This window comes from Xyrauchen texanus, chromosome 25 (genome assembly GCF_025860055.1).
Source record: "Xyrauchen texanus isolate HMW12.3.18 chromosome 25, RBS_HiC_50CHRs, whole genome shotgun sequence".
Taxonomy (NCBI): domain Eukaryota; kingdom Metazoa; phylum Chordata; class Actinopteri; order Cypriniformes; family Catostomidae; genus Xyrauchen; species Xyrauchen texanus.
The window spans coordinates 25,292,096-25,364,184 of NC_068300.1; the positions used below are offsets into that span (position 1 = coordinate 25,292,096).

Sequence of the window (72,089 nt, forward strand, 5' to 3'; positions counted from 1 at the left end):
GAAATGCATAAAACCACACTTATTTCAACATTTTATACAAATCCAGTCCCATGCAAATCATGCTGGGAAATGAAAATTCCCTACCCAGTTTCATTACTGTTACATTAACACCACAAAAAGTATTAATGTAGTCCCAACTCAAACTGATTAAGTAAACTTCAATTTTACAGATTTAAATGGCTAGAACACATTGAAATCAAGTTGTGACAAAATGGTCTTGAATTGTGTCAAGAATTGTGTCAATTTCATTGATTTTAATTGAGTAAATTGAACACTCTGTCTTTAATTTGATCATATTCATCATTTTAAGAATAGATCTTTCTTCAAACTTCTTTGCAGTATTTCATCCTAAATGTACAACTACAGGTGAATATTTAAATGAAGGTTATGAGTTTGTTTTGCAGTTTTTACACAGGACTTGCACTCATTAACAATTTACCTTATATAAAAACATATGTATATTAATCTATTAAGACTTTTTTTCTAGCACAGTCTACTTCTTTTTAAGTCCTCATGGTGGTGTAGTGACTCACCTCAATCTGGATGGCAGAGGACAAATCTCAGTTGCCTCCTCGTCTGAGACGTCAATCCATGCATGCATCTTATCACATGACTTGTTGAACAGGTTACCGTGGAGACATAGTGTGTGGAGGCTTCACTCTATTCACTGCAGCATCCACGCACAACTCAACACACCCCACAGAGAGCAAGAACCACATTATGGTGACCACAAGGAGGTTACACCATGTGACTCTTTCCTCCCTAGCAACCAGGCCAATTTGGTTGCTTACGAGACCCGGCTGGAGTTACTCAGCACACACTGGGATTTGAACTAGCGAACTAGAGTACCCCAGGGGTGGTAGTCAGCGTATTTTACCACTGAGCTACCAAGGCCCCTCAAGGCATGGTACAAGTGTATGTATGCACATGATCAGGATGGACCACCTCTGCCTCATTTTAAGCCTGGCAGGAGTTTCCATTTTGTTCATTTAAAACATTTATTTACATTAAAAGATTAGTTGAAATTAAATGTGCAGAACCTAATTAATATTCATGAGTTTTGCGATGTCACAATTAGAACACCCCCCACACAAAAAATGTCCCCACCACTTTTTAAACACTATTGACGCCCTTGATTGCATGTTTCATAGAGGAGGCATAGAGTTACTTTATTTGAATGTCATTTTTTGTCTATATCCCCATATAACACGAGGCTTTTATATCCCTCCTATTGTTCTAATCTCACTTTCTATCTCATTGCAAATCATTGTTGGTCTGCTAGTTTTCATTGGTCAATTTATTTCATTACGTCTGTTTTCAACACGCTAATCTCATTTCATTGACACGTTTTTTTAAGACAACACTGATATACTTGCGTATATATGACATGAATGATGTTAGGAAACAGCAAAGGCTTAACACAATGAATAATGCAGCCACTGTGTTCTTTATTGTACTGAACATCTTCATCGCAGACTGGATGATGATTATATACACTGTCTGGATGAGTGGTGTCATTAATAAATGGAATGCTATGGTTCAGAATAAGTTTTAAGAGAAAAAAAAAAGTTACTCTCAGTGAGTAGAAAACGTTTGTGATGTTTTCATAAATTGAATTTTATTTAAAATAGTTTAATCATGCAGTAGTATTTTTGTCTGTACATCTAAAGTTTCCTTTATTCTTTAAACTGCATTACTTCAGAAACTGTGCGGTCATGGCGGACTTTAAATCACTTCTTCTTCCATCAGACACCATGAAGCCCGATACTGCAATCCCTCCAGCGTGTTACGTCAAAGATTAAGCCTTAAATTACCAAAAATGCCCACAAGGACTGCTCGCGGATGACCTCTACCGAATAATTTTCAAGAGTCTACATATCAGACATTCCTTAAAGATTACACTTTCATTTAACATAAACTGTATTGCATTTTTGTCTGCCCCTAATGTGTACTTTAAAGTTTCGTAATCTTTAGGAACTACTGTAGGCCTACCTAACATAGTTTTCTTAATATGAATGTTTTTTCACTTCACAGCATTCATTACAGATTCTATTATTTGTGCTAATGTGCTTGATTATTAAACCTTTTATCAATAATGTTATTGCAAAACTGTACTGAAACAAAACATTCTGTTAGAGGATTTTATAAAACTGTTTCATACATATTTTATTTTTTACACATTTTTACCAGAAATTAAACTAATAATCCAGGAATCTAAAATAAGAGTTATATTTTTAAAGCAGAAAATCATTCAAAAAATAACACAAGCACAAAAAAAGTTGTTTACATGAAAGCAACTGTATCTTGTAGTAAGAGTATGGCACGTCATACATTTTCATTTAATACAATTTTAATAACATTTGTATCCTTAAAGTTTTCAACACACTGAGAAAATAGTTAATATAAATCCCTTTGTAAAAAATTGTACTTTGCAGAATTTCCTGTGATATGCAATAAACATATTACCACTGTATAATAAGCATTGTACATTCAGTTTTTATGAAAATAAAAAGAAAATAGACTTATAGCACCAAGTTGTGAAAATAAATGCCCCCAATTAAATAAAATTGAAAAATAATTTTTGTCAAACAAATTGTGTTTGTTTTTATTATTATTATTTTTTCATCACACTTTTACATTTGCTCCCATGGGTTCATAAAATCATGAATAGCAAATAGTTGAATAAAGCTTCAGATTTCAGATTATGTAAATTTGTGGTTGTATCAAATATGCTAATGCATATAAAAAGGAACAGGACCTCATATGCAATGTTACAGATTACCATTTCTTGCCCTCCATCAAGGCCATGTTTTTGGTTTTTCTTAAACTGAATCAGTTTGGTAGGGGATCATGTACATATCTAAAATCTCTCACATCCTCTACTGAATCTTTTTAAAGGGGCTCTCTTCTGCAGGCTCCATATATGAGTACACATAATAAAGTAATATAACAATGGTAACAAACACCAGAACACGAAGCCACCCTGGCACACCCCCAGATTTGTTTGTCTCTGGACTGGCACCATGCTGGCTGGATTTGGGAACCGATTGCAGTGGGTGAGAAGAACTTTGATAGGTTGTCCGAGTTTGGCTGATAATTGGCCTTCAAAATAGACAGGAAGGAGAATTAAATTATTTTCCAGGACAGTTATGGAAACAATAACATCAGTATATAAGTAGTAGTATAGTCATTATACCACGATTATAAAGAAATTAATGAATAAAAACGTACTCATCTGTAGTGTCTACATCATCTCTATAGCTAGTAACCTGTGACCTCCGTGTGCTGTGGAGAAACATTATACATCCATTTAGTTTAAGCATTCAATTCAAACCACTTTTCTGTGTCTATATAATACAGTCATCGAAGTGAGATTAAAAAAAAGAATAAATAAAATTAATCTCACTCAAGGGAGAAATCTGGCTCAGCAAACTTTGACCTCCTAATGCTGGGGAGACATCGTATATACAAATATTATAAGCATACAGCAAGTTCTGAATTGCCAAACATCTTCAATAAAATAAAATTGAGCTCACACATCACCAAATCCATCATGTCTCGTAGCTTGTTGATGATAAGTAACATATTCGACTTCTTCCTCTATGAAAACAAAATAACATTTTAGAAGTTTAATTCTACACCCAAATTATGGATGATGACAAAGACTGTTGCCTTACGTTCTTCTCTGTAATATGTCTTGTCAGACGAGGACGGCTTGGTGTTTTTGGACATGGCGTCTTTCAGTTTCTTTTCATAGAGTTTCCGTGTGGAATCTGCAAAACAAAGAAAACAACAATCAAAAATCACTTCATATTCCATGTTCACAGACAAAAAGTATAGAAAACTTTTTTACTCGACAATGACACGTTTTCTTGGATTAGTGCTGGTTTATATAAACCTAAATAAAAGGTAAAAAAAAAAAAGAAAAGAAAAGGCCCATAGACCTTACAGTCTTTGTTTCTATTTTGTTGTTAACATACCTACTATGGGTCCATGTTTGATGCCATATTCATCCAACAGCTGGGTGATCTCCTTATCAGACTTGTCACTTAGTGATGACATGGCTGCTACAATGAGAAGTTTAATGTAAAAAAAATAAAATGTCAATGTTCAGAACTAACTTTGCTTTCCTAATCTTACACAGTAAGGTCCTATTTAGGAGATCCTACTAACTCGAGGCCTACTGCTACAGTATACAGTACTGGTTCAATGAGAAACAGGCCCCACAAGACAGCATATTTTATCTCTGAAGTTAGTCTGAAAGAACAAAATAATATATTGTAAGAGAAGCTTAGAGAGAAACGGGCACCGCCGAAGAATATATAGACCATTTGAATCTCGGTCTCACACGGTTAAAACAATCTTGAATTGAATGCATACAGTATTTGCATAGTGCAACAGCTGTAAACAACAGTAACAAAGTTATGTGAGGTACTGAGACCAAACTACAACGTAAAAGACGAGCAAAAATGTAAACTTCTGTCAGATCCAAAGGCAAATACAGCAAATGCATTTTCTGGAAACAACCTATATGAATGTACAAGCGCTTTTCAGACGAACAAAATGTTTGGGGAAAATCTGATTTCTTACGAACGAGCTAGCAAGCGAAACTACCTTCACACACTTCAAAATACATTTAGCACGACTAGCTATGAAAGGAAACCTTAGCAATGCATTAGCAATAGTCGAAACGTATTAATACAATCTTTTTTAAAATTATGAATTTACCTTACAACGCTTTCCACGAACTGTTTCTGGAGCAGAAAGGCGCTTCGCTGTGTTGAGGCGTGTCGCTCTCGCGTTAGGAGTTCACGACTCAGTACACTTGACATTGCGTTTATTAACGCATATGGGGAGTGCCTTCTTATGCTTCCTACACACTACACGACTTTCAAAGACGTCGGATCGTGGTACTGTTCATATTACACAACTGTCTGTCTTGTCATATAAGTCGTAGCGTTTTCAAATTACACGAGGAATCGGCGACAGGGGTGAACACATTACAAGACATTTCACTGTTGACGAATCCCCAACAGCCCTGCCTGGACCCGAAATTACGTTTCCCAACAGAGTACATGCGAGAAGTGATACGAGATACGAAAATAAATGCATCTCAGAATATGATGTGTGTTTTTAATCGCCTCAAGGCATCATATATTTTATTGTTTGCAATATGAAAAAGTACCTCCTACTGTAAAATCTAACTATTTGTTTACCTGTCTGACCTGAAGAGAATTAGCAATTTCTCTCCAACTCTTCTCTTTCTCCACCCGGTTGTGGTACAGTTCAGGTGAAGTGTCCAAGTGTACGAATTGTTCACTAGCTCATTTATTCACACAATAATGAAAGTAAATAATCAAGAAATGGATACAATATGACCCCAGAACCTTGTCTAGATTGTGCCATGCCTATTAGTTATATAAAGTTAAAGATATTAAGAGAACAATAATTCTAACATTTGCGGACATGCTAGATTTTCTTTCACCATAAAAGGTGTTTGGTTCATTCTACAGAAATGTCCACATTTCTGTCCCCAGGAACTATGCAGGGGCGGAAGGACATCTTTACAAAGACTCGTCCTGAAAAGGATGTTCAACGCCAGCTGCGTATTGCTCTTTTAGAGAAAATAACTCTTTCAGAGAAATCACTCTTTTATGGAAACTCTTTTAGTTTCTTTGCGCTGTCGAAGCGCCCAGGGCAAACTGCACTGCCGTGCAGATTATGGAGGAAACAGCAGGCAAAGCGTCAGAGGAAACTGACCATCGGCTTCGAAAAAAAATTCTGAATGAACTCAACGTATTTCTCCGCTTTTATACCCGTATGTCCGGGGCAGGGTATGCAAATACTGTCTGCCTAATTCCCATTGGCCTTTTTTCATAGATCAGGGGCATATTCGGCACTCAAGAGAGACCCAGTGTCGCTTCTTCGACACAATGTCGAAGTGAGCGACAGACAGGGAACCATAGGTAAATCCAGTGGGAACCCATGGCAAATTAGACTTCTGGGTTTTTTGACTACAAGTGAACAGCTTCATCAGTGGGGCAAAGGCCGTAGACCTTATTCACCTTACTACTGCCAAATGTAAAATTATGTTCATACATGATTGCCCACTTGAAACTTAATTTAATATCCCAATCAAGACTTTTGTTAAATAGTTAGGTATACACATTCCTAAGGATTAAGTAATTAAGGAAAAACTAAATATCTAGAATAGATGGAATGACTGTAAATGTAGACTTGACTCATGGATGCAAAGGGATCTATCTATTTTTTGGAGAGTTTATAGAACTAAAATGGAAAGCCTTGCTAGGTGTATCTACCTGGCATCTCATCTCTCTCAGCTATTAAGACCATTAACCAAACTAACTTAAATTTTATCTGGAGAAAGTGTGTACAAGCAGAACTCACACAAGATTATGAGAATGCTGGATTACAAGCCATTGATTTTCAGTATATAGATGATATGTTGAAGATTAAATAGCTAAAAACCTTTATAACTAATGAAATTGTTTTTGGTTTTGTATTCCTAGGGAAATTTTTAAAAGGTGGAATTGATTTTCTGCTAAGATGTGATTTTATTTGTTTCAAAATTGCCAACCAAATTATCTTCTTTTCACCAACAGATTTGGCTGTATTAGAAGTTACTGTATAATGTAAACAATGGAAAGCAGCTCTATTGAATATACTAAAACAGTACACTTAAAATCAACCTAATACATTTATGTTTGAGATGAGAACATAATAATATTGTGTAAAGTCCAAGTAAAATTCAACAGTCATAAAAAAAGTGATATGATTACATTGATATGAAATGATCGAATTGATTCTTACTTCTAATGGATAGTGTTGAATTAACATGATTTTTACTGATTTCTCAATTTACTTAAATTTAGTTAATCCAACACAATTCTTTAGTATTTAGTCTCAACTTAATTTCATTGTGTACAATACAACTATTTTTACTTAATCCAATTGTGTTGGTACTATGTGAAAAAGATTTGTTGAATCAAAGTATTTCTGAAACGGGACAGGGTTTTACATTTCCCATCATGTTTTTCATGAGACTGGATTTGGAAAGTACATTTTGAAATTATTTATAAAATGTTATTTAAATGTATTTCCACACAAAATGAAAGAAGTAGGAGACATGTATGCGTTTAATGTTCTGTTATGTTGGAATGTAGATACATTTCTGTCATGGTGGATATTTTTCGGAGGTTACCATTGTGGAGAAGATTGAGGCTAATGGTTAGGCCGAGGATGGGTGATTTTCAACATTGTGATTCGTGCATTTGTCATGAAGCAAAGAATGAAGGATCTTCAGTATACAGAATAATTGAAGATCAGTAGATCTTCAACAACACCATCTTAATCATGTTGAACAAAAAGATATCTATAATATGCTAATAAGTATGGTTGCTAGGTTTAACTTATTTCCTTTAGTAGAGCCTACATTTTCATTTCATATTAAGGAAATGTGGAACCAATAATTCATTATGTGGAACCAATGTCCATAATTGAATTACGTAAAAAAAAAAAAAATCAGTGTATACTGTATCCTACACTTCCATACCGCAATGATATTCTACAAATGTATTACAAACCAACTATAAAAAAAAATTGTGAACCCATTATATTAGTTTCCTGGCTACTAAAGAAAAGGAAACACATTAAAATACTTATGATTATTAAAAAAAAAAACAATCTTTTTCTGTACACAATTGGAAAATATGTTCAATTGGCTGTAAATTAAGATTCAATCGCTACCTGCATTGTCTAAAACTCTAATTGTATTTGGAGTTTTGCTGGAGGACAAGAAGGTAGAATCTTTTGTTAATGTAAAGTTTATCTTCTGTAAATGTTATGTTCACAAGTGCAAATGTATGAAGGCAAAACCTTACTTTTCAGTTTTTAAAAGAGATTTTATTTGTAATTATTTAACTTCTTTAATGTGAATGACAACAAGCCTGCAAATTCGATTTGCTAGATGAGTAAAAAGACCCTTCTTTGTTTTATTTATTCTCAGTTCTGTTAATACCTTTAGTTTTTTCTGTCTTTTAACTATGTGCCTTGCTTTATTGTTTATTCAATCACATTTACATTGCCATATTAGTTTGAATATTTTTATTGTCCAATATGATACCAATAATTTCAAGTCCAATATCGCCGATATCGATGCCAACACTGATACTTTTATTAAACAGATTTTTTTGCGATTTCTTGGGATAAAATTGGTAATTTAAAATATTATCGTTAGTCATAATTCATTATTATTATTATAAATATTATTATATTTTTTTTACATTTGTGAGCCTAAACAGAAAATTATTAGACTTCTGTTTTGGTTACCTTTAAAAAAAATGAATCATTGTTTCACTGCAGTAACTATAGTTTAACCATGGTATTTAGTTAAACCATAGTTACCACACAATATTACTATAGTGGTTTCAGTCCAAAAAAAAATTATATTTTATTTATTAACAATTACCCAAAAACACATAAGAAATGTCACCTGTTATTTTAGCGTGAATTTACTCCAGAACATGATCCAAGACATTTCTCTGATTTACTATCATTACCTCTACAAGGCATTGATCCCTCTTGTTTGACCAAGCTTTGTGACGGGGCAAGCGTTTGTCTGTTTGTGTCTTTCAGCATGTGTGTTAAGATGAGCGGAAGAAGAAATAGTTCCCATCCTGCACAAATATTTGCTAATATAGCCTAATCCTTTTTATTTCACTTTGAAGCTTATGATTATATTTTATGATCATGGTAACAAAATATCCCTAGTTTAAATTTTTTTTTTAGAATCAATATTTTTATGTGAGGATCTATATTTTTGATACATCAGTATCAGAAGAATCCATACTTCAGGATCTATCAGCCCTTCCCTAGTGGGAAAGCATCTGGCCCTGGCATGCACTCCTTCAGCCTGTTAATGGAAACGTGGCTACTGTACATGCTTACTTTTAAAGGAGAGATGAGTCAATAATATTTTTATGGTAATCAATATTATGCCAAAACTGCTGTTTATAGAGCTTAACTTACATTGAACCCAAAATCATTTTTCAAATCTTTAAATTTTATATTCGAGGATCCGTTTAGGATAGTTTTTTTTCGACAAAGGGTGCAAGGCGGCTTGTCAATGAGCAATTCACAATATTTAGTCCTTAGGTAAGTGTTAGTTTACAGTAAGGTGCATCTTTTCAGACCATATATGGACTGAGGCATAGCGACATTATGCATCTTGACTGTGGATACGTGTAGGGATGAATGACTCTTTAGAGACCAGAGACTAATGTAAAGTAAACCAAAGATTCTCAGATATAGACTGGATCATGTGTTTCTTGATAAATTAGATCAGTAACCAAGCAATCACGGTCACAGTTTAAGAGTTTTAGTTTAGGTGTACATCAAGCCCTCTTCCCTTTCCTGCTTGTCCTCAAAATGTTTTTTTTTTTTTTTACACTTTAATATCTACAAATGTAAACTTAAGTATGCATTTGCATTTGCTGATCCATCTATTCTAGTTTATTAGGATCTTGAATATGCAAAACATCCTAAAATCAATTTATTCTTCCACAAAGCTGCATCTCAAATAACTAACTTTGGTGAATTTTGGCAAATGAGTTTATTGATCCAAAGTAGATGAATGCCATTTTTGTCAAAAAGCCATTCCGAAAGGTCCAAGAAAATGAAGACACATTACAACTTTAGAATGACAGAAAAATAGTCAAGACAACTTTATTGTGTATCAAAATACTGTAACAGTCAAAGCTTTTTTTTTTCTTTTTAGACAATTTTTTTGCTTCTCTGGAATACCGATTATACATTTGCATTTGGGCACAAAGAGCTAAAGAGTTGACAAGTGAGAGTATAATATACGTTTTGACAAACAAATGTCAAGTGCATTTTACATACATTACCAACAAACTCATGACAAAATATGCATCAGTAATCTCCCTTTCATTACACCTCCAGCAAATTCCCTTTGGTGTTGCTGAAACCATCACTTGGCACACAAGCCCATTTTTAAAAGGTCTTTAATTTTGACATTTTCAAAAATGTCTGTACAGTAAAACTGAGACAGCATGGTGTCGATTTAATTGGAAAAAGATGATTCAAAACACACTGGCATAGGGGCAAATCCACAGAGCTATGGCACCAGTGTTATTTCAGTCTATATGAAAGGTACAAGAGGCATGAAGCACTGCCAAGCATCACTTCACCCAATTGCAAGTAAAGACTACTAGTCTGTGCTAATCAAGCAGATAAATCACATCTATTTCTTCTGCTACTAAGCGATGGTTACTTTGTACAGTTACGGCTGGAACAGTGGTCTCATTAACCAGGCAAAAACATTGTAGCAGCTACACTGCATCAGGTACAAGATCGGTAACAAACTGGTGTAAACAAACATGGAGCAAAAGCCACCAGGATCCTCTGCTTTAAAGAATTACTGAATGCAGGAAACATTACAGGATCCAAGTATGACTGGCAAATGGTGAAAAGGTGCTTTTTAACCCTCTCTAGCTAGTAAGCTGCATAAAGGTGCAGGAAGATACTGGATGAGAGGATAATACAGAAGAGAAGACAGTGAGTTTTCAGTGTTTATGTATTTATGGTTGACACTGGAAGGAACCTCAGATGGGGTTGGAAGTTTTCTTGGAGGGTCATTAGACAGTGATGTGGTACGGGCTCCCGGGGATGTGCTCATCACCCCATTTAACCACCAGGATGTACTCTCCTTTCTCCTTCAGCTGGTAGGATACATTATAGAGACGGTTACCCAAGTGTTTCACAAGGATCTCCTCACAGGGCACTTTGGGTCCATCCACGCCAACCAACAGCATATTCCTCCCTGTGGGAATTGGTGTAAATATATACATTTAACAGGACTGTTCGGTTAATCCAATAACACTGATTTGTGGTTAAACCCCAAAATGTATATATGTATACATACACGTGTATGCATGCGTGCATGTATGTACGTATACACAAAATATAATAAAAACACCATATAACAATATATTTCTAAACTGTACCTGCTTTACTACAGTCCACACTGAAACTGTTCTTCTGTCCTATAAAACCCTTGGTGAGCCCCAGGCCCTTGGCAACTACATGGCTGGCATCAGAGCTTGCCCATCCTGGTGCTGCTTGCTGGCTGGTTGTCACACTGCGGGTCACAGGGTCAACCAGCACTGAAGAAGTCTCGTGCATGCTGTGGCTATTGACCAATCGGGAACCTGCAGGAAGACCGGTCACAGGTGCCATTTAATTCACACATGTCAGATATAGTTTTCCATAACAAATTAAACATCCATCCTAAAACTAGGCAACAGAAATAAAAAAAAAAAAAGCCTGGTCTCATGAAATTTACGTGAGCATTGCAACGTTTTTGCAATACTGAAATTACGTGCTTCATAACACATGTGGCTGCACTTTAAGTGAAATGTCCAGCAGGGAGTACCAAAACAGAGCGAAATGAGGTTAAAATCAGATGAGGTTATGGAGAATTTTAGATGGAGGTTTTAAAAACAATTTACCTCCCTAACCTAAAACTTTACCGTAATCTTAACCTATAGAGAAATCAGAGTTTAACAAATCAAACATCCTTACCCTTAACACCTAACCTTAACCGATAGGGTTTTAAAATGCAGAAGCAAAATGAAAAGCACGTTTTCTGAAGCAACCACATCAATGTGTTGCTTCCATGTCTCTCTTGAGTCACGTGTCCACTTGAGTTCTTGTCTGGTTTGGAACCGCGGTCCTCTGAGTCCAAAGTCCAATGCTATATGAGGTGCACTACCATGCAAGCTAATCATACTGTAATAAGTGTATATATGTATGTAGGTGGGTCTGTAATACAAGCATTCAAATTTATAATTTTTCAAAAGATGCATTAGAGTAAAAGTGTCACGATATCATATCATTGCAGGGTCAAATTAAGTGATTATAAAGTCATAATCAGCCATTGAAGTCATGATTTGAGTGCAAGTACATAAAAAAAATACAGTTGTTGTAGCACCTCGTGTTCATTTCACCTGGAGACCGTAACAAGTTTTGCAAAATGTATATAGACAAGTTTTCACAATGAGACCAGGTTGATTAAAAATCAGCTAAGTTGGTAAAAGTCGTGAAATTAAAAGGTTTTCATACCTGTAATTTTAGCTTTGAAGGGGCTGCCAACAATGTGGTATGGGCCACCATATTTAATAGAAATTAGGTAGTTTCCAGGAGCCATAGGTGTGTAGGTGATCTTGTAGCCCTCTGGGCATTCCTGACAGTCCATCTTCACCTTGGAAGGCCCATCAATGGTCACTGCCAAAGCACCAGGGCCAGCTGAACATGTGTTCACAGTGAATTCACATGGAGATCCTGGAAAGCAGGTAGTGTAGGGTCAGTTTTTAAATACTTGCACACATCACCAAATTCTATTAAAATAAAAAGGTATGGCATTTCACATTTTAAACAAACATAGTTCTTCGTACCAGTGGTGCCTCCTTCCAGACCAGCCCCATAAGCAGACACCATTCCTGGGTCACCAGCCTGCCCTGTCTCACCAACACGGATCTTGAAGGGACTTCCAGGGATATGAGAACCATTGAACTTCACATCTATAAGGTAAAGGCCATTCTCTCTAGGGATGAACCTTACAGCATACTTATCTGTGATGGACAAGAGGGTGAGGAGAAACCAGTTAATCTGGAGATCAGCCGCTGGAGCAGACTGGAGTTATGAATCTTGCTCAAGAACAACATTTCCCAATTGGCTCATCATGATGCAAGTCAAACTACTACCTTTTAATATCCTTTTTAAAGCTCTAAAAAAATACTCTCTCTCCCTCTCTGAATTTTCTCTCAGATGCCCAATCTCTCCAAAAGATGTAAAAGTATCACTGAGATTCCAGGACCATTCTTAAACCACAGAAAGACACCATAGCAAGTGAAGACTTCAAGCAACACTCAGATAAGCTCTTTGTCCCCTTGGTTACCTTCATCGATCTCTGTGACACAGCACTCTTCAAGGGCTCCAGATGGGCTGTGAACTTTGGCGTCGATGACTCCCTTCGCCCCATTTAGGCTCACAGCAAACGAGGCTGGCTGGTTCACCTTTAATCCAGACTCCTGCATTAACACGACACTGCCACACTCAAAAACATGTGGCTTTGTTCAGCAAAACACATCTTAAAGACTCTAAAGATGGCCCATTTAAATCAAAGAGATATGCAACAGCTCTTCATCTTCAGACTCTCCATCTCTTACCTTCAGGCTAACAGGGTTAAAGAGAGAGGCTTTGAGATACCAAGAAATTAAAGCCCCCACCCAAGCAATATAGAGATGTAACTGCATAAAGACAGATGAGCCTCTTTCACTCTTTAACCCTTTAGCCTATGACTTCCATCCTTGTTGCCCATAAAAGGCTGTAGGGCTGTTGGGAGCCTTTAGGACAAGGCACGAGAAATACAAACAGTCCTTCAGTATCCCAGAAACCCCAGCACAACCACTCAACACAGCAGCAGCAGATAATTATGGGCTTTTTCACACTTTGTGTATGCAAAAAGTTTGAGTGGGAAAATGAATTGCCTTTTGTTTTTACAGTTGTACTGCTAACCTTTTATACATTTTTCACTAAAGGCAGTAAAATCTACCCTTTAAATACATTTTATGCAACTAAAAAAAACTTGGCTTGTAGTTTTGTGGGTAAGCATGTGTGTGCAGAGGGACATGTTTTTAAAATGACCTCTCTCCTTTTGGGGATTGTACTTTTAATTGTAATATTATAATATGGCAAATCAAATATTATATGTCATGGTACTGCTTTAATTTTGGTTGCAGCTGCTGTGCTAATAGTTGTTTTGGGCGGACAAATGTCTGTCTTTCTCGAAGCCTCACCTGAAGACTGGCAACAGTGAGACGACGGGAATCGTCAGAAGGCGAGGCCACGGGGACCACAAATGGACTGTCAGGAATGTGCTCATCATTGAACCTAATAGACACTTCATAATCACCTGTAACAGAAGAGGGAGCAGTCAACTACAACACTAACAAGGTTTTTTTAAACTCATCTCACCATCAGGATGAAAAAGGGGGATACAACAAAGAACAAAAAATCTCACCAGGCTCCTGGACAATGTAGGAGACACCACTTGATCCATCCTTGCGATCTTCAAAAGCGATCTCTGCCTTGCTAGGTCCCTCCACTGCGATGGACAGACCACCAGCTCCTGCTTCACGGGTCCAAATGCTGAACTCAGCTGCACATGGGAGGGAAGCATGCTGCATTAGGGCCTGTTAACCATCCGCTACCTTTTGCCATTGTTTTTCTATGTAAAGATTCACTAGTCAGATTCCTTTGACCGTTTGCCATGTCTAGCTCTTTTTTTTGCAGGAGCGCAGTTTAGACAGTGTTCCAGATTTAAAAAGAACAGTAACTTGAAGAGGCTCTTGGGCACTAAAACTAATTTTGACTTATACCATAGTATAAATGTACACAAACTTCATACCTGGCACTCCTGCCTCTGCTCTCTCTAGACCAGGGCCTCCAGCGCGGACCTTGTGGGCACCTCCTTCTCCAAGAGGGCCCACTGTGAACTGGAAGGGAGATCCTGGGACATGCTGGCCCTGGTACTTCACACAGACAGTGTGCACACCCATCTCTGTGGGAACGAAGCGAATGCAGTAGGTGTTGTTTTCTCCCTCCATTATCTCTGCCTTGTGTACCTTACCAGATGGGCTGGTGACCTGAGCTGTCATGTCTGCAATGCTGATCTCTGTCAAAAGTATACAAATGGGATTACAGAGGGCAAACGGATATAGGCACATTGTAAGGGGGGTGGGGGAGGAGAATCACGCTTTCCCCAGAGCCCTTACCAGGGATCTTCAGACTTAGGTCACACTGGCTGCCAACATTGACCACAGAAGCAGCTCTTCTTCGGCGTGTGATGCTTTCTTTCATCCTACCCTCTCCAGTCACTTTGACTGTAAAAGCACTTCCTGTAGCAAGAACATAATGGGTGAATCAGGTTAAACAGATTATTCATATACAGCAATAAATTGCACTTTACAACTACCATTTTGGAGAACACTGCTAGTAAACACCTGGAACATGCTGGTCAGCAAATTTGATGTTAATGATGTAATTTCCTGGTTCTGTGGGGCAATATGTGATTTTGCAGGTGCCATCCTCCTGATCTTCAGTGTTAATGTCCACCTTACTGGGACCCTCAATGGACAAACTGAGTCCTCCATATCCTAGCAATATAAAAAAACAACCACAATATGTAGGGTGGAATAAATTGATTGAAAATAATAATACATTATTAAAATTGAAATGGAAATATTTTAATACAACAACAACAACAACAACTACACACATACACCATAGCCAAATACATTTAAACTCAGTTTCACAATTTCTGACATTTAATCATAGAAAACATTCCCGGTCTTAGGTCAGTTAAGATATATTAAGAATGTGAAATGTCAGAATAATAGTAAAAATAATCATTTTGGCTTTAATTCTTTCATCAAATTCACAGTGGGTCAGAGGTTTACATACACTTGGTATTTGGTAGCATTGCCTACATTTTGGGTAGCCTTCCACAAGCTTCTCACAATAAGTTGCTGGAATTTTGGCCCATTCCTCCAGACAGAACTGGTGTAACAGAGTCAGGTTTGTAGGCCTTGCTCGCACACGCTTTTTCAGTTCTGCCCACATATTTTCTATCGGATTGCAGTCAGGGCTTTGAGATGGCCACTCCAATACCTTGACTTTGTTGTCCTCAAGTCATTTTACCTCAATTTTGGAGGTATGCTTTGGGTCATTGTCCATTTGGAAGACGCATTTGCGACTGAGCTTTAACTTCCAGGCTGATGGCTTGAAATGTTGCTTCAATATAGCCACATGATTTTCCTTCCTCATGATTCCATCTATTTAATGATGTGCACCAGTTCCTTCTGTGACAAAGCATCCCCACAACATGATGCTGCCACCCCAAAATAAATTTGTCCCAATATGCACTTAAACTGTATTTCAGGCTTTTTTAATGGTGGTTTTGGAGCAGTTGCTTCTTCCCTGATGAACAGCCTTTCAGGTTATGTCAATATAGGACTCGTTTCATTGTGGCTATAGATACTAGTCTACCCGTTTTCTCCAGCATCTTCACAAGGTCCTTTGCTGATGTTCTGGGATTCATTTGCACTTTTTGCACCAAACTAAATTCATCTTAAGGAGACAGAATGAGTCACCTTCCAGAGCGGTATGATGGCTGTGTGGTCCCATGGTGTTTATGCTTGCATACTATTGATTATACAGATGAACGTGGTACCTTCAGACGTTTGGAAAGTGCTCCAAAAGGATGAACCAGACTTTGAGGTTTTCTGAGGTCTTGACATCATGGGACAATCAGCCAAGTAAAGGGACACAGAGTTTGAAGGTAGGCCTTAAAATACATCCATCCAACAGGTACACTCCAAATTCAGTACACCCCATATCAGAAGCTAATTGGCTAAATTTTCCAAAAGCTTGACATAATTTTCTATAATTTCCCAAGCTGCATAAAAGGCACAGTAAACTTGATGTAAAAAACCCCAACTAATTATTAAACCCAAAATGCCTTTATCTTGGAAGCTTTTATTTTGACGAAACACTGAAAAGGAAGACATTTGTTTGTGGCATTGCAGATAAATGCTTTTATTCACACTTCTGTCTGCAAAAACCTGGTGTTATGAGGTGACTTTAGATTTGGATAGCAACTTTTAGCAGCCAAGAATACTTGAAATTACACAAATGGGTTACGCTACGGTGCTTGGGTCATTTGCCTCATACACGCTTTGAATATGTTTAACACCACCAGAAAACAGAGCTGGGCACATACAGTAAGCACAGCGAGCAGCCCGTGCAGACAATTTATTTAATTTAATAACAGCCATTAAAATGAGCTCCATTTAACTAAAGCAGTAATTATAAATATCCTTGAAACGTGCTCCATTTACCTGCATCTCTGGTGTCGATGATGAATTCTGCTGGCTCAAAGGTGCGTGCCTCACTCAGGCCTTGGCCAGTTACACGTACACGGCTGGCATCACCAATCTCTGATTGACTTATCATGACAGAGATGGGGCTACTAGGAATATGACGTCCATTTTTCTTGATGTTCACAAGATGCTCGCCAATTTCTTTAGGCACAAAGGAAATACCTGGGAGGGAAAACACCAGAACAAGGTGAAAATAGGTCACAGAAAGTGGGTTGTGATCAATCAGCACAACTACAGACTACACACTTAGAAATGTGTCGATGGATGAGAAATGGCATTTAGAATGAAAGGGAATTCATGGTCACACTTACCCACATGCCCATTTCTGAGCATTTTAAGTCGGCATGGCTCCTCTCTGCCAGAGGGGGTGGTGAGAGATGCAGTGAGCTGGCTGAGGTCCAGCTCTCCAATGTCTAGAGGGATATCAGCAGCTGAGCCCACCTTCAGATGAGACATGCGCATTGAGTCATCACCTGTGGACATACATAGAAGTGATTAGATAATTCCAAACAATGGACTTAAATATAAGTTCCTCCCCCCATTCTTCTAATTATCAAAGTTCAGCTTTAAGACACCTGTGATCTTTGCCATGAAAGGGCTGCCGGGAATATGCTTGTCGTTGTACTTGACAATGATGTTGTAGTCTCCAGGAAGAACAGGGAGGTAAGACACAGTGCAGGTACCGTCCTGATTATCAGTGCAGCTGATGTCTGCTTTTGAAGGCCCCTCAATGGCCAGAGACAGACCCCCTAATAAATATGAAATAAAATACATTTTCTTCTTGCTGCTCTTCAGGTGTTATTTTAAAATGGACAACATGCCAACGTAAAACTACAGGCATTACTTAATTTAAAATCTAAATGAATTTACTGGATAAAAAAAATGTATGTGCTAAAAAAAATTAAAAAAAAACTCATATGAACGATTTGTATTGTGAAGCATGTCTATACCTTCTCCAGCATCCTTTGTGTTGACAGAAAAGATTGCAGGCTTATTGACCATACCATGAATTAAACCAGGACCATAGGCAGTTACATGGCCACTGTTGACATAATCCACATAGAACTGCAGTGGACTTCCTGCGAGTGTAGATAAGAAAAATATAATATAATATAATATAATATAATATAATATAATATATAGCCTTAGATATCATGATCCACTTTATAACTGCCTTTAAAAAAAAATGAAAAAGCTTTCCATGGAAAACATTGATTGAATTTGCACTGTGGACATGGAAAAGCAACATTAATTTCCCTGGACTCTTGCGTATTGCTGGACTGACAAACAAAATAACTACACTTTCTTTTACCTGGAATGTGTATTCCATCATATTTGATGTCCATCTCATGTAGCCCAGCCTCAGTTGGGGCATATTTAACAGTGACTGTGCCATCCTTGTTGTCTGTAATATCTGGCTTGGCCACTTTTCCTGAAGGCATTCTTACATCACCTGTGAAGCATCAGGGACATATATAAGAATCTTGCATGCAACTTTTCGATTACTCATTTACAGATTTGCAAGTGCTTACCTGTAATTTCTCCCTTTTGGATGGTGAAAGGAATAACCAAGTCAAAGGGTCTCAGCCCAGCTACGTCCAGTCCGTTCATGCCCACTGGTCTGTCTGTGGCCTGTGATGGAAAGCGGGGGATCAGAAACAAACCAAAACCAACCATGGAGGTGGACACTGAAATCAGTTGGCCATTAGACGCTGAAGATCTTAAAGCTACAAATCTCCAATCAGTGAGGTCTACATTGGAATACTGTTGTACATTACTTTGTTGGATAGACCGATAGTTATTGCTATTGGCAAAATCCACTAAGTTGGTGAAAAAGGCAGATAACAGATTAATCAGCCGATAGTTTTTAAAATAGATTTGTAAGATGTTAATTTTCTTAGTCTCTCCTTACTATGACTGCTGCAGAAATCAAGGCTGCATTAGTTCAAAATCCCAGATGCTCTTGACTGTGCAATCAAAATCCCAAGAACTACCAGATAAAATTGTGAAATCCACAGATTTGGTGCATAACGCAAGACTCATTTATATGAGCCCTAAATTCAGAGACACACACACACACACACACACACACACACACACACACACACACACACACACACACACACACACACACACCCCCCCCCCCGGTCTACCTTGAGCCTCATGATATAAAATTAAAAGCGCAAAATCAGACATCATCCTGAGAAATCTAAATATCATAGTTTTGATGTCAAGTGCAATGCAAGTAAACATTCTATACTCTATTTTAGCATGAATGTAGAACAAGAGACAACACAGCAGATATGATAATAGCGCTCTAAAATTTGAACAAACAAGATGAGATGAAAAAAGCAATAATGGAGATCATGAGGATGATGACGTGGACGATGATGCAGCGACTGGCACTGTGAGAGAGAATGACATTCCAGTCAGTGTTTGGCTAATCTGGAGAAGGGGGCAGTGTGAAAGCCAAGCAGAAAAATGGCAACATGACCAACAATGACAAACCACACAAAACATCTAAAAATGGCACCATGACCACACAAAGACAATGAACGGCGTCCAACATACAGAATAAGCTCTGTAAAAACCAGCCATTTTGTTAAATGTAGGCCCACATTTATTGCTTTCAAAATGGCTGTCATTCTACAACTCAATGGATATGTATTCAAGAGTCCACCGAATCATGGAATATTAGATGAAAAATCCTAAACCTGCAGGTAAAGAAAAATAGGAGGATGAACAAAGGAAGGACAAAGGAATGATTGGGGACTCATATCGGTAGCAGAGCAGGAAATGCAGACGGGGAGGAAAAAGGAGCATGTCAGTACCCATGGCTGGCCCCTGTTGGGCGCGTAGGCGTACTGTTGGCTCTGGGTCTGCTGCATTAGTTGGTCAGGGGAGGCACCTTCCAAAGCCTGAGATAGGGCAACAGAATCAAAGATGAAATCCATCTTATAAGAAACACTTCTGGTTCAAATCTGGTCAACCAGGAAGCGGTTTTATGATCTTGAGACTCTTGTCACTGCAGTTAGCATGTTGGTGCTAACCACAATGACAGTGTAATTTTACATTTAAGATATTCATTCTTATTCATAAGGTATTCATTCACACTTAATGATAGTTTTGCACTTCAGTTTTGTGTGCATATTTAAAAAGGTGCACAAGGTAATTTTAAATTTATTGGATTACTGAAACCTAGCGGCATGGATTAAACATCATTCAAGAGCAGTTTTTAAGTTACCAATGCTATTGTAAAAATGTGCTATTCGCAGTTAACCGTGATTAATGAATTCAGTGGGCAAATGTGTCCGATAACAGGGAGGTTGCAGAGATAAACAGTAGTATTGGGCTGGTCATGTGATCATCCCTCTTGCAGCCACCATTTGGCGACTCGCTCCATGTAAAATAAATAGCTTTTATTATCATATGACTGGAGCATTTTTCTCATATGAGTGAACATTAATTTAAACATTACAAAAGAACCATTAATTTCTTTATATGTAAAACTTATTAATAAGGAAAAATTACTGAGTGCACCTTCAAAAAACTATCTGGCTCAGAATTCAGCGTGAAGGCCAAGGCTATGTAAATCACAGTTTAAAATGACTGAACGGTGAACCATATGAATCATTATTGATATACGTACCGTTACTTGGAAAGGGCTGTTGGGAATATGCTCTCCACCGAAGCGCACACAGATGACGTATTTCCCAGGCTGTGGTGCTGTGTAGAAGATGTCAAATGTTCCATCCTCATTCTCAACCACGTCCACATCCACCTCACCTCCATCTGGAGTGCACACCGTGCAGGTCACCTTGCCCTTCCCAGCGGCCTTCGCATCCACAGTGATGACTGTCTGCTCCCCGATCTGGATGGTTGGACCAACCCCAGCTCCTGCAGAGTACCAAGAGCGGTTTACTAAAAAATACTTAAAGCCAGTAGACGTTTTGTTATTAGAGAGTTTAGTACCCATCCCTCCAGTGAAATTCAACCATGCACTAGATGCAAACATCTGGAACGTCAAGGCAACAGATGGGTTTGGAGAAGCGGTATCCATCATTTAAAGAGATCTAAACTCAAGAGTTTGACAATCCAGGATTTGCTAAACTTCCTTTTTTCTTCCAATGTAACTTTAAAAATCTAATAGTTGGATCCACTATCCTGATTGTCTGTTACCTTAATTTCCACAGCACTACCATATAACTATTTAATAATGCAACCAGTCATTCAAAAGAAATACACAAGCTGGAGAATGTACTGTACATTCCACCATACAAACATTAAATCCCTGGTAAGTTAGTGATTAGTCCCCTTCAATTGATAGAATATGCTATTTATTAAAAGAACAGAGAGAAACAGGTTTGGACCCCCTTCAACAAGCAAGTGACCATACATATGGATCACACTACTGTAATGCTTGTAGCAAAAGTCCAAATTATATTTATATGGATTACATCTTTGCTAGAGTAGAGGATGGGAAAAGTACAGCTAGTAATAAAAATAGACTTTAAAAGTACAGTGCCATTCTGCATGCAGAACCAAACAAAAAGTCTAGCATATTTCAAAAGTGCTTACCCAAACCGTGACCTCCAATTGAGACTGAGAAACAGTGAAGCAGAAAGCGTGAAAAGTGGAAAAAGAAACAATCAGGGCAAAATACAACAAATGTGTGCAAAAGTAGAAAAAAAAATCAAATAGAAGTGAGGAATTAAGTGATTGTGATGGGAATGTGAACAGCGCTGCACAAAAGGAGGTGTGTCTCAGTGGGAATCAAGTTGGGAGCAGTACACAGAACAAATACACACTTTACTAAACACAAACTCCCTGGTGACATCTAGTCTGAACATTGAGGTTCAGATTAGTCTGAGCAATGGCTCAAAGCATACAGGAGTGAGCCATCAAAACATAGATTTTCCAATAGCTCCCCAACCACATTATTATTCTGATCCCAGCATTCACTGTGCATACTGGCAGACTATATTTAGACTTCAAAAATGATCAAATAAAATCACTATTGATCATTTACAATGATCACTACATTACAGACTTCTATATTAAGGGCATTAATAGCTAAATTCTGTCTGAAATAAATGGTTTGTGGGATTGCATGGGGCACATGGTTGTATCGGTATTGTAATAACGCAATAAATATCCCATTTGTACATACCTGTGACAGTGCATTTACTGGCATCCCCTGTGGGCAGAGCTCTGATACGATATGGAGAGTATGGAATCTCATCACCACCGTACTTTATGAGAATGGTGTAGCGGCCAGTCATATCTGGTACATAGGAAACAAGGTAAGTCCCATCCTGATTATCACGAATGTTGGCCTTCTTTGGCTTCCCTTCAGGGTCCTAAAATAAGCATGAAAGGAACCAAACAATAATTCACGTTACACAAACTGATTAAATTTGACTTGTCACTTGAGCTCTGCTACCAGCAGCTTAAGGTACGTACACACTGCCAGCGACATCGCGCGCGACAGCGACTCAATACCATTCATTTTCAATGCGAGCACAGCGACTTCCGGCGATACGAGCTGTCGCGACCGTTGGCGCTAGATGTGGGCGTGTCCAGCGAGCGACAAAGTTGAGAAAAGTTCAACTTTGGAGCGACTAACGAAGCGACAGCCAATAGGAGAGACGACGGGAGAGCTCACGTGATCCTTCTCTCTTTCTCTCAGCTCCTGCAGTAACGGAAAGATGGATGAAAGGCTAATTCTTGCTGTTAGAAATGTTCCAGTGCTCTATGATATGTCTCTTCCCACGTACAAGGACATTTTAAAGAAAAATACTGCGTGGAAAGGTGTATCTGAGATCGCGGGGATTTTATGGACCCATACAGACCGACATTTGCATTTTCAGCCGCAGATAAACAGCCGCTATGGCAAACAGCACGCCTTGTTTCTCATTCATCTTTGATATAAAGCATTTTATGTACTGATTCCATTTATATTTAGTCTTTTCCCTACAAAATGTTTGTTTTTAGTGGCAAGAAAAGAGATTCGCTGTCAACAGCAATGGAATGACATCCGTGAATGTCATTTATAAACGTTACTAGGCAACCAGTAGTGGGAACACCCACTAGCGACTTCACCGCCAGCCACTGGCGACCTGCAGCGATAAAGTCGCTGGCAGTGTGTACGTAGCTTTAGACAGACCAGCAACTTTAAGGAGATGCAGTGGTTGATTGTAAGAATCTACTCACAGTGATCTGGACAGCCAAGAGTCCCTCTCCTGCATCTTTGGCATCAATAGTGAACTCCACAGGCAGACTGGCAGGCACACCTGTGGTATTCAGACCAGGACCACTGGCACGGACCTTACTAGCATCATGAGTGGGCAGAACCTTCACCTTATAAGGGCTGAATAAAGGAAACAGAATAGTGTAATGGATGGGAAAGAGCTAGTGAGGACAGGGAACAAGGGAGTGAAAAAGGAATTCACTAAACAAACTGACTAGAAAAGATTAGATAATGTGAAAAAGAATATGGCAAAAACAGCATGGTGCCGTTTACCTGTGTGGGATCTCCTCATCTCCATAGAGAACATTAATAGAATATGGTCCTTCTCTGGTGGGTACATAGCTGACGGTGTGAGTCTGGTCCCCGTTATGCACCACCTCAACAGGCTCACTAATACCTAGAGGACATACAGTATGCAACAATGTAAAGGCAAAGAAAACTTCAATGAAAAGAGATTCAAATAAGCTTTTCGGCACAAAGGGATCATTCTTGATTGGTGCTCTTACCTTTAGGTCCCTGCACTCTGACCAGCAAGGGAGCCACTCCAGCTTTGCTCGCATCCACTGAAAAGATCTGTGGTATATTGGCACGCACGTTGTTTCCAAGTCCTTGACCCAGGCATTTAACTTTAGTTGCATCAACTGTATCATGGACAGGTACAGAGAAAGGGCTCCCTGTAAAGAAATTCAACAGCACAGGGACATAATTAGGAGCCAACTAGGACACAAACCAAAGCAGCACAATTTAAATAGGACTCACAACCTTCTAGTATGAATTGCATAAATACTGACCAGTGATTGGTTGACCTCCATAGGTGACATTGAGGTTGTATGTGCCTGGCTCATATGGGATGTATTCAACACTACAGCTGCCATCTTTGTTATCAGTGCAGGACATTTTGGCCTCAGAGGGTCCCTCCATAGCCAGCCCCAGCCCACCTGTACCTGCCCCACTGCACAAAAGAAAGGAGAGAAGTGAGGCAGAAGACACAGCAACCAAACCTTTATAAAAACTGTCAGGTTTACATCAAAGTTGTGAATTTAATCTATGAAAGAAAAAAAAAAAAAAACATAATTCAGATAAATTAATGAATAAAGCAGTGTTTCCATTCCATATTTTTAAGAGCAAATCAATCATTTCTGGAGAAATTTGCACAAAAAAAGAAGCCAAATTGGCTCTTTATTTGGAGCTTGCATACAAAATGCTGACGAACATCAGGTTTGCTAGCTCTCAGCACAGATGCCTTATGTCTGGGAGCAACAGCATTTCAGATGGCTTTGGGATGTAATGGTAGCCAATCATTTTGAGGACTCTGGTTCTGGCAATTCAGAATGAACAGAGCAACATGTGAGATGCTATGCGACTCTTATTCCACTCTTGAGCAAATTATGCAGTCAGCGGTCTTTTTTTATGCTCATCTAATTTTTTCAGTAAATGAGTTTCAATTGTTTATTTTATTCGATAAGACATGCTTTATCTACAATGTATCCACCTCAAGTGTATATTAGAGTTTTATGCGCATTTTGGAAATGCTTGTTCGAATCTTTGTGTTTTATGTAATTTCATAAAATTCACATAAAAAAAAAACAAAAAAAAAGTGGATGAAAACCTTGTTATTGACAGATTTATTTTAATTATTTGAGGAAACATCAGTGCATGCTTAACAGCATGATGAGGTGCATGATTAACAATGCAGAATCAACCCACCGTGTCTCAACTGTAAACTTGTTGGATTTGTTGGTGATGCCGGATTGAAGTCCTGGACCATGCACACGCACACGTGCTGGGTCAGAACCCTCAGTCACTGGAACACAAAATGGGCTTTTGGGAACTGGGCTGTTATCGTAGGCAACCTCAACACGGTGCATGCCTGTCAATAAAAAAAATAAAAATAAAAAAAAAAAGTCAAAGATGATGCATTTTAAATCTCCCAATAATTCCACAATGGCAATTCTACTCTGGTGGGATGGCACTACATTCATTTTGGGGCTTGATACAATACAGCAACTCACCCTCCTCATAAGGAGTGTACTCCACTTGGTAGGTGCCATCTCCCAGGTCTCTGATGAGAGCTTCAGTGCGGTTGCCTGATGGGTTGTTTATGCAGGTCTTGATGTGATTGCCCCCCGTTTTGGTGAGCGCACGTGCATCAACAGTGAAATCTGTTGTGGCCTCCCGGAAAACTCCTAAAGGTGAAGAACATTGAAAGTTAACAAAAACACAAAGATACAAAGCATTCTTCCTCAATCCAGAAGATTCCATGCTACCTTTGCCCTCAACTCCAGGTCCAAACACTTTCACACCACTGGTTTCCACAGCTGGTTCCACATTGAGCCTGGCTGGGAAGTTTGGTACATCCTGATCACCATAGCGTATGGTAAGAGTATAGGCACCAGGGTACAGAGGAATATAAGTAATTGTGTAGGTTCCATCCCCATTGTCTTGAATATGAACTTCAGCCTCAGTTCCATTGTCAGAGATGATCTCAATAGTCAGTTCTGCAGGACCAGCATTTGTGCAATCGACCACAAACTGCCCAGTCTCGCCAACCTTGGCTCGCTCCAGACCTGGACCGGAACACCGCACCTACACATGAGAAAATGCATTGGGAGATGAATAAAAGAATACATTTGATTTGCTGCTAAAGCCAGTCTGGAATGCCAAAACCACTCAATAAGAATGTGTAACATTAACCAAAATTATGGTTTATAAATCAAAAACACAATGCCCAGGAGACAATGCTTTTGCTGATACCTTTGTCATCTTATTAAACCAGCAATAATATTTAATTCCAAGGCTGAGTAAAGTATGCAAACCTCCTCACCTTAGATGGATCAGTGGGTGCAATTGCTTCCACAGGAAAGGGACTGCCAGGGATGGGGGCTCCATCATATGTCAGTTCTACCTCATAGGGTCCTTTATCTCTGGGGATGAAACGAACCTGGCTGGTTTCTGGGCTCAGGCCTGGTTCAACTTTACAGGGTACTGATTTACCAGCTGGACCAGTGACCTTTGCGCCAACTTTGCCCTGACCACCTGCTCCTTTGGACTTGACTGTGATCTCCTGATCTTTGCCAACTGTTATCGCTGAACAAGAAAGAGCAGAGAGTTGGAAAAGGTAAATGACCAATAAAATTAGAGAAGGTAAAAATATCATTTTATAACTGAGTAAATTAATCCCAAAATAGAAAAAAAAAAAAAGTGATTACTTACTGTCTCCAAGACCAGCCACTTTAACTTTACTCAGATCCATAGAGGGAGCAATAGACACAGCAAATGGGCTCTTGGGAATGGGATCACCACCATAGGTGACATTGACACCCATATTACCCTGAGGAAGAAATGTATGATTCCACCAGTACTCAATTTAATAAACTAAATGATAGGCTACCTATCCTGTAATGCCAATTCTCTGAAACACCGAGTGTAGATCCACCTATGGAAGGGATACCCGTACCTGTCCTCTGCAGAAGTATGCAATTGCACAAAGTCTAGCTTGAAAAACAGGAGTACGCGTCAAATGCCACTGTAAGACGGCACCCTTACCTGAGGGCATTAAGGTTCTGTACACGCTACTTTTCCTCAGTAAATACATATCCACTTCTCTTGCCACAAGTGGGGAAAGCTTGGTGGATCTCTCCACTACATATTTTAGAGAACTGGGGTTAAAGAATAGGTTAAAGCTAGAATAAACTATCATTCTTGTGTTTGAGATACACCTATGTAAGGTATGGATGACCCCCCTGATTGCCCTATACACTCAGTGAGACACTGTCAGCCAGAAGGATGGTCTCCTCACAGAGAAGGGGCCCGATACATCCTATACACTAGAAGCGGGCCTAATAACACTGATAAGGACCATGCATTATGTATGGGTTGTAACCTGTAAAGTATCATGTACACAGTGTAAAAGGGCAAGGGCCTTGGGGAACTCATTATATAGAGTCCACCTCCAGAACAGAATGCACTACAGGGGTTCTGGTATCAATTCAGTAGTACCCGACACAATAGTGTGCGGAAAAGCCCAAGATGCAGCAGTTAGTCCCCCGAAACAGGGCCCAGGATGCAGCCATGCTTCAAATGGAATGAGGCTGTAACCATTAGAGCTAAATGCCAAAGATACAGTGTTACTTCCACAATAGGAAAGGTGTTGGGTTGTACTGGGTTTGCCTGAATGGGGGAAGCCCAAGACACAAAGCTGGGCACACTTCCTGATAGCCTCAGTCCTACGCATACACATAAAGAATACTTCATTCTCAGCAGTTTATTCGATTCTCTATTTTTTTTCCCCAAAAGGGAGTCAAAGGGTGTGGATGAAACACACTCTTGACTTTTTGCTGAGTTGATCATCCACGAGTCTATGAGGCACCCTTTGTGGCTTGACTGGGTACATCTGTGGGGGGATAAAAATCAGACCCACTCCCGAATATTGACTTATTTTTTTTTTTTAAGATTGCACATTCCTCCAGGGCATTTCCCACACAGTTTCAAGCAGGGGAGCCCAACTATGGGGGGGTTGAGTGTGATTTTCCAATGTTTTTGAGGTCCGCCCCTCCCACATCTGAACCCCTCCCCAAAATGATGTGGGAGGGGCGGACCACACCCACCGGTCGCCCAATGCAAATGAATGAGGACTGAGTGACTAAAAACATTGGAAAATCACACTCGACTCCAGGAACACCCAATAGGGCTGGTACCACGGTTGTCATGGAGGGGGCCATGTTCTGAACTGGCACTGGGAGCAAAGACATCTCTAGCCCACAGAGAACCAGAGATATAGAGGGCATGCTTTTGCATGGTGCCTCCCCAAATCAGAACACTGATTGGGAATAATAAACATGGGAATAATGCTGCAGGACCATGGGTCAGTAACAGTCTGAACAACGACAGTATCGGATTGTCTTCGAACCTCCATCTTTGTTCTTTATTTATAAAAAAAATTATCGGCAATTGCTTTTGTCCATCTTGCACCTGTCAATCAGGAGTACAGTACAATGCTTCTGCAGAGGTCAGGAAAGGGTGTCCCTCCGATAGCTGGATTTCAAACATGAGATCGAGAACATTTTATAATATTCTGCTTAGAGTTCAAGATCTCAAACGGTCAAGGAAAGGAGCTGAATGAATATATATAAATAATAAAAAAAAAGCATTTACCTGTTGGACAGGGGTGTATTTAACAGTGTGGGTGCCGTCAAGATTGTTGACGATGTCAAAGTCACGAACCACCTCTGCCTTGCTGGGTCCAGTGAACTGAGCGTCAAGCTTAGCTTTGCCTGCTGCCTTTGTGTTCACAGTGAAGTGAGTGGGTTTGTTCAGCTCAACACCTTCAAGGAAAATAAGAGCAGGATTAACTTTTGTATTTGGAGGAAAGCACATCCTCAGAACATTGAAGAAAATTGTCATAAACAATGTACTCAAAATGTTCTTCCTGTACATATTTGTTATGGCAAAAACATTATGCCAGAGATGCCAGTATTTGTGATCTTATCTTTTATCTCACCAGTGCGACTGAGTCCAGGCCCCTCCACTTTAACTTTGCTGGCATCATGAGAAGGATCAACCTTGATTCTGATGGGTGTCAGGGGAATGGCCTAGAAAACAAAACTGTTTGAATAACAGAAACATTTATAAACATGCACATAAAGACACATCTTGACTTATCCTACCTGATCAGCAAACAGCACCATGATTGTGTAGCTTCCTGCTCCAGGAGGGGTGTATTTAACAGTGAAAGTGTCATTGTCATTTCTAATTATGTCAAAATCAATGTCAGCTTCAGCAGGTCCCACAACACCTGGTGCACATTTTATCCCTATGCTGATGTCTCCTAGAAAAAGAAAAATAGGAGACTATTAAAAGTTTCCCCCCCAATACAAGAGACTCAGGGGGTATGAATATTCAAAATGTCAAGTTCTTACCCTGTCCAGCCTCGGCACAGTCAACAGTAAAATATGTTGGCTCAAATGCCTTCAGGCCTGTCTTGGCCACCCCGGGTCCTGATACTTTGACTTTGTTAGGATGGCATCCTGCTCCAATGTTCATCTACACAATAAAAAGAGCAAATACACATTGCCTCCTATTAAAAACCAATCTGAAAACTACAATGGATTTTCACCAAGATTGATAGCAGACGGTTTCTGACCCTGAATGGACTCTCTGGGATGTTGACGCCACCCCAGGACACCATGACAGTGTGTTTGATGGGTTTGCGAGGGGTGTAGCTACAGCTGTATGTTCCATTACCATTGTCCTTCACCTGCACGTCAACTGGGTTCCCATCACGGTCCTGAGGGGAAGTTATCATTAGTGCTCCAATTAAGGCAAATTAGATTAGTCAGGAGCTTAAACGAGAAGATACCCACCTGAGCCTGGAGCTTTAGAGGAGCTTTGCCACCAAGTTTGGCATCCACAGTGAACTCTGCAGGTTTACCAACTGAAAGGCCATTGCTCTGTAGACCTGGACCATAAGCCTTCAACTGAATTACAAAGAACACAGTTGTCACAAAACACAAAAATGGGAGCAGATCATCCTCATCTATCAATAACCACCTAATTTAGATCTAAAATATATGGAGAACCAATTGCATGCGAGTTACTACATGCAGACACTTTTTTTTTAGGAATTAGAATGGAGGCAGGCTCAACACCTTATCAGGGTAAAAGTCTTTTCCTGGAGCAGTTATGATCTCAGCCATGAATGGGCTGTGCTGGATGTCCTCATTCCTACAGAGCACATGAACTGCATATTCACCCGGCTCTGTGGGCCAGTAACGTACATCACAGGAGCCATCACCCTTATCATCACATTCGATTTTAGCTGGAGATGGACCCTCAACTGAGAAACCTGGATAAATTGAACTAGGATTGTAGCTTTGGATGGAAATGCTCATTTAATTCAAAGTAATGCAGTAAATGTTTGCGGATCAAATGGACAGTTGAAATTGGAGAAACTTACCCAAAGTGCCCACATCATCCCCAACGGCCTCAACCACAAAGTCTGCAGACTTGCCCACAATGCCACTCTCCAGTCCTGGACCCCATGCCCTCACCTGCTGTGGTCCTGCTTCGGTACCAATCTTCACCTCAAATGGACTGGAAGAGAGAAAACAGAGTGAGAATGGGACTTTTAATGTAGAAGAGAGATTGGACTGCTTAAATAAGACTATTCAGTTATTAAATGTGATCTTACCTGTGTGGAATGTGCTGTCCACCCCATGTGATTGTGATTATGTAATTCCCAGTTGTGGTTGGGTAATACTCAAAGCTGTATGTGCCATCTCCCAGATCCTTCTTCTTACAGGGCTCCTCAAGACCCTCTGTAATAAACAATATTTTAACCGCACGTTTATAAAACAACTACTACTTTAGCATAGTAAATTAACATGGGTGGGTCATGGAAATGAGAACGTGTACATAGGACTGTGTGGTGTCCACTCACTAGGCCCTTTGATGGTGACCTTCAGGTCTCCAGTGCCAGCTCCTTTGGTGTAAACCTTAAAATCTGCAGTCTCCTTGATTCTTAAGCCTTTAGGCTGGAGACCACGGCCCTTGGCTCTACACAGGCTTGGATTACAGGCTGATGGAACAGAAGTTTATACATTTACTAAATTTATTTGCTTTGCAGAGGCTTTAATACAAAGCACCTATCCAAAGTGCATTCAAGGTATACATTTTATCAGTTTGCAAGTTCTCTGGCAATCAAGCCCATGACCTTAGGGTTGCTAACGCTATGTTCTACAGTTGTTCCATTTAACCCTCTCCATGACTAATTCAACTTTTCCAATAACAGGCAGGAAAACACAGAGCATGTTGGGAAGAGATACTAGGCACTGTTGCTGGCAGAAGTTCTTATCTATCTCTGTCTTAATCCAAATAGCCCTACAAGAGGAATAGTATGTGGTAATGATGCTGTATAGCACTGGTGGAAAAATATACTGATAATAAAATGCTATTTTTAAATGTTCCATTACACAACCGCCCCATGTATCACTGAGTGACAGGAAATTCTGACTTCCAATGCCATGGATAACATTCTTTTTTTTTTTTTTCTCCCCAATTCCCTCCAGCTCCTCTTGGTGGTGTAGTGACTCGCCTCAATCCGAGTGGCGGAGGACGAATCTCAGTTGCCTCCGCGTCCGAGATAGTCAATCTGCACATCTTATCTTGTGGCTTGAGCGCGTTACCGTGGAGACCTAGCACGTATGGAGACTTCGCTATTCTCCACGGCATCCACGCACAACTCACCATGCGCCCCACCGAGAGCAAGAACCACATTATAGCAACCACAAGGAGTTTAACCACAAGTGACTCTACCCACCCTAGCAACTGGGCCAATTCGGTTGCTTGGGAAGCCTGACTGGAGTCACTCAGCACACCCTGGATTTGAACTTGCGACTCCAGGTGTGGTAGTCAGTCTTAACTTGCATAGTCTCTTCAGAAATTAACATCTATTAGCACTTATATGGGCAGTTTAACATTCTATAGGTCAATAGCCTAAATTATTCAATCCAATTTGATTCAAGCAAGGTAATATAAAGAGTGTATTGCCTAAAATGAAAAGCAATTGAATGTGAGAAATGGACATTGACAGTAAGACAGCAGGTCAAGTACCCAAAACAATTCCAAGGAAACAGGAAATGACATCAAAAGCCAAAGGAGGCAGCTCCAAAGAGAGGAGAGATACCAGTGGATGCAGACGACACCAGTCCTTCAAAAAGGAAACAAATGCCAGTGAAGAAAAACGGTTAAGAAAAAAAGGAAGTAAAGTTTTGCAGAAGAAAAAAAAAAATTAAATACAGCAAGGACAGATAAAAGAATACAAAACTTTCAGCCTAAGGCCAGAAACACTTCATGCAAATACGTAAATGCATATCAAAGTAAAACAAGGCAATGTTTATGCAGTTTTGTCATTTACGCCATGTAAAATGTGGTCGTATGCCTATATGACGAGGGTTTTTTTTTTTTCTTGGCAGATTCCATTTGCACCCTGGCGTTACTATATTAGCATCATATTACTTTGTTAATTGCATTAAAACTATGGTTTCTGCCAAAGAACATGGTTACTACAATATTAATAATGCAGCGATGCAATGTACACACAAGCGATGCCGAGCCGCGAGAATGGATGGGAACGACAGACCCAAATCACTGCGATAAAATCAACATTAAATATTTCATTTAATTCTACTTAAAATAATAGATAAAAATGAATATAGTGGAAACGGGTAATCAAATGGGAAAGAGAGTGGGACAAAAATTGGATTCGCTCCGCCATCGCCAAGACAGCACTAAACAATTACACAGTCTCTAAAGCCTACGTCACTGCAGCAACATCTAGTGATCAGTTTGTCACATATTTCAGCGGTTCCACCTGACTACTGGGGTGCAAATAGCAGGCTTGTGTGGCAGATGCAATTTACACTGGGGTGCAAATAGACTTTTTTTAACAAACAATTAAACAAGAATGTTACAACTATTGTTTTACAGAAATGTTTTGTATCATCACATTACGTTAAAGAGGGCTAACGAGCAAGCACAATGAATCTCATATCAAACATTGGCTATTTTTTTTTTTTATCACTGACTGATTCTGAGAAAATCTAAAAAGTTTGAATTCCAAGTCAATTTGGAGAGACGTTAGGATGGTTAAATAGGATTTTATTAAGGTGAGTTGGAAGGATGAGGGCATTCACTTTGAGGCATGCAGCATTGTTCCAACATTGCTTTTGCTCATTATTGAGAAGCGGAGCAACGACTTTTGAACTTTAGCGTTGGGAGTTGAATGCACACACGAGAATTTTTGACCGGAGTGATAACGCACTCATGACGCTCACATGCTCAGTCCAGTTGAACATGCTTAATGTGCAGTTTTGCGTTGCTGTGGCGGTAACAAACCGCTGTACAAAAGGGGGCAATAAAGTTACCTTCAAGTTTGTACCATAAATCCAGACGTATTATTGTTTAGATAATTTGTTCAGTTGCTATAAATCAATATACCTTACTTGTTCCGCAATATTCTCTGCCATCACAGTGTTGTGTTTTGAATTGCATTCTGACACATTTCAGACAACGATAACATTTCAGACAACGCACAAATTCGAGCTTGCGTAGCAACCAGAATCAGCATTCACACTTGCTTATGGAGTACGTTTCGGCTTATGTTTCACCTGAATATTTATGTTTTACAGTAGGTTTATGGCACAACTGTAGTAATGGTCAGTCCATGCCTCATTAAACTGAATCATTTGCATATATCCTCCTCACCTACTTCACTTTCCTGTCTTTTACACTTAATACACTCATGCTTGGCCCTTCCAGTTTCCTCTTACCCTCTCCCACATGGACTGTATAAGGGCTCTTGGAGATCTGTCCCCCAGCAAAGGTGATATAGATTGTGTGTTGGCCCTCCAGGGTGGGCTTGTAGGTGCATCTGTAGCTGCTGTTGCCCTTATCTTCAACCTGGCATTCGACAGTGTCCTTCTTTCCACTAGGGTCCACAATGACCACCTCAACCTCTCCTACTCCTGCACCTGAGAGAGAAAGTGAGTGTTACAGGATTAGTTTAATGCCTAAAAGGTTACCATTAAGATTGGGTGATATGTCAAATATTCACAATATTTGCGATGATGCTTGTTTCAAGACACCACGGGAAAAGAAAGGATTAAAAAAAAAATTCTAGACTGTCATACTGATATATATATGGTATATTTAGGGCAAGTACCAGCTGTGTAGACATCAAAGTATGTGGTCTTGTTGGCAATGTTGCCTGCAGGCTCAAGTCCTGGGCCCTGGGCAGTGACCTTGCTGGAGTCTCCCTGAGCCATTCCCACATCCACCTCAAATGGGCTCTTGGAGATGTGCAGCCCTGCAAACAGCACTGTAACCTAGGTGACCAGACACAAGTGGACAGTCAATTTAGAGGCCAATAGAGATTATAAACAAGGCAAGAAATTAGCGTTCTTTTACAGTGTAAACCACACCCATTTTATTTATATATGTGTATGTGTATATGTGTACATGTATATAATATATATATATTTTAGTTGTTTATTTTCCAATTCTAGGACAACTATTTGTAGCTTCTGAAAACTTTGGGTACCTTGTGTTGTCCAGTGACTTTTGGTATATAGAATACAGAGTAGGTGCGGTTCTTGTCATTGTTGGCTGTGACTTTGGCCTCCTCTCGGTGGCCGGCTGGGTCTTCCACATAAACAAGTACCTCTCCCTGTCCAGCACTGATGGTCTCAACAGTAAATACAGCCTTCTTCATCACAACATTACCAGTGGGCTCAATTCCTGCATGGCAAGGAACAATAATAATTCACTTTCCAATCATTCATTGTACAGAATGATCAATCCATTAGTAGGTAACAAATCATGGATTTGTTTTTAAACAATTATTTAAGCCAGGGCTTCTCAAACTTCGTTGAACCAAGGATCCCCTTCATAACCTCAAATTTTATGTGGACCCCCACCACTACCATCAAAACAAATATTATATGATTTACTAAAAGTATAAACATACTTTTAAATGCATATGATAAAGCTTGCAGAATGCTTAGGCACTGCTGTCCTTTTTATGTTGGGCTTCTGTGTGCAAAGTTTTTCCAATTACATTTACATCAAGCGATTGCATTTCTCACTTTGAAATGAATCGTTTGTATTGTTGTACAAAAATTTTCAAGACAGCACACGCAAACACCATAAAATGAAATTAGGGAGACAGTGTTGCTCAGCTGAGGTTTTGGCGTCATCCGCAGGACGAAACATTTAATAATTTATTCCGATTTTCCCCTATAATCAAAGCACGAGTTTACACATAAAGCACCATATATTCTGAATAAAAATAAAAAGTTGAGAACTTATTAATATGGCATCACATTGTTGATAATTAAATAACAATACAATAACAATTTAATAACTGAATGTGTCAAATTATGTTAACCGTGACTTTTTGCTCTTCTGCAAATAAAAAAGGAAGAATTGGAGAGTAAAACGTTTTCAAAAGTAGGCCTATTCCTACATCTCTTCCATTCGACAGCGGACGGGACGATTTATATTCACATAAATGACAAAGTGGACCATTATTATTTATATATATTAGGACTGTTAATCGATTAATTACATGGTGTCCAGATTAATTAAATCGCATATACAAATATTTGCTGAGAAAGCCCCTCACAACAATAATTCAATATATAATGATGAAATAATTATCTTTAAATAAATAAATAAATATTCAGATAATTAAAATGCATTACATTCTTGTAGCAGAAGAGTTAATCATTGATAAGACAATATAAAACGCGGCTTTAGAATACAATGTATTGTTTACTATCATATTATTGATCATAAGTCAATCATTGGCACACAGTTCACAGCAATCCATTTCACAAGTGAATTTGTCAATCAGTTCGAGATTTATGATGAGGGCTTGTTTAAAAGCCTGTCAATTTACACCTGTGTCAGACTTTTATTATTTTTTATTATTTCTTTTTTTTTTTTTAGAAACAAGCCAGGTTGTAGCTAATACACAATACTACAGATATATTTTACAATAATGCCAAGACATTATATTCTTTACATAGTGCAATGGTTTTCAATGCTTTGGAGTTGTTGGAGGTACAAAGAGTATTTAAATAATATTTCAAGTCTTTACAAAAAAATTGCAAATAGGGGCTTTATAGACATAAATTTACACTTATGTATTAAAAACTTGGCAAGAAAAATAAACAGATTAATCAGAAAATATTAACTTAAGTTATCAAATCTGTGAAAACCAAATAAAACATCTTTATAAAGCAAAGAAAAACTAGTTAAAATAGGGGTACGTACAAACAAACTTTTCATCTACAGCATTACAGGAGCAAAGTGGATCTATTTCAGGGAGCATGTTTCTTAAATAAAGATTGACTGGGTAAAAATGGTGTAACAGTTTAAAGGACACCTCCTCAACCTTGTTGGTAATTAAATATGTATGAGGTAAAGACCATACGACCTGCGCCAGACATGCTTGTGTCGTGTCTTGGGTGTGTTGCGTCATCAAAGTAAAATGTTTAGGTCACATTGTCAAGTTAAATATAGTTTAACACTCAATCTTTAAACACATCTTGAGATCCCTTAGTTCGCATTTGCGCGCCAAGTGTTTTGAACGCAAGAAATGGTTTTCTTCACTCTATAAACTGTGTGTTGCTCACACAGCTGGAATTTCAATTACTGCCCTCTGGAGTAAACAGGTGGTACTACAAGCTTTAATTTCTCAGTTAAGCATTGCGATTAAAGTGCGTTAATTTTTGTCAATTAAATCGCACGTTATTAACGCTTTAAATCGACAGCCCATATACATATAAAAAAAAATACAAAATTACATGCATACAAACTCATGTTGGCCACTATTAGGCAGATGGTATGGCAAACATTTTTTTTTCAACAATGTGTGAAGAAATTTATGATGCTGTGAGGTCGTGATGCTACACACCGGGCCCCTAATCAGGCTAATCAAGCCTCAGAGAGGGATAAAGGCAGACTGGAGGCTGCAGTGGGACAGAGAGACAGAGATGTACGTGCAGCTGTCCGACACCTTTGTGTGTTTGACTTGGTTTCAGTTCTTCATTAAAATATTATTTATAGGGTCAAGCTGGTTCTCGCCTCCTTTCCAATAATCCCTTTACAGACGCGTTTGACGTGAAGCTGGATCGTCAATTGTCTTATTATACCAGCTCATAATTATTTTAATCTTACTAGATAAATGTTAGTATAAGCATATAAATTCAGAAACGGGGACCTTGCTAATTCAGTGCTGGTCATCTGTGGCTTGTGAATATTCACTAATTTGTAGTCGATATAGTTTGAAATGAATGTTGTTAAACCCCTTCTCTTTTTTACTGGATGAAGCAACAGCTTGGTCACTCAATGTTTGATGGATCTTGTCCTGTGTCATCCGCAAAAACTCCTGTAAATAATGAGTGTAAAGGGTTATCTTGACGTGAGATTCATTTACCAATCAGGGAAGTTGATGTTACCATGAGAATAAGCAGATTTTCCTACACTTAAATTTGCGGTCCAGAATCTGGGACTTTTAAATAGGCGGTTTAAATATAGTTCCTATTTTTATACTAGTCAATAACTCTATTTACTTTTTATTTTATTACTTATTAATGCCTATTTTCTTACAACATTGCAACACAATTCAGGTATTTCCCATGGACCCCCTGGCTATTTGAAAAGGACCCCCAGGGGTCCATAGACCAAAGTTTGAGAAACGCTGCTTTAAGCAAATTTTTACCTGGTCCATAGGCACGGGCCTTTTTGGGGTTGAGTTTGGGGCGCAGTGGGGCACCAGGCTTGAGTTTGGCTTTGGGGAATTGGGACAGGTAAGTCATAACAGAGTGCTCGTCCACATTGGGATCAACAATTTCTTCTGGAGTTATCACCTGAAAAATAATAAACAAACAAGTGCAACTGCTAATAATTTTGACAAAGTAATTTTCATTGCACTATATGCCATAGCTGTACACCAAAGTAAGACTGGGTATCACCAGCCACCTCACAATAGGATATCTACTGCAATACACATGTCACAATTTGATATATTGTGATACATCACAATATCATGGTTAGATTTTGCTTTTAATTTCAATGAATTAGGGCATAGTTCAGTTATAATGTCCATTTTGTACCTTTGCTTATGTAGTCGAATGTAGTAAATGTAGTCGATGTATTACATCAATAAATATAGTCTACTGAATTGCATATACGGTGATAAATTGCATTTATAGAGTATATTACATGTTTTTTGTTCACATGCCTAATTTGTACCATTTAGAAGTAGATATGTAGAACAAGTGCTAAAAAGGTAAAAAGCCTCTTTAAAACATGTAGTAGGGACGATAGTAGTGCTTGTTTGGTCGAATGGGTTATTTTTATTTTATTATCCCCCTTTCTCCCAATTTGGAATGCCCAATTCTCACCACTTAGTAGGTCCTCGTGGTGGCATGGTTACTCAACTCAGTCCGGGTGGTGGACGACAAGTCGGTTGCCTCAACTTCCGAGACAGTCAATTCACACATCTTATCACGTGGCTCGCTGTGCATGACACAGTAGAAACTCACTGCATGTGGAGGCTCATGCTAGTCTCCTAATCGCGACCATGAGGAGGTTACCCCATGTGACTCCACCCTCCCTAGCAACCGGGCCAATTTGGTTGCTTATGCGACCTGGCTGGAGTCACTCAGCACACCCTGGATTCGAAAGACTCCAGGGGTCGTAGTCAGCGTCAATGCTCACTGAGCTACACAGGACCCCCCGGTTGAATGGCTTATTTACACAGCATCCATGCCATGTGCGATTAGAATTAAACATTTCTTTTGTTGGTTTTTCAAATAACTGACTGCAGAGAACAGAAAGGATATTAGGGGAGACATTATTAAACAACAAATGGTTTGTTCCGATCTAGACTCACATTACACAGAAAGAGTCAAATCTTTTACTCTCAGCATGGAGGGAAAGTTATCGGTGCTGAACTTCTATGCCACTACACCAGTCAAAACACTGGTGAGTGAAGTCTAAAAAAAAAAAAAGAAAAAAGGCTAAGCAAATGGGAAGCATTTACGCACATCTGGTTGTTGGGGACTGCAGATGGAAAGAGCAATCTTGGCATCTTAGCACTCGACTTTGGGATCGTTCAAATGAAGATCAAGTAGAAAATCTATATTTTTCCCTAGCCATAGAGCCAAATGCATGAGGTCCAGCATGTCCATGAGAGAAACCATGAATCCTGCTGGATCAGTTGGTCTCTTTCGTGCTTCATAGAAGCATTGATACATATCATGAGAGAAAGTATCACAAAACATTGATATTTTATTGTATCGACACAGCCCTACACCAAAGAACTCCACCTGGCAACAGGAGCTTTGTGTTGTGGCATAAAACATTCAAGTAGAAAGCACTCTGTATCATAGTAACTTCTACCCTGCAGATGGAAAAACCCATTTAACCACACAAGTTACTGACAGCACGCAACACGCCAGACTTGGCACACGTTGCGACAAAGAAACCTCACTGGGTAGTTTCGGTAGATCAGTGGTAAAATGGCAAAGTGATCTGACTCACAGTTCCTTATTCGTCTAGCCTTTTTAAATATTAGCAAAATATCTTATGCATCCATTTTCAATAAAATCTGACAAGAGCTACTGTAATAGCACCGACTGTGGCCAAGGTAAAAATGCAATGTGGCGTGACAGAGCAGACTGGCCGCTTTTTTTCACTCAATCACTAAAAGTTTCATAGATCTTCTGTGTCTGCAGGTTGATTTCTTGTTTCCGCTCCAATTCAGGTCACGATGAAACCACAAAAAACTACCATTGATGCACTGAATTGGAAACACGCCTATACCAGGAAGGGGCTCTGGAACATTCTGATTTGTGATGTGTTCAGTGGTTAGCAACTCATAACTGTAATTCATAACAGCCTGCTATAAGAAATAAAGGAAAAGATAAAGATGTGTTTTAAAAGCAAGTACCTGAGGAACACCAAGCCAGTCATCAGCCTGCTGCATGGCTTCTCTGGCATTGTCCACAGGCTTGGTCTGGTCCCAGGAGTCCCAATCCGGACACAGACCTGCAGAAGCACGAAAACACTTTCAAATTGGGCATTCACTGTCTGCTTTTAATTTCTTCACCTTGTCTAGTAAATTAAGAATTTCATAAAAATGTCAAAGATATTATCAGATAGTTTGAGGGCTGAAACCCTTAGACCCCTAAATCCCCCAAACTCCACCACTTCGCATCTTTGTCACCTGGAGCACAACTGTCCACCAGCGCGCCAAGGGCTCTCCCTGACTGCCAGTCACGGCTGAAGTTGGTGATGGGCAGCTCAGGCAGCTTGTTCTGGATCCATCCGAGCAGCCTCTGCTTAGGCGTTTTCTGCTTGCTTTCTTCGGTCTCCTCCTCCTCGTCCCACATGGGCATGGAGATAGAATAATGCAGGATAAGAGTCCATATCAAACCCAGGATCAGCTTCAGGTTCCCATCCACTATGGCCTTACTATCTGTAGCAATGAGAGAACAAGGGAAAGTTACATAGAGAATTCCATCTGAAGCAACAGACACACAAAAAAGCTCTATGTGGCTTGGGTAAATAGTCTGGGATTTTAAGAGGATTTATTGTTTTCCAAATTTTAGACTGCATGCACAGTCATGAAAATTCAGATATCATAATTTGGTACATCCCAAAAATGTATACATGTAAATGCATTATTCTGATTGCCATAACCCAATTAAAGCAATATTTCAGTTACTAGAGGTCCATAAACAGCTGTCAAATGTTTGTATGCATTTTCGGAGTAAGATTAAATAAGTAAATATACAGGAGGGAATGAGTATTAGTGAGCCAATTAAATTAGTGTAGATTTATTCAAATAAATGGCAAGCGCAAGCATAACCAGTATTTGTGCAAAAAGTTGGGTGTTTGTTTATTGGACATGCATTGATTACATGTGTACAGGCATAGTCCAATTTAACAATTTACAGAATAAAAAAAAATAAAAAGGCATAACCAGAAAATTATGTGCATGTAAATGTAATCTTTGCCAACATGTCTCAATATGGTGCAATTTATTTTTGACCATTCACAATACTGGAAATAATCAAAACAAATAGAAAGCTTGTGTCAGCACTAAATATTTTAAACATCCAGATTTAAAGGCAACATTTCAGATTGTAAATGTTTATCAAAACAGATCTGTAGATTAAATGGTCTAGTTTGTTGGAACAGACCCATTTGAGGATTATTCCAGGACAAAACTTATTTTTATCAAGGACTCGTCTAAAGACTGGCTGTAGAGCAAATAGAAGACAATCAAAGGCCGAAGAAAATATATATATATATATATATATATATATAAGCCATCTTCCCCTGTAACTACCCTGCCCTGTGTGGTCAAAGAGCTGATAAACACCCAAATATAACGTTTTCACACTTCCTCTCCCTTGCCATTTCTATCTGACAAAAGCAGACGCCCATCCAGTGTGTGGTTAACTGTTTGCACATGATGTGCCTGGAGTCACTAAAGACAGACAAAACAATTAATTCAAAAGCATAGAAAGTCTGACAGCATCTAAGAATACAAGTCAGTTTCATAACACACTTTGCAGTCTGTGATGGTGAGGCTTATCCCAGGCTGGGATACTGAATGAAACCAGAGCCATTTAAAAGAATGACAATTGTTCACCGATTGTGCATTCATGCCCTTGAGGTGGGGTGGGGCAGGGCAGGGCACTGTAGTGCAACTTCCTGCTTTAACTGAAACATGCTCCACTGGTGATGGAGTCGCAGAGGATGCACAAAAGGGAAGAAACCATTTTGTATGTGCTCCTAGGGGTGGGCAAATGCCACAAGGAGGTACCAAGACAAGTCAATCATACATCATGGGATTTAAACAAGTGTCACACCGAACGAATCCTTGCACGTAAAAACACAGCACAAACAGAATGCTGGTGTCACGAGACAAGCTTTTAAAAGTGAAGTCCTTGACATGGCATCCAAAACTAATTTGGCCCTCCTGTGCGAGACACAGAAAAAAAAATTCAAGACACCACAACTGTCACAAACATCTGTTACATGTAAAAAAAAAATACAAATGGAGCAGATAGACGTAAAACACCAACTCAAAGAGTCCGAAATAGACTTAAAATTAATGCAATGAATATTATGATACGAGATCAACACATTTTATTCCACTCCGGACCCATTCCAGATATCCAACAGTGCTTGTTTCGCCATGTAAAGTAGTACATTTGCATTTTACTGTAGTTTTGTACCCGTGTGGTTTACAAACCTCAAACCCCCAGAGTCTGATGGAATTCAGCTTGGCTTCTGGTGAAGGTGCTATTGAACCTTCTCTGATCCTTTAATTACAGACCAAAAGATACCAGACAAGTTCTAGGGCAGCAGGGCAAATACTGGAAATGTATTAGACCCATAAAGAAATGCCATCATGTTAAAAGCTAAGAGTGGAAGGAAGAGAGAAAGGGGAGTTTCATTACCAAACTTTCAACTTATGCATGCTATTCTTAAAACGAAGACACTGGACACCAAAAGGGGGGGTGTATGAGAACACGTTGGAACTTGTTCATGGTATTAGAGACAGATGTTACAACCAATGAAATGGAGGGCAGGGCTTATGCAGAAAAATGTAGGCAACATGCTGGCAGCAAATCTAAATACCAAATCAATCATTGTGCTCTTCACTTAAATTATCCACTGTGCAGGCTTTTTCAGTTGACATTTTCTCTAGTTATATTATGTCATTGATGCAAGGTGATCTAACTGATAACTCCAGTAAATCAGATGGTTTGTAGAAGGAATAACAACTTTAATTGGTCAAATTTAATAAATGAAGTAAAATAAAATTGTAAATGAACATTGAATTAATGCAAAATAATAAAGAACGAAAAGTTGAATATTGAATATTGGGGATTATATCTTCAAGACCATTTAAAGTCTATAGTATGTTGTCTCATCTAATGAGCCAAGTAAAAGAAAGAATTAAGTTTGAAACAAACAAGTGCTATTTAGTATCAGCGTTGGATGGGCAAGCGTTGACAATGCTTACGGTTTGTTCCTCTTTAACATGGAAAGGGAACGGGTAACAGAACATTGCAAAGGACACACTATGACATAACAACGAAGAAAACATAAATCCCAAATGTTCAAACTAGAGTAGAAAGATAGGTCTAGCTTCAACAGGGAGAGCAGGGGAGACAGACTCTGGTGACGTAGTTCAAACATTTGAAACATGACAGGAATCAGTCTTACAGCAGCATTCCCACAACACACAGCAGGAAATGTATACACAGCAGACGCATTCCTTTTAAGGACATTTAAGCTCAGAAATTCTCCATCAAATTCCCCAAAAAAGAATCCAAAAGTAAAAGAAATAAATTTGGCAGTGAAGGAATATAAATTAAAAGGAGAGAGAGATGGACAAAAATAGAGGAAGAGTGGCTTTTAAGAATGGGCAAAGCAACAAACAAATATCACTCACTCGTACAGATTTTGCGCTTATGGAAAGGAGTTGGTACTTTTGTTCACCAAAGTGGCATTCAGCTGATCACAATGTATAGTCAGAACATTAATAACGTGAAAACATACAATTTGAAAAAAAATTCAGAACTTCCTATAATACTTTCAAAGAATTCTCATAAAAAAAAATCGTCCACGTGCAGCAATGACAGCTTTGCAGATCTTTGGCATTCTAGCTGTCAGTTTGTCCAGATACTCAGGTGACATTTCACCCCACACTTCCTGTTGCGCTTGCCATAGATGTGACTGTCTTGTCTGGCACTACTCATGCACCTTATGGTCTAGCTGATCCCACAAAACCTCAATGGGATTAAGATCCATAACACTCTTTTCCAATTATCTGGTTTACAATATCCGTTTTTTTGCCCACTCGAACCTTTTCTTTTTGTTTTTCTGTTTCAAAAGTGGCTTTTTCTTTGCAATTCTTCACATAAGGCCTGCAACCCTGATTCTTCTCTTAACTGTTGTACATGAAACTGGTGTCGAGCGGGTAGAATTTAATGTAGCTCTCAGCTGAGGAAATGCGAGATGTCTTTCAAACTAGAGACGCTGATATACTTATCCTCTTGTTTAGTTGTACATCTGGCCTTCCACATCTTTCTGTCCTTATAAGAGCCAGTTGTCCGTCTTTGAAAGACTGTTGTGTACACCTTTGTATGAAATCTTCAGTTTTATGGCAATTTCAAGTATTGTATAGCTTTCATTCCTCAAAACAATGATTGACTGACGAGTTTCTAGAGAAAAGATATTTATTTTTTTTGCCATTTTTGACCTAATATTGACCTTAAGACATGCCAGTCTATTCCATATTATAGCAACTCAAAAACAAACAAAGACAATGTTAAGCTTCATTTAATGAATCAAATGGATTTAAACCGTTTTATATAATGGCAAGTGATTATCTAGTACCAAATTAGCAATTTAGCATGATTACTCAAGGATAAGGTGTTGGAGTGATGGCTGTTGGAAATGGGGCCTGTCTAGATTAGAGACTTGGGGGTTGTTCAAACAGATGAATGGCCCTCCAAGCAACTTCATGGAAAAGTATGCAAAGATATTCCTGAAAGATATCACTAAAATAAGTGTCTTGAGATCTCACCGGTCTCTGTGAGATCCACTAGAATATGCAAGCAGCACACACAAATTTGACTGCGGACAGATTCTTTGATTAGCCAGCCAGAAGAATTTTATGTGCTTTCTGCCCATCAATCATTTTACACGTTCTCAAAGTGTAGTATTTGAAATGGAACATTCAGGTTTAATATCATATTCAGATTCATAATGGTCATCAGCTGAGGGTGCAACCAGGAGTAGGTGACCGCCTCAACGCTTTGGATGGTGCTTGTTTTGGAAAAAGGGGGCATATCCAATTCAACGGCTCAGTCTTGTGGGAGTTACAGAATGCCTAAAATCGCTGCAGCACCTTTAAAGACAGTGTCTGTGCATTTTGTTCATGGTGTGCTTGTTGTTGTTGTTGTTGTTGTTTTCAGCACAGTATGTGCGGGCTGTTCTAAAAGATCACCACAAAGCAGTTGTAGTATGCATGAGTTGAATGCGTCCGTATGGGCTCATAAGGTGCTTTTGCTGCATATGATATCAAAGACCTAATTTCCACCTGGTATTACAATGCGTCTCAGGTGATCAGATCACATGTGGTCAGGTAAGACATAGCCATTTACACCTGGTCACTTAAATGAATCTCCAGTGACCACTTGTGTTCTGATTTGGAGGGGAGGGTTTTCGGTTTCAGGAGGTCATACATCAATCACTATGTCAGTGTGTTACTGCATGATAAAAGCATAATTATTCAAGACTAGTAAACAGTTTGTAATAAAATAACAATAAAAAAACAGCTATGTATAGAAAGATTAAAAATAATAGAACAAATATACAATAAGAAAATCCAGTGCTAGTTTTTTTTAAACTTTAAAAAATTTAACAGCAGTTTCAAGTATTTAAGGAAACATTTAGAATGATATGCAACATAAAACTACTACTGGTCTTCACTGCATGATTATAATACATGAATACTTTTTAAAACCACAAGAACAGTGAGCGTTTTCTCATGGTTGTTTGGTTATTATAAATGGCACTCTACACTAGATGGTAGCAGGTCTATTAGCTTACATTTATTCTTCAAGTCTGACATTTTCCTCTGCCGTTTACATTCATTTTAGACAGTGTTTACATTAATACCTCACCAAGACAGGCATTTTGGCAGATCTTGAAATGTTCAGGTTCACATTAGCGCAACCATTTTTAGGAACACGCGCATGTTCAGCACACACACAGACGTCACTGGTCAATCAAACAGGGCCCAGCTTTTCCTAGATTGCTAGCGAATTATAAAATTGCATCCTCTTGATTACCTTTAATAGAAGAATATTAACTTTCTAATAAGTGACACAGGCCTTGGCGATCACAAATATAGCTGGTCATTTTTTTGTTATTAAAGTTTTAATCGGACTGCTTGTCCAGTTGGGCAAGTAAAATTCTCTTTCACTTGCCCCTTCAAAAATCCACTAGTCCCAGACAAGCGTTAATGTCAAGCCCTGGTATATTATATTCGGTCATTGACTCACTGGACAGCGAGGTGGCAGGTTTCGACCATAGCATTAGACAAGGGACTGAGATGGGGCTAGTTAGTTGTGGCCTTCCTGTTAGAGTGCCAAATTATCAGTAGTGGATCGAAGAGTAAAATCCCCCAGAAACATTCCCATGACTCACCAAGTCTGGACCTGCCAGATATCCTTGCCGCTCTGACATCAGCCCTCACCCTTGACCCTACAACCCAACCCATGATGCCGGAAAACATAACAGACTGCAGATGTTTAAGGCACACTGATTACGAAAGAGCGTTCATCTTGAGGCATTTCATAGGCATGTGACAAATTAGCAGTTTGATAATCAGCCTTTTCATTCACACAACTGAGACCATTAACAAGCAGTGAGGGTTTCATGTTGGCTGCACAGCCATAGAGGATTTGGAGGAAATTGCACACATTCCAAAAAGGTCTTATCATTGCCCGGTGGTCCGAACGCCTATACACAAACACAATCAGAGACACTGAAAACTCAACATGACTGGCCAGTACCCCTCCCTCTCCACAGTCCAAGTAAGGCAACTCTGAATTGCATGGAATGTTACATTTCTGTTTAACACCATGATAAACATTCGCCGCATGGATTGTCTGCAATGACACCAGGGTTACAGTCGGCATGTTTCTTTATCTACAACAGCTGCGGTTTGGAAAACCTACAAAAATTGTGAAACAACGGTTGTGCTACAGGGCTTAATGAGAACCATGTGTCACATTAATGCAGAATTCTACAGAACAGAACCATTCTGCCTTTGGTTTTCAAAATAGAGCACATTCGATACATTGGTTTTAGGAGCATAAACTCTGCAAGCAAACTTCCTCTTTTGTTTTTTTTTTTTACTTTCCATGACTTCCAAATGGTCCTCCCTCCTTTTCTCCTTGCCTCCCTCCTTACCCACTCTTTGCTCTCTCTCTGGAAATGTTCCCCTTGGTTTTTAGCCTTAAAAGGGCAGAAGCAAACTTGATCCTGGCAGGCCACTCATTCCCCTGCACAGGGGTTTCTGATTACAGATGGGAAAGGGAGGGAACAGGAGGAAGGCAGGGAGAGAAAGAGAGTAAAAATGACTAAAGTGAAAACTGCTGTGGTATTACTTTTGTAAAACCCTATATTGACTGAGCTGGATTGTCATTTGGCTTGGTTGTTCTGTGGCTGGTTGGAACACAGTTCCATCAACTTCACCTCAAACAAGAAAACACACACAAGTTGAGTTTGTTTTATGAGGTCTCTCCATAGACATAATGGTTTTTATTCTGTACAAACTTTATATTCTGTCCCCCAACAGAATACTTCCTGCATTTTTATATTTTCAAAATACATAATTTAAAAGCAGTTTTTCCTCATGGGGACCGACATCAAGGTTTTACCATCCTTGTGAGGACATTTGAATACCTGGGAGACATAAATTAAGTATTTAGGCCTACAATTTGAGATGACAATTTCTCCAATCCATATTGAAAAAAAATAAAAGCCACACAGGCATACAGTATTCAGTTCCTCAGAGGACAAAGCCAGTCTACAATTTAATTGTTTTACAAATCTCCATCATTTTTGGGGTTGCATTTTTCTATGGCTTGCCGGGTCAAGGAAGTGGCATGCAATTATGTCCAATAGGAAACATCCACCACCCCCACCCTTGCTTGATCCAGCTTATTTCATTTACTGTCCATCCCCCTTTGACTAACCCCCTCTTTACCAAAGTCTCAAAGTGAATAATTCACATCCTCCATTTGGGAATATAGCAAAGTCATGCAGTCCCACTGTATTAGCTTTTCAACTATAGCCAAATTAAATTATCTTATCTCAAAAGCAAGGTCTTTGCAGGAAAAATAAATAACAGCAATTGCAGCAAAGACTGTAACCAAATCTTCAAGATGGGGGGGGGGCCTAAAAGTTTGAGTCTACCATTGAAAAACACATTGATTGATCATTATTCTGAATATTGGGCTATTAATATGCAGCTAGACCAGCACCAGACCACCACAAATTAGCCTAACCCAGCATCAACTTTCATGCTGGCCAAAGCTTGTCTTTTCAGTGAGAACCACATACATCTATGGTGGTTACGGCCCTGATCTTAGCTTAGCCTTGTCATTTTCATAGCCCCCTTGTCAATTCTGCTCATTCTGATTCACATTCTCCCCTTATACATTTCCAGCCCATTTATCCTTTCTACCTAACAATTTGTCATCCTCTTTCTCTGTTTGTATGTCTTGAGCTTTAAGGTTCTTCCACATCCTTTGAGGCTTTTTGAAGAACATTCTGCGCATGGCAGATGTGGTTTCGTGCAGATGTTGAATTAAACTTTAAAAGCTTGTACAGAAAAATTTAACATCTATAACGGAGTCACAAATAGTCATATATATCCAAAAATAACCCCATTCTTTTGTTTAAGCAGAAATGAGGAGATTCAAGTATCAAAAATTAAAAGGGAATGGAGAAGAGGTTGGGCTGCGAGACTTGCCACAGTGTGCTTTACAAATGTAGGGCAGGGTGTGAACATACACAAACACGCACACATGCCTCCAGAAGTATGTACTTGCACAAATCGAGCTTGTCTAACATCTTTTATTTCATTCTAACTTGAATTTTACTTGCATTTCATGCAACTTCAGTCAGACTGAAGTCTGGTTCACTCAGGAGCACTTTTGCCACCTGGAAACTGACAGGATATCCTGGCATTGCCAAAAAAAGCACTGGAACCTTAAACATATTTGGAATGTCATGAGGCTGAGCAAATGAAGACAAAACTTTCATTTTGGGGTAAACCATTCCTTTATAATGTAAACATAATCTGGCAACAAACTAGTGGTATAAATTCAACAAGGCTCCACATCTTAAATTCAATGTGAAATTCAAATGGATAGTGAAACCAATATAAATCTGAATCTTGCAATGCATCTGCGCCTTCCTCACTCAGGGGTCCTATATTTAGTTGTTACACAACAGATCACAAAATTCACATACTTTTATTCCATCCTGTACCTATAGGCATTCGCTTTCTGCCTACACATCAGAATAAAGTCTCAACATGCAGTTAGGTTTGACAAGCTTAGACAATTATCCTGACCACAATTTACCATTCTGACTCCATACCAGGGCTGGGCGATATGTAAAAATAATTTTAACTATAATAGACTTACAATATTGTGATATGATTACATAGTCAACACCCTGGTCAATGGTCTGTGAATTTGTTTTCTTTATTGATTTTGCTTTAAAAAAATGTATTCATTTATTGAAACATAAAATAAATATATATATTATTTTGCGGGTGGTGGGTGCTAGTTTCACCCTGGTCACAGTTTAATGTATTTGGCAACTTCGCAGATCCACGGTTTTGCCATTTCCAGATATTGTTGATCATCGTCTGTCAACGAGTGTCGCAATTGGCATTTTTGTTCATCTGACATCATCGATATCAGATAACATCGTCCCATCACCCAGCCCTACCCCATACAGTCTAAATTATTGCATTAAAAAGTGCCTCTAAATAAGGCAAGTTACTGTGCAATTTATCTGCAATTTTGGTTACCTAAAAGCTTCACACAATCTTAAGTGTGACATACAGTACTGTGCAAAAGTTTTGGGAAATTGTGACAAAATGTTGTATGAGGGTGCTTTCAAAGATGATGCCATGAATAGTTTATCAATTCATGAATTTGCAAAAATGGCATTTATGAATGAACTTCATATATGCAGTCAACATTAAAAAAATATATAATTTAAAATCAATATTTGGGCCACAGTTTTGTGTATTTGAAGACTACAGTACTACATACTACAGTTTTGTCTCAATTGCTTCGGTCTCTTCATGTAATCCCAGTCCGACTCATGATGTTGAGATCCGGGCTCTGTGGGGGCAATACCATCTGTTGCAGGACTGCATATTGTGCTTCTATTCTATTTGCAAAAGGAATGTTTGGAAATCTAAAATGTATATTTCCTATTGACATTTAAGCAGAAGATATAAATTAATTACAGGGCACATCTCAAGTCTGTGCCTACGAATTTTGTACAATACTGTAAATATTATTAAAATGCCTTGAAGTTCAAATTCTGTTCCGACCACTCCGGTAGTACCACGCTAGATGAAAATTCAGATTAGAGTCTCATGCGTCTCCACACTTGAAAGCACTAATATGAGCCCCACCCAAAGGAACAGATAAGGGGCTGTCAAATCTTTCTTACCCTAGAAGGCATCAAGCAGCTCTATAGCCGTTTGGACAAGCAAAATATGGGGCCTGTCATGACAGGGGAATACACATACCTCCTCTTTATGTTGCACTTGCGAAAACATCTAGGCTATACAGGCACACAGAGGGACATATTTGTGTAATTCTCTTTATGCTCATACATGTTTTAATGTTCTTAATGAAAAGCAAGAACACTGGCATGGATGCAAACTGTTCCAGTCACTAAACACTTAAGGCAAGTATTAGACAGGAGCACAGGTCTTCCCACCAATACATTTATTTATTACTTGCAATAAAACCATTTCTAGAAGACACAGATGATTCAGATGCATGATAAAATGGCCATCAAACAAATCAGAAGTTCAGACAATCCAGACAATAATTTGTGTGTGAGTAAACCAAACAGAGTCAGCACAACTTGTTCTTCATCTCTGCTTGCTTGCATCAACAGTAAGGGAAGAAGGCGTTTCTATATACAATGAGTGTTAAGCAACTGCTGATTCATCTTTCATGGCTTGCAACATATTTGACAATGTTTATTCATACCCTCTGGGACATGTTGGGAAACGCTCACATAAAGAGCCAAACCTTACACTCATTGCTGTGGCATAGCTGATAAAAGCAAGAGCTTTATTAAAAGAAAATATTTTATTATAAAATATTAACAAGAAATAATCCACCTGGACTTCATAGTAAGGTAGAAAGGGACTGAATATGAATACAAATGGCAAGAATTTTGTTAATTCATTGTCTGATACAATTGAAATTTTAAGTTAAAGCATTTATTCATGGGTCAAAATAATGTATACATGTATAATATATATCTCTGGGTTACAGTGAGGCACTAACAATGGAAGTGAATAAGGCCACTTAATAATAAACATTAAAATACTCAGTTTCAAAAATATAGACAGAAGACATAAACAATATGTTTGTTAACATGATTTTTGTGTGATAAAACCCCCATACTAACTGTTTTATGTAAAGTTATAGCCAATTTTCCAGCTTTGTTGCCATGACGACGTAATGCTGTAAAGCTCGTAATCTTGGGTAAATGAACATAATGAACATTTAAACAACGTAACAGCTCAAACACTACAGAGTTTTAACAGAAGAGTTAATGTAAGTGCTTTTGAAAAATTACAAGTTTCACATTTATGCCTTTAACCCCTCAGAAAATGGCCCCATTCACTTGTTGGTGCACCACTGTAACTTTGATTTTTGTCTTTTTTTGAATCCCCTTTTTCACCACAATTTGAAATGCCCAATTCACATTACTCAGTAGGTCCTTGTGGTGGCACAGTTACACACCTCAATTAGGGTGGCAGAGGACAAGTCTCAGTTGCCTCCGCTAATAAGTCAATCCGCGCATCACATCATGTGCCTTGCTGTGCATGACAACGCGGAGACTCGCAGCATGTGGAGGCTCATGCTATTCTCCGTGATCCACGCACAACTCACAACGCGCACTATTGAGAGCGAGAACAACGACTCGCGACCACAAGGTTACCCCATGTGACTCTACTCTCCCTAGCAACTGGGCCGATTTGGTTGCTTGGGAGAGTGCAGGTCCAGGATTCGATTTCGCAACTCCAAGGGTGGTAGTCAGTGTCAATACTCGCAGAGCGACCCAGGCCCAGTCTGATTTATGTAATTTTAAAGAAAATAATGGATAAGTTGACATTATTTTATGTTGTAATCAACATAACAAAAATACTGTTGATAGAGCTTAACTTGTATTGAACCCAGAATATTCCATTAAATTCAGATGCACTTTGAATTTTAGCCACTATGAACCAATGCAGCACTTTGGATCTCTGAAGTGAGCCTGAAAACTAGTGTGCATGTCACTGCATCATCATTCAATCAAAACAAGCACTGAATGAATGGATTTCTGGACAACTCTTAAAGGGATAGTACACCCAAATGTTTTTTTTTTCCCCCTCCCCTTTTCTTACCAATTTGGCATGCCCAATTCCCAATGCGCGCCAAGTCCTCGTGGTGGCGTAGTGACTTGCCTCAATACGGTGACAGAGGACGAATCGCAGTTGCCTCTGCGTCTGAAACAGTCAATCCGCGCTACGGCTGAAACTATTAGTCGCCGTTATTGACGTTGACAATAAAAAATTATAAATAATAAGGAAGTGCATCATAAACAAACTAAAAAAATGGTATTTCTCTGTGTGGTCAACTGCACCTGACTGAGGCACCCTCTGGCGCAGGGACGCCCGTCCCTCGTCCCTGCTGTAGCTAGATTTACAACGTGATGGATCGCAATGTATTGAATCATAATATACTGTAGCCTATGCGTCACCCCGGGTTGGACAGGGAACATAAATCGGCCCGGGATTTAACATGGCAACCGGCCAAAAAGTTTGCTGTCCTTATCGCGGATAAGGATACTTTGTTTTGTGGTCCGTTCTGCATAACACAGCGGCTCATTTGGCATGTTTCGCAGATGACACACCGGCCCGCTCGGTTCTCCTAATAGCCAGTTCCCTGATCGGCCCCAAAGTGCGTCGGCACACCGGGAACATGACCGGTATGCCAGATTACCAGTCCAGCCCTGATGTCACGTGTGTATTTTATATAGACTTGCTTTTAGAGAATATGTGGAAAACCAGACAAAAAAAATCTTGATTATTGTAATCAAGATTTTTTTTTTGTCTTGTTTTCCACATATTCTCTAAAAGCAAGTCTATATAAAATACACACGTGACATCATCGGTGTTCTTGCAGTTAATTTTTACTGAATTAAACTTTTAAAATTTGTTTTTTTTTTCCCTTGGAATTGAGTAAATGTAATTTAGAGAGATTTTTAAAAGATGATTTTGTCCTCTTTATTGTTAGGAAGCACGCTGAATACAACCTTTTAAGTCTAAGCACAAGCTGAATAGTCGGCTAAGAGCTAATGATTAATCATTGCAATAATCAACCGAATAGTCGAATAATCGTTCCAATAATTGTTAAATTAGTCGATTATCAAAATAATCGTTAGTTGCAGCCCTAATCCGCGCATCTTATCATGTGGCTTGTTGAGCGCATTACTGCGGAGACAGCACCTGTGGAGGCTTCATGCTATTCTCCACGGCATCCATGCACAACTCACCACGCACCCCACCAAGGTTAGAGGTTAACCCATGTGACTCTACCCTCCCTAGCATCAGAGCCAATTTGTTGCTTAGGAGACCTGGCTGGAGTCACTCAGCACACCCTGGATTCAAACTCGCAACTCCAGGTGTGGTAATCAGCATCTTTACTCACCGAGCTACCCAGGACACCCACCTAAATGTTTTGACTCACCCACATGCCATGCAAGAAGTGTATGACGTTCTTCGGCTGAACACAGATTTTTAGAATAATATTTCAACTCTGCAGGTCCTCACAAGTAATTTGGTACCAATTTCAGCTCCAAAAAGCACATAAAGACAGTATAAAAGTAATCCAAAAGACTCCAGTGGTTAAATCTATATCTTCAGAAGACATATGATAGGTGTGTGTGAGAAACAGTTCAATATGGAAGTAAATTTTCACTATAAATTCTTCTCCCTGCCCAGTAGGTAGTGATATGCAAGAATGCAAATCGCCCAAAAACAAAAGAAAAAAGTGAAAGTGGAGATTGATAGTAATAAAGAACTTGAATATTGATCTGTTTCTCACCCGCACTTATATTGCTTTTGAATATATTATACCCATATATACATATACTTTGTGATTTTTGTAACTACGAAATTTTGGTCAGCATTCACTTGCATTGTGAGGACCAACAGAGCTGAAATATTATCTTAATAATCTGCATTTGTGTTCAGCAGAAGGAAGAAAGTCATACACATCTGGGATGGCATGAGGTTAAATAATGAGAGAATTAAAATTTTTGGGTGAATTATTTCTTTAACACAAGAAATGTGTAAGATGTGACTCATCCAATCTCCCCCGACACCCCTAATAACGTTAACACCCAAAACAACCACCTGCATCTCTGAAGAAGCCGCTAAGGTCCTCGTGAGAGTTAAAGCGTGAGTGGGGCGTGTCCTCACGGTACAATTAATGAAGACTGGTTTTAAACACCACACTCGCTGTCAGGTGTTACAAAAAGTAAGTATTGTTACGGATAAAAAATAAAAACCAACAGGCCATTTGCTATCGCAATTTTTTAAAGTTATATGCGTAGCGCAGCGTCTAGAACGCGTTAGGTCTGATAGTTTTGGTGCATAAAGAGCAAATACGTGTATAGTGTTCACTCATTCAGCGCTATTTTCAACACTCAACCCAGGATAAAACAATCCGCCACGCTGTCTATTGCTTTGCGATATTTGGGGCTGGACGTGCAACAAAAGTTGCATGGATTGACTGACGGTGGTTCCCCACTTCGTCACACTCTCAACTGCACAATCAACTATACACATTTCAGATTTGAGCTCCGTCCTCGCGAGCAATTACATGATACAAAAAAAGAGTACAAAACACGCGCAAGTTGTGAGGTAATGAAGTAGGCTAACGGTGTACCAAGAGTGTCCTGCTAGGCCTTCATTTACACAATTCTTTCCCGTTACTTTGTGGCCTGGCTAAAACTGTATGCCCTGTTTGTTGCCCATGTTTAGTGGGATCACATTGGAGGAATTCACTTCAAGTCGCTTTTCGTTATATCTTTATATCAATTATATTTTAAGACCATGCATTTTTCAGATGTCTGAAGATAGTTAAAGAAAGTTAAATGTTCAAGAGTCTGAGTGAAAAAGCACACATACCTATGGACACCAGTTTGATATTTTCCCTGTCGAGGAACTCCAGAGCCACGGAGACGTTCTCCAGTTGCATCTGTCTGAACGTGGGGCGCTGGTTGTACTTCTGGAACATCTTCTTCTGACTGAGCACCTCCAGAAGCGCGATCAGCCGGAGCCCGTCGCTCAGGTCCGTCTGCAGGTTGGCTAAGCGCTTATTGACACATTTTAGATGCTCGTTGCTCCAACGCGTGAATGTATTTTGCTGGATCTTCTTCCATGGTGCGTCTTCAGCGAGATCTTTCTCTGTCGCGGGCATGTCTGCGTCCTTGTCCGGGGCTAGTGCAGCGTTGGATAGGGGAGCGGCGGCGCTCGACTGGTGGAGGCGTGGGTGTTGACTCATTTTTATTGACTCGGGTCTCCTGCACTAATTCGCTGTCTCGCTTTTTGGGTGGAGTCTTGGGGAATATGCTCTTCTTTTCAATGCTCTTTCACTAGAAGGAAATACAATAAAAAGTTTTGACCAATATCAGACTAAAATTACATCAAGACAAGGGACTTTGATTACATATAAACTGCCATTCTGATCAAAAAGTGACTGAAGTACATAGATTGTTTTCAAAGAATGCTCACAGGCTCCTTTGTGTAAATACTCTTCAGTTTTTAAGAAGTTGCTACTGAATGTATGTCATTATTTTGTGTATTCGTTGTGTGTATATATATATATATATATATATATATATATATATATATATATATATATATATATATATATATATAAAATGTTGGCTAAGTGTATAGTAACCTGTCTGACAACAGTACAAAAGCTACAGTAAAAGGACATTATGCAATACTTTAGAATATGTCAGTTGAATGAGTGTTTGTCTCCAATCAGTACAGGTAAAATACTGGTATATTCACCCCTAATGTTGTGTTTGCTCTTCATGTACTGACCCAAAAGTATGCATTACACGAGACTGGGTCAAAATAGAGTATAAACAGAATTATACAAACACTGCATCAACATTCAAATGTTTGAAAATTACAAACATCCTCTGGTGCTTTGAGGAACTCATTTAGAGTTTTAAAACACACAAAACGTTTGAGAACTCTGAGTTATTATTAACCTCTGAATATTTACTGAGATCTTTTGAATATTTCACTTTATGCTCATATCAACACATTTAGATCTAGTTCACACTGTAAAATCTAATTAGTTAACCTTACCTAGAGTTTGTTGTTGTTGTTGCTTCTTTTAAGTAATTGTACTTATTTGGCTCAAGTAAACTGTACTTAATTTTTTAAGTACCTAGTTACAAGTTAACCTAACTCATCTTTGATTACATTATTATTGTTTTTATATAATGATTTAAATTGAGTTACTTATACAGTATAAGGAAAATCATTACTGGAATCTCAGATAGCTATATGGCACAATGGTTTCTCATCAGTACTTCTTAGTGCACATAAATCTTCACTTTTGTAAAGTACAATTGAGTAAATGAATGAATGAAAACTTTATTGAACAACAACAACAATCAACACGAAGTGTTCAAAAGGATAAAAACACAAAAAAGCCCAAAGGCTTGTTTCCATTGTGGTCCTTATTACATCAAAGAAGAATGGCTTAAATTTAACAGGCTCCAAGTTCATTATAACATTAATCACCCTAATAGTGACTTCACACAAATCACAACTATCAACCAGCTAAAACAAAACAACAATATTCATAAGAAAATTAATTATTATTGTTCTACATACATTCCTTTGTTTTAACAAAACATACATAACGTATTCAAGCACAAGGGCTTGTTCCACACAGCTGCAATTTTGAGCTTGATAAGTTTTTGTTATTTGTACTTAATGCCAAATGTTAAAGTGTATATTTTAGTTATGATTCCAAAATTTGACATTTCTAGTATACTGTTTAATTAGGACCACTTAAATGTTTTTATTAATGACTTCAGGATTAAGAGAGTAACAGAAACTTATTTAAAACTAGTAAGTATAGTAAAAAAACAAAAATAAGCTTAAGTTGAGAAAACTAAATATATATTTTGTACAATTTGAAATAATTTGAGATAACTATTAGTATTTACACTTCAGGCTAAATCTAAGCAATTGACATTTAATATCATATACATGTGTTGATGTAATAAGCCTACCATCAAATATCAAATTGTTAATTGCTTGTGGCACAAGGTGCCCAGATACCTTCCTACCCTTTTAAAGTAAAAAATCACAATAGATAATAACAAAGTTGCAAATATGTTTAAAAAATGTGTTTGAATTCCCAAGGTGTTTATACAAATTTTGGCAGTATTTCCATCCTTATTTAGGAGAAATTCACAAAGCAGAACAATTTCGAAAAGACAAGTGCTGCATTAATCTAACATTTGACTAAATAAGGCAACTGGGCCAAAACAGTGAGTGAGGACGCAGTCCAAAAAGAATGTTTCCCTTTAGACCTCTTTTCACTATTTGTCTCTCCAGGAGAATCTGTGGAATGCCCTTCATGTAATGAGCCACCAATGCCTCATAACCCCCTCTCCAATTCCCCCGCTCTCAGTCATAAAACATCTGCATACATAACATGTTACCCTTAATCTTTTAATATTAGTCATGTAATACTTTACTAAAATAAATACTTTCTTTTACTCTCTTTTTTTAGACAGAAAATATTCTAGTAAGGCCCAACAAAAAGAGGTAAAGAGCAAAGAAGCCTGGTTTGACAAGCTTTTCATTACAGTTTCACAACATAACCTAAAATCCATCACTATACTATATATATCATGGTACATGATCATTAAGTGCTTTCAAATTGGTAATTCATACTTCTTGTAATTTATACCCTTTTGTCTTTTGCTTTATTTTAGGGCTCAGCAAAATCACCAATGTCCTATTGTTATTAAAGCTTTTTTTAGAGATATTTTAATTCCCACAATGCAGCCTAACTGTATATAGGCCATTTGCTTATACACTCAAAAAAATTTAATAAAGTCAGACATTCAATTCTACCCAGTAGTGCTAAGCCCATTTTGTTCTTTGGTGACATCTGCAGGAGATATTAAGTATGACAGGTACAAGACTGAATATCTTAAAGGGATAGTTCACTCAAAAATTAAAATCACTCATGCCATCCTGGATGTTTATAAATTTATTCTGCTGAACACAAAATAAGATTTTTAGAAGAATATTTCAACTAAGTATGCCCAATGCAGTAGAGTGGTGACCAGACATTTCAAGCTCCAAAAATGTCATATCACACGATGTTAACTTCCCCAATCTATTTAATGCCAGCTAACCACATATCCTATATATACTGTTATTTATATATACATAGTTATTTATCTGCAGGCTGTATTACAACTCTTTTGAAAAATACTTTTTAAAGGCAGTTTCAGAGAGAGTTGCCCAAAATGATAGGCCTAACACAGAACATGAGCAAAGTTCATTTGAGGACAGACTTAAAAGAACAGTGAAGATGGCATGTGATGCCAACTTTCAGCCACGCCTTAGTCGCGTGCACTGCAGAGCTGCTTGTTGCTTTGGCTGATTTACCCACATACTGCCTGTGACTGTCAACCACAAATGCAGATATGCATCTCCTCTGCAACAGTGAAAAACACAGATTACATATTGAAGGGGAGTATGGCACTGAGGGTATTTTTGTAAAAAAAAAAAAAATCCTTGTGTCAACAGGATGTGGCTTAGCTATTGCTCATAATTGTACAAACATATATATATATATATATATATATATATATATATATATATATATATATATATATATATATATATATATATATATATATATATATATATATAATAGATAGATAGATAGAGTGTTTACATTATTCTTACATGCGAATAATTCTAACAAAGCAAAGCAATACCTGGCAAAATGCATGTTTTTTCCCCTGTACATTAAAAACTCAAAAGTAGTTGCAAGCTCTCGATGTCCCACGCTGTTTCATCCAGGTGAGCTCGAGATGTACTTTGCAAGATTCTCCTCGAGCGTAGGGGGGCGCGCGCAACTCTCACATCAAAGGATGAACAGGGAGCGGACCTTTTCCATATTTTCCCTTATTTGGTGTGGAGGCCTTAATTAGATTACAGGAGTGATGTGCCAAAACCTTTTGAAGAGCATCGGATTAATAAACTTTTTTTTTTTTAGAACGGTTCGTAAATGGCGATATAATATTTAGCAGCCTATATATGAATTACAAATTAGTATTTAAACTTTCATACACAAGATACGCGATGTGCACGTTTTCATGTATGTTTGACAGTTTGTTTGTTTCGTTTGACCCTGTCTCCCATTTCATGAATTAAAAAGAACCCGTTTACAGTTGTAGCTGTTTGAGACTGACGCCTCAACTTCGTTGTGCATGCAGGGCATCTACAGTATATGTACGCAGGATATGGACATTCAGTCATTCCCGAACGGGCACTACACACGCTATAGCTGCTACATTACAATTTAACCTACATACAACTCAAAACATTTGTGCACTCTGATGAAATTCAACTCTTTATGAATTAATTTACGAAGAAATCTTACAAAACAGTATACAAGCTATCAGAACCAAGACTCAATAGCACACCAGAAAAAAAACGCAACACAAAGCATTGTAATTGCTAAAACGAAAGGTTTTAAACTTACAAGTTTTGCTGATGGTCTTGAAAAAAATGTGTCTCTCCTTTATCCCTTTAGAGTCCGCGTGTGGCACAGGCTGTATGTAATGAACCTAACTGTCCCACGGTGCAGAAATCTCACTACCACCCTCCCTGACCGGACGAGTCTCCCTGGAGGGAATGCTTGTTCGCTAAACTCGGGGGGGAAAATACTAGTTACACCCTTGTCTTTTCTGTCTCCTGCTGTCCTCTCTGCTCTTAATATGGGAACCTTAATTGGTAAAGGATCAAAGTGGGGGGTTACTTTTCTATTCGAGTGAGCGTGTGCGTCTCAAACTGACGTTCTACCGGCGGCCGCGCCTTCAGATTTTAAAGGTATGATGTCACTCTGTTTAGTGCGCCTGTATGATCTGCTCCATCTGCCTGTGCGGGATGCCTGAACACTGTTTCAACTCAACAAAGAGCTACGACTAGCTGTTTCACATCAACAGTTCTGTTGCAAGTTCAGAGTTATGGATTTAATAATATCATATACATTGTTATCCCATGATTTTTAAAGTTTACATCAGTAAATTATGCTATGACTAAGAGCATAACATATTATTTGAGTAAAAAAGCCTTAACATGCATTCATTCAACATTTAAGCATAAAGTGTTATGAGGGTCTGTATCCTGAGATCATTCATCCTGAATTTGTGTGTGTGTGTGTGTGTGTCCCGCGCGCGCTCGTGCAGGAGTGTAAAAAGTACTCCGAAATTATACTTAAGGGAAAGTATGGATACTGAGTGAAATTTTCACTCAAAAGTCTAAGTATCTAAACAAAAGCATACTTGATTGAAAGTAAAAAAGTATTAACGTTAAATTGTATTTAAGTATTAAAAAATTAAAACCGTAATTTGTTTCCTAGCTAGAATGAATTGAAGAGAGGAGATTGTGTGACAGAGTATATTGTTCAATTCGATATTGTTTATTTCTCCCACTGTGGCATTCACAACCTGGTCATAGAATCATGTTACAATAACTACATTTTTGCAAAATTATTTTTATGTGGCCTTTTGCAGGTAATAGCAATTTCCTGGTGGAATGAACACTAGAGGCGCTACAACAACAATTACTTTTATTCCCTTCAACTCAAATCAGGAGTAAAATGGCTGATTATCAGTTCATAAACACAATGCCATCTTATGACATCTATACACTTTAACTATAGTGCATGACTCTTTAACATTTGGATTACATAATAAACTACATTTTCATGCTTCTTTAGGTGTGATCATATTGTGCAGTACCTCAACTTATAGAGTGTTGCATTTGTTATACAAAGAAACGGGATGCAAATCCTGAAGAGCAAGCAAGTCGACACTTTAGCCGTAAGTGTAATAGATGCACCACAAAATGATGTGGTTACTTCAGAAATTGTGTTTTTCATCTCACATTTGATTTTCATGACACTATCAGTTAAATTTAGGTTTAGGCTAGGGAGGTAGATTTTGTTGATTTAAATCTCTATAGAATATTAACCTTTAAAACCTCATCTGTTCAATAAAACATTTAACTTGCTTTTTGCACCACACAGAGGACATTTCACTTCGGAAGTGCCCTGATACATGTGATGAACGACATAATTTTATTTTGCAAAAACTTTGCCACAGTTAGGCAATGTTGGTTGCATTGGAAAAGGCACTCACAGATTGCTATGTCAGAGCACCCAGCCCCTTGAGACAGAGAAATATCAGAAAAATGCAAAAAAATATTTGAAGAAAGTTAGTAATATTGTTGGTTTTGTCAATTTACAAGCTGAGGTTTCCTACCAAACCTTGCTGTTGAGCAGATTGAAGAATTCAATAACGTAGAGGTAGAAAACCTTTAACTTAGAAAATGTGGCTTCAGCCCACAGGGGACAGCAAAGGTTGGCTGTTGTTTCTAATAAACCTCCAATAAAAATTAGCGGACCCCAGAAACCTCTGCAATGCTTCGCGAGAATCTGGGGTTGGCCAGTCGGAGATGGCTGTGACTTCAGCAGGGTCCATGTGCACTCCCTCGGACGAAACTATGAATCCCAGGAACGGAACCGACTATGCGTGAAAAGCACACTTCTCCACCTTGACAAACAGCAGATTCTCTAGCAGTCACCGAAGCACCTGCCTGACATGCTGCACATGGTCCTGGATATTCTGGGAGAAGATCAGAACATCGTCAAGATAAACAAACACAAAATGATCTGCCATGTCTCTAAGCACGTCAATTACGAGCCCCTGGAAGACTGCGGGGGCGTTGACCAATCCAAAAGGCATAACCAAATATTCAAAGTGCTCTCTATGGGTTATAAATGCCATCTTCCATTCATCCTCCTTCCTGATTCAGACAAGGTGATAGCATTGCGTAGATCCAACTTCGTATAGATTGATGCTCCCTGCAAGAGTTCAAAGGCTGAGGACATCAACAGCAAAGGATAGCAAACCTTCACTGTGATGTCAATCAGCCCTCGATAATTTATGCACGGTCTAAGCAAGCCATTCTTCTTCTCCATGAAGAAGAACCCCAACCCTGCAGGTGACAAGAAAGGGTGGATGAGAACGGCTGCCAGAGAATCATTGATATACCTATTCATGGCCTCCCTCTCAGGAGCCGAGAGCGAATATAGCCGTCCCCAAGGAGGAAGCCATGAAAGATGTCAGGAAGCAGTTCAATCGCACAGTCGTACGGGCGATGAGGAGGGAGGGTCGTGGCGCAGGACCCGCTGAATACCACCCTCAAGTCAGGTACGTCAACGGCACTTCAGATAACACAAGACTGGACAGGGGAGACAGCAGAATTAAGACAGTGTGACGAACAGTAAGAACAGTGTTGGTTGACCAATCCATGTGTGGATTGTGCATTACCAGCCAAGGATGCCCCAACACTACAGGGGTCAATGGGGATTGGATCAGATAAAAAGACAGTTGTTCTAAATGATTACTGGAGACAAGGGTGACTGGTTTAGTGGACTGGGTGATGACTGACAGGGTGTGGGAGGTGATGGGTTTGTCCAACTTAAACCTGGGAAGCTGCCATTTGGAAGCCAAGTCGATGTCAATGAAATTCCCTTTGGTTCCGGAATCTACCAGGGCTGAGGCCGTGTGACTAGTAGACTCATACTGCAGCTGGGCCGGGATAAGTGTATGAAGTCTGGGCTTTGTCCAAAGTTGTTGAACTTGACAGTAACCCCCTTCCTACTGACAAGCAGTGTCTTTTACCAGGGCAGGCAGCAAAGAAGTGGCCTGACCGGGCAAAAGAAAAGCATAGTCCATTCACAAGGCATCACTGCTTCTGCTTACATGACATTGGGTTATCCCGACTTGCATTGGCTCATTGCTTGTAAGCAATGATTCTGGTGACCTGGCCGAAGTAGTGGGCCGGAGGGAATGGCCAGCTGCCCGAGGAAGTGGAGAGCGTTGTTGACGGTGGTTACGGTGTAGGGCCAGGCGTCGATTACCAGATCCACCAAGTCGTCGAAATGTGAGGGCAGATCCAAAGGATAGATCTTGTCCTGGATATCGTTGGAAAGCCCACGCAAAAACCGGTCCCACAAGGCATGGTTGTTCCACTAGCAGGAAGCAGAGACGAGGAATTCTCCACTGGCAATTCGTGGGCAGCGAGAACTGGCGTACAGCAAGCTGGAAGGTAACCACAATCCTGACACGCAGGCAGAGACAGGCAACCAACAGATACACAAGACAGCACCAACTAGACAAAGAGAGCAAGGTTAGTTGGTTGACATCAATAGTTGTTTCGTGATGTCAACATAAGGGTTCTGTGTCCCCTTTTTTGGATCCGGATAACATTTTCTCAGTTCGCTTTGTTTAAGTGAACTTAAACAATTTTTAGAGCCACCATTACTCAGTTCAATTGAGGAAACTAGTTTATTCAGTCAATTGAGTAAAGTTAACTTATTAGGGTTTTCAGCGTGTCACTTTGTAATAATTATAGCCAGAGCCAGAGTTTGCAGTTTAATACATTTATTTCCAATCTTATAATAGCCTAGTCAATGTGACTGTATAATCCTCTTGGTACCAATAAAACCTGGTGAAGAATTCTTTCACTGCAAACATTCAGTACTCTATTCCTCAGAGGGAAAGAGAAAAGACCAGCCATAACAGCTCAATTTATCAGAGAACCTTGGGGCAGGATGACATCACATTGCCCTCTCCACACCTTTAACTAACTCCAGCAGTCAGAGCACTCGAGTATCATTTGCCCCATATGGGATTCGATGCCATTATCTGCTAACATTACTTCTCTCCCTTTCTTTAATTTCTTTCTCTCTCTCAAAGATATTTGTACACATTCATATACACATTAGAATGTCAAATATTTGAGATATTTATTAAATGCAGCTGTTTTATGCAGCTGACTGCTGTGTATTGGTTGAACTTGGTCCAGTGGTTTGTGCCATACTAGAGAAGCTCCTTATCTAATTTCTCTAATGCAAGCATGCAAACACTACATTGTGGTGTTATGACAAATGATGATGGATAAACTTTGTGTTATTTATCACAATGAGCATTAAGGCTTGCAACGTTCTGCATATATCATATTTTAAGAAAAAGAGAGTAAAGGTATGAGAAAGAAAATTAACGTGAAGTGAAGACTTGTTTTACCTTAAAATTTTTGGTGCTAAAGCAATCTCAAATTTTATTTTCTTCTTGCTTATATTCTTTATTTTGTTAGCAAATCCACCTAGATCAAGACAAGACAGGCAGAGATCTTCTGGCAGCAATCCGGATCTAGATAGACAAGCAGAGAGATACAAAAAGAATGTTAATGAGAATAGTCATACACAACATGTCACAAGGTCAAGAATCAACTACAGTAGGGGGGCCTGGGTAGCACAGCGAGTATTGTAACTGACTACCACCCCTGGAGTCATGAGTTTGAATCCAGGGTGTGCTGAGTGACTCCAGGCAGGTCTCCTAAGCAACCAAATTGGCCCTGTTGCTATGGAGGGTAGAGTCACATGGGGTAACCTCCTCATGGTTGCAATAATGTGTGATTCTTGCTCTCTGGGGGGCGCATGGTGAGTTGTGCATGGACGCCACGGAGAATAGTGTGGGCCTCCACATGCGCTATGTCTCCACGGTAACACGCTCATCAAGACACGTGATAAGATGCGTGGATTGATGGTCTCAAATGCAGAGGCAACTGAGATTCGTCCACCGCCACCCGGATTGAGGCAAGTCACTACACCATGAGGACTGGGAATTAGACATTACAAATTGAGGAGAAAAAAGGGGAGGAAAAAAGTCAACTACAGTTTTAGCTTTGAGGGAGCACTACAAACATGAATCTTGCACATACACTCAGGAGCCAAAACATTCCTAATATGCTGTTGGTCAAGTAATTTTTATTTGTATAGTGCTTTTCACAACACATTTCGTTTCAAAGCAGCTTTACAGGAAATCATGCATTAACAAAAACAAACAAAAAATGAAATAGTAATATCAATAAGGCCTTACAGTGATCATTGTGTAGTTTGATTAAATATGATTGTAAAATAGTGTATAGAAATTAAATAATTACATAATAATTGTATTTAGAACCCCTGTGAGCAAGCTGAAGGTGACTTTGGCAAGGAACACAAAACTCCATAAGATGTTGGTTATTGGAGAAACCAGTCTCACTGTGAGGGCCAGTTCCCCTCTAGCTAAACAACATAAATATAATACCAATATTAGTTATTTGTGTGCAGTTCAAGTAAGTCCAGGGTTTTAAAAATAAAAATAAAAGATTTATGAAGATTTATGATTTTATGAAGTTTAAGATTAAAATGACTAATGAATTTGAAGTCCATCCTGGGTCAACTTACATAGATGCATTTCCTTTGTTAGTAGGCTAATGAAGGCTTTTGTTGGCAATTCAGTTATAGTCTATGTGTTCCATTTCAAGAGTGTAGTCCATCAATAGACAAAGTTGATGAGGCAGAGATAAATTATGAGGCGCATCGCAGTTCAACCTGCAGGGCATTTCGGTGAGGTTCGGTGGGGTCCATCCTAAGTCCAAGGTTCAGGCAGTGGCATATGAAGTATCCGATGTCTTACAGTTGGAGTTGGCATCAGTTCATCCTCTGAAGTAAAAAAAATGAAGTGATGTCTGGCTAGCACCTGCTAGCACGTAGCAGTGGAGTCTGACACCAAGCATGTACGGAGCTGGTTCTAGCAGGCTCTGGTAACCTCAGAATATGAATTTTTGTGTAGATGCAATTCAATTGTACACAGACTTATAGATCATGATGGATGTTTTGAATTGGTATCAAATATAACACCTAAGTTCATGCAGAAGAAGATGACGTAACAGTACATCCATCAAGAGACAAATTATATATTAGCGGCTTATTTTTAGAGGTTTTTGGTCAATTTATTAATACTTCTGTTTTGTCGAAATTGAGTAGAAGGACATTTCTGGCCATCCAATCTTTGATTTCATTGATACACTTTATTAATTTACTAAGAATTGCACATTTTTGTTGGGTTTAGAAGAAATCTAAAGTTGGGTATAGTTGGCATAACAGTGGAAACTTATTCCATGATTCCTGATAATATCTCCCAGGGGAAGCATGTATAAGGAGAAAAGTAGAGGTCCTAAAACTGATCAGTTTGGCACTCCATCCATCCATCCATCCATCGTCAACCACTTATCCTGTGTACAGGGTCGCGGGGGGCTGGAGCCTATCCCAGCTAACATTGGGCGAAAGGCGGGGGACACCCTGGACAGGTCGCCAGTCAGTTTGGCACTCTATACTGACAATTCCTCATTTACACAGACAAAGTGGTAGCGGTCTGATAAATAGGACCTAAACCATGCTAATGCAAGTCCTCTAATGCTAACATAATTCTCCAGCCTATTCAAGAGAATGTCATGATCTATCGTGTCAAAGGCAGCACTAAGATCTAAAAGCACTAGAAGAGAAATGCAGCCGTGATCCGATGATAAGAGCAAGTAATTTGTAACTCTGATAAGTTTAGTCTCTGTACTGTAATGGGGCCAAAATCCTTATTGAAATTGTTCACATATTCCATTTCTCTGTAGAAATAAACATAGTTGGGAGGACACTACCTTTTTCTAGTATTTTTGACATAAATTATAGATTTGAAATCAGTCTGTAATTATCCAATTAGATCAAGATGTGGCTTCTAATAAGCGGTTTGAAACTGCCATTTTAAAGTTTCTTGGGACATGTCCTAAGGATAGCGAGGAGTTAATAATGTTAAGAAGAGGTTCTGAGATTACTGGGAATACCTCTTTTAAGAGCTTAGTTGGTATTGGATCTAACATAAATGTTGTGGCTTTAGAATTTTTTATACGTTTTGTTATCTCTTCATGACCTATATACCAATAGCACTCATTAACCTTCTCCGTCAACCTGACTAATTCCTTACATTTATCACATGTGATTCCCTCACTGCTGACAGAAGAAGCTATAGTAAACGTGGCATGTAATGCAGGAAGAAATAACATGAGCAGATGCCATGACTTACCGCAATTGTTTGTTGTTGTTGTTATGGTTGTTCTTGAGTGGCAATTTGAGATTGATGTTGTTTCTAATAAGCAGATTTTTGAGATTGATGCAATAATCCATGTTAAACGGAATGAAAAGGAATGCACACAGTCGAGACACGAGATGTAGACAAGTGGAAAAAAGTGGAAAACAGAAAAAGAAAAAAACAAGGGAATAGGGTGCATGCGGTATAATGCACACAGATGAAACGGTAAATGGTCTGCACTTATATAGCCTTTAATTAAATTCCTTTTTAACCGTAACAGTATTCAAAGCACTTTACACTGTGACAAATTCACCCATTCATACACACATTCATACACCAATGGCATTAGAGATGCCATGCAAGGCCCTAGCCTGCCATTGGGAGCAACTTGGGGTTCAGTGTCTTGCCCAAGGAAACTTTGGCATGTGCAGTCGTGTGGGCCAGGATTATACCACCAATCCTGCGATTAATGGCCAACCCGCTCTACCAACTGAGCCACAGCCGCCACGTAGAATAGCAGAAAAACCTGAAGCATGTGGTAAAATGGTAAAGTATGAAATGTATGAGAATAAGAATAAGCAATGCTAAGCAGGTTAGCAAGCTACAAACACTCATGCAGCGTGCCATCAGCAACAGAAACAGGAAGTGATGCCTGCCGTGCATTACATGTTGGTACTCTATGTACCGTCAAAACAGTATCAACCCGCCGAGGCATGGACTCTACAAGACTCATGAAGACAGGCATATATTTGGCAGTAGATCCTTCAAGTCTTGTAAATTGCGAGGTGGAACCACCATGGATTAGACTTATTGGTCCAGCACATCCCACAGATGCTCAATTGGATTGAGATCTGGGGATTTTGTAGGCCAGGGAACACCTTGAACTCTTCCTCATGTTCCTGAAACCATTCCCGAACAATGCGTGCAGTGTGGCAGGGCACATTATCCTGCTTAAAGAGGCCACTGCCATCAGGGGATACCATTGCCATGAAAGGATGTACCTGGTCTGCAATGATGTTTAGGTAGGTGGCACATGTCAAATTAATGTCAACACTAATGGCCGAACACAGGGTTTCCCAGCAGAACATTGCCCAGAGCATCATACTCCCTCCACCGGCTTGTCGTCTTCCCACAGTGCATTCTGGTGCCATCACTTCCCCAGGTAAATGGTGAACTGGTACACGGCCGTCCACATGATGTATAAGAAAATGGGACTCATCGGACCAGGCAACCTTCTTCCACTGCTCCAAGGTCAAGTTTTGACGCTCACATGTCCATTGTAGGCACTTTCGACGGTGGACAGGGGTCATCATGGGCACTCTGAAAAGTCTTCGGCTACTCAGCCCCATATGCAGGAGGGTGCGTTGCACTGTGTGTCATGACACATTCCTCCCGTAACCATCGTTCAAATTTTCTGTGACTTGCACCACAGTAGACCTTTTGTCGGTTCGGACCAGATGGAATAGCCTTCCTTGCCCTCACACATCGATGAGCCTTGGGTGCCCAACACCCTGTCATCGGTTTGTGGTTTGTACCTCCTCTCACCACTGTCAGTAGGGACTCACCACTGCCAATCGGAATCACCCCACAAGCCTTGCTGTTTTAGAGATGCTCTGACCAAGTTGTATGGCCCTTGTCAATGTCGCTCAGATCTTTACTCCTGCCCATTTCTCATGCATTCAACACGTTGACTACAAGAACTGATTGTTCACTCACTATTTAATCTACCCAGACCTTGACACGTGACGTTGTTAGGAGATGATCAACATTATTCGCTTCACCTGTGCATGATCATAATGATTTGGCTCATCAGTGTATACATCCCAGGTAGGTTTATTGTGCATTAAAGAATCTGATTATGTCTGATGACATGATTCTGTTTTAAGAGTCATAGGTGTTTCACATTATTTGAAAAGAAGAGAGTTGAAGAAATCTATTAAGGAATCTATGGTAAACACACTGGTGCATACTTAGAGGGGGTGACACTCACAAATAGGCACAAAGAAATTGACTCATAGGAGCAAAAACCTGTGCACTATTTCAAGTACTGAAGTATGCCAATAGCATGCTGTGGCATGGGGGCGTGGTCATGTGTAGGTCTATGGGAGGGGGAGAGCGGTAAGCCTCATCACCTGGGTTGTGAGTACTCTAACGCATCTCTAATTATAGAGATGATGGAGGGAGACCTGAAAAGGCATGCCAGAGCATCAGTGTGGGGGAGAGAGAGTGGCAGACTGGCCAGTGGTTACCATTGAGATACGATTCAGGGGAATCGAACCCCTGCTGTTTTCAGTACGAGAGGTCCTGCAAGCCTCAACAGGGTTTTCCCCATTTGAGCTACTGTATGGGCGGCGGATGCGCTGCGTGCTCAATGTCATATGGGAAGCATGGGAGGAAGGAACTTCGAATAGCAAAAATCTAATTCAATTGGGGGTATGTGGTCATGTGTCGGTCTGCGGGAGAGGGAGAGTGGTAAGGCTCGTCACCTGGGTTGTGAGTACTCTAAAACCTGTCTCTAATTATGTGATGATGGAGGGAAAGTCATGCCAGAGTGTCAGTGTGGGGGTGAGAGAGTGGCAGAGAAGAGTGGTGTCTGTGTGTATACCACAGAAAAGCCTATGTTTACCCTGTGTGTTCAAGTTGGCTACTGAGAGCCCCTTTTATGTTTAAGTTTTTGTGTGATGCTAAAGAGTGAATAAATACTCACCCCAACTGTTCGCTGTCTCCTGACTCCTCCATCACCCACGAACTCAACCTTATCACACATGCTAATTCTCATATTTTGGTGGAACATGCCTATTTCCCAGCATCTTGTTGTCATTTAACACACACACACACACACACACACACACACACACACACACACACACACGTTGTGTTTCCATGTTTTATGGGGACTTTCCATAGACATAATGGTTTTTATACTGTACAAACTTTATATTCTATCCCCTAAACCTAACCCTACCCCTAAACCTAACCCTCACAGAAAACTTTCTGCATTTTTACATTTTCAATAAAACATTGTTTAGTATGATTTATAAGCCGTTTTCCTCATGGGGACCGACAAAATGTCCCCACAAGGTCAAAAATTTCGGGTTTTACTATCCTTATGGGGACATTTGGTCCCCACAAAGTGATAAATACACGCTCACACACACACACACACACACACACACACACACACACACACACACACACACACACACACACACACACACACACACACACACACATTTCACAAATAAAGAACAAAACACATGTTCGCTATGAGCTCACAAAAGGGAAGAGTGATCTTTGACAGACTGTGGAGACCAAGAAAAATGTTGTCATTGCCAGAGATTGTGTCTATATTTGAACTAATAAAATATGAATCTCTCTTTATAGACAGTAAACACAAAATGAGTACAGTTACAGGCAAAGAGATCAAGGAGGATGAAAGACCATAAAATAAGAAAAATAAAAAGAGGTGGAGGGAGATAAAATAATGAGAGCAGACATTTTACATTTTCCCTTTGTAATCCTTAACATTCTGTTTTTACATTCTATTTTTGTTTAATTCAATTTTCAAAGATAAGTTTAGACAGAAAGTCTTTTTTGTAATAAACGTTTTATTCAAAAGTGAAGCTCTAAAGATTAGACATGAGCACATTAACTCTAGGCAGATGGCCTGTACAAGATGTGGATAAGTCTGTTTTGAACTGTTTTAATTAATTGAATAACTGCCTAATTAGTTTTTACTTTACATACAGCAACATAATTGCAGCACAGCTTAAGACATCAAGACAAGAACTAGGCAATCTAAATAAGAGCAAATTTTGTTCTTCAGTCTAGTGCTTCTCATTGCTGTGAGGGAAAAGAAAGGTTCAGAGATTAGGGCCTGTTGTGACTCATCTGCTTTTGGGTGTAATGCATTAGCACAGGAAGCTGTGGTGACAGATATGGCATGTTTTCCACAGGAACGCATGGGTCTATGAAAGGATAGATACAATCTATGGTGGGCAGAAGGTCCTGTCATTAAACTATGATAAAAAACAAGGGTGATAGCTGAGCTTTGATTTACCTCCATTCTAGCTCAAGCCATGGTAGAATTAATTTCTAATGATCCAATGTCAAAATAAAAAACAGAATACATAAAATTGGGTTTAATTGGTAAAGGGAAAGTCATATTACAGTAAGTATAGTCCAGACCAGGGGCCTAGGGATGATCTGAAAAGGGGGGGCACATTATAAATCACAGTGGGTAGTGACAAATTACATGTAATCTGATTACAAATATCAAGTACTTGAAATCAAATCAAATGACAATTTGTAATGTGTGAAATCAGCTTACAGTTAAATATTTATGGATTACATGATTACATTCTTGATTACATCACGAATCAGTCAAATGCAATAGCTAGTGTGTTTAATAGTTTCTGAATTAATGCACAAAACACACCAAAATATTTGTACTGCACACTGTATTGAACAATGTATTTCAAACAAGCTTTGGCTACCTGCCCATAATTCTAGACACTTTTCTGTTAAAACACATGTTGCAAACAAACTAGAGCTGTCAATCGATTCAAATTTTTAATCGAATTAATTACATGGTGTCCCGATTAATTAATCGCATATACAAATATTTGCTGAGAAAGCCCCTCATATAACAATAATTCAATATATAATGATGAAATAATTATACATAGTTATCTTTAAATTAAAAAAAAAAATGATCAATATATATATGTACATATATAAAATAAAAAAATATTCAGATAATTAAAATGCATTACATTCTTTTACTCTTTTTTAGAAGAGTTAATCATTGATAAGACAATACAAAACGCGGCTTTAGAATACAATGTATTGTTTACTGCCATATTATTGATCATAAGTCAATCACTGGCATACAGTTCACAGCAATCCATTTCACAAGTGAATTTGTCAATCAGTTGGAGATTTATTATGAGGGCTTGTTTAAGAACCCGTCAATGTACACCTGCATCAGACATTTTTTAATTTTTTTTAGAAACAAGCCACATAGTACACAATACTACAGA

General features: G+C 39.1%; 2 protein-coding genes across 2 annotated transcripts; both read right to left on the reverse strand.

Annotated features, from left to right (window-relative positions):
- Positions 1 to 2,160: 2,160 nt before the first annotated feature.
- Positions 2,161 to 4,871, reverse strand: emd (emerin). The gene is made up of 7 exons (XM_052091812.1): positions 4,729 to 4,871; positions 3,981 to 4,067; positions 3,678 to 3,773; positions 3,537 to 3,600; positions 3,407 to 3,448; positions 3,232 to 3,285; positions 2,161 to 3,102 (listed from the first exon to the last, which is right to left on the reverse strand). Exons 2-7 carry the CDS (start codon positions 4,060 to 4,062, stop codon positions 2,880 to 2,882), a joined length of 561 nt encoding a protein of 186 aa, XP_051947772.1. The 5' UTR covers positions 4,063 to 4,067; positions 4,729 to 4,871; the 3' UTR covers positions 2,161 to 2,879.
- A 4,736-nt stretch (positions 4,872 to 9,607) lies between these two features.
- flna (filamin A, alpha (actin binding protein 280)) lies at positions 9,608 to 59,799 on the reverse strand. Its single transcript, XM_052090945.1, has 47 exons — positions 59,556 to 59,799; positions 54,917 to 55,383; positions 40,088 to 40,339; positions 39,812 to 39,909; positions 37,577 to 37,724; positions 34,391 to 34,587; positions 34,013 to 34,175; positions 33,621 to 33,821; positions 30,731 to 30,868; positions 30,482 to 30,608; positions 30,248 to 30,384; positions 29,940 to 30,136; positions 29,655 to 29,768; positions 29,435 to 29,578; positions 29,211 to 29,334; positions 28,959 to 29,119; positions 28,793 to 28,883; positions 28,447 to 28,616; positions 26,506 to 26,623; positions 26,117 to 26,379; positions 25,560 to 25,878; positions 25,305 to 25,478; positions 25,000 to 25,162; positions 24,084 to 24,244; positions 23,799 to 23,966; positions 23,566 to 23,689; positions 23,256 to 23,412; positions 22,213 to 22,402; positions 21,621 to 21,644; positions 20,692 to 20,939; positions 19,874 to 19,960; positions 18,575 to 18,674; positions 18,355 to 18,495; positions 17,993 to 18,121; positions 17,618 to 17,791; positions 17,354 to 17,515; positions 17,001 to 17,204; positions 15,105 to 15,257; positions 14,877 to 14,999; positions 14,510 to 14,776; positions 14,123 to 14,260; positions 13,899 to 14,014; positions 12,998 to 13,130; positions 12,495 to 12,671; positions 12,163 to 12,381; positions 11,046 to 11,249; positions 9,608 to 10,861 (listed from the first exon to the last, which is right to left on the reverse strand). The coding sequence occupies exons 2-47, from the start codon at positions 55,290 to 55,292 to the stop codon at positions 10,677 to 10,679; spliced, it is 7,659 nt and encodes a 2,552-aa protein (XP_051946905.1). The 5' UTR covers positions 55,293 to 55,383; positions 59,556 to 59,799; the 3' UTR covers positions 9,608 to 10,676.
- Between the last annotated feature and the right edge of the window lie 12,290 nt (positions 59,800 to 72,089).

Bases quoted from the DNA above. Each gene is read 5' to 3' on its own strand.
- emd (XM_052091812.1), bottom strand. From the start codon at position 4,062: ATGTCATCACTAAGTGACAAGTCTGATAAGGAGATCACCCAGCTGTTG. The intron at 3,601-3,677 runs GTAAGGCAACAG...TTGTTTTCATAG, and splicing joins GACATATTACAGAGAAGAAC to AGGAAGAAGTCGAATATGTT. The intron at 3,103-3,231 runs GTACGTTTTTAT...TCTATTTTGAAG, and splicing joins GATGTAGACACTACAGATGA to GCCAATTATCAGCCAAACTC.
- flna (XM_052090945.1), bottom strand. From the start codon at position 55,292: ATGAGTCAACACCCACGCCTCCACCAGTCGAGCGCCGCCGCTCCCCTA. The intron at 34,176-34,390 runs GTACCCAAAGTT...CTGGTCACCTAG, and splicing joins AAGTCACTGGACAACACAAG to GTTACAGTGCTGTTTGCAGG. The intron at 19,961-20,691 runs GTACGTATATCA...GCCCTATCTCAG, and splicing joins ACAGCCCTTTCCAAGTAACG to GCTTTGGAAGGTGCCTCCCC.